Genomic DNA, 72089 nt, shown 5'->3' on the forward strand with positions numbered 1-72089 from the left:
ATAAGATTCTGTGTGAAGAAGTCGCCAAAGCATTGAAAGACCTATGTCGAAACAAGGCCCCGGGCGTAAACGCCATTCCGTTAGAACTACTGATAGGCTCTGGAGAGCCATCCTTGACAAAATTGTTCCATCTGGTGAGCAAGATGTACGAGACAGGCAATATATACTCATACTTCAAGAAAAATATAATAATTCCAGTTCCAAAGGGAGCAGGTTCTGACAGGTGTGAAAATTACCGATCAGTGTAATAAATCACGGTTGCAAAATGTTAGCATAAATTCTTTACAGACGAATGGAGAAACTGGTAGAAGTCGAACTCGGAGAAGATCAGATTAGATTCCGTAGAAATGTTGGAACACGCGAGGCAATACTGACCCTAAGACTTATCTTAGAAGATAGGTTAAGGAAAGGCAAACCTATGTTTATAGCATTAGTGTACTTCGAGAAAGCTTTTGTAAATGTTGACTGGAACACTCTCTTTCAAATTCTAGAGGTGGCTGGGGTAAAATACAGGGAGCGAATGGCTGTTTGCAATTTGTACAGAAACCAGATGGCAGTTACAAGATTCGAGGGGTACGAAAGGGAAGCAATGGTAGTGTAGGGAGTGAGACATGGTTATAGCCTCTTCCCAGTATTATTCAGACTGTGTATAGAGCAAACAGTAAAGGAAACAAACGAAAATTTTGGTTCATGAATTAAAATCCAGGGAGAAGAAAAAATAACTTTCAGGTTTGCTGACGACATTCTAACTCTTTCAGAGGCAGTTGAACGGAATTGACAGTATCTTGAAAGGAGTATATAAGATGAACATCAACAAACTCATAACGAGGATAAATTAAATCAAGTGATGCTGAGGGAATTACATTATAAAATGAGACACTTAAAGTAGTAAATGAGTTTTGCTATTTGGGAAGCAAAATAACTAAGGTTGGTTGAAGCAGAGAGGATATAAAATGTAGACTGGCAGTGGCAAGAAAAGAGTTTCTCTAAAAGAGATACTTGTTAACATCGAGTATAGATTTAAGTGTCAGGAAGTCTTTTCTGAAAGTATTTGCATGGAGTGTAGCCATGTAAGGAAGTGAAACATGGACGGTAAATAGTTTAGACAAGAAGAGAATAGAAGCTTTTGAAATGTTGTACCACAGAAGAATTCTGAAGGTCAGATGAGTGGATCACGTATATAATGAGGAGGAACCGAAGAAAATTGGGGAGAAAAGCTATTTGTGCCGCTACTTGGCTAGAAGAATTGACGGGGCAGTTTCTGAGGCATCAAGGGATCACCAATTTAGCATTGGAGGAAAGCGTGGACGGTAAAAATCGTAGAGGGAGGGCAAGAGATGACTACACTAAGCAGATCCAGAAAGACGTAGGTTGCAGTAGTTATTTGGAGATGAAGAAGCTTGCACAGGATAGAGCAGAATGGTGAGCTGCATCAAACCAGTCTTTCGCCTGAAGACCACAACAAAAACGGTTCAAAAGGTTCTGAGCACAATGGGACTTAACATCTGAGGTCATCAGTCCTCTAGATGGTTGGTTGTGTGGGGAAGGAGACCATACAGCGTAGTCATCGGTTCAATCATCTAGAACTTATAACTACTTGAACCTAACTAACCTAAGGACATCACACGCTTCCATGCCCGAGGGAGATTTCGAACCTGCGACCGTAGCAGTCGCGCGGTTCCTGAGTGAAGCGCCTAGAACCGCTCGGCCACCGCGGCCGGCGAGGACCACAGCAATAGCAACAGTTATTGAACGTGGGTTTTGCGATTGTAGCCCGTTGTGTGTGTTGGGAAATGATTGTTTCTTAAATGAACTTGTTACTAGTAATGATCTTATTGGTGTTGGCGTTCTTTATGCTATAAATATAATCTGTCATTTTCTTAACGTCACAATTTGTTAGTGTCCAGTTTCGGCTCAATTTCAAGGAGTAGTTAGTGGTTCAATGTGTTGATTGCCTTAATAATTGCGAAATTAGTAAAGCAAACGTTCGACAAAAAACACGATTTTTCGCGAATTTGTTGAAGTTAATTTTTATCTCTTTAAGAGATCAGTATCTTAAGTATATCTGATATTGTTCAAGCTGACCGAGATCTGAAAAAAATTGTTTCCTTAAGATTGCATTATCATAAATACACTCCTGGAAATTGAAACAAGAACACCGTGAATTCATTGTCCCAGGAAGGGGAAACTTTATTGACACATTCCTGGGGTCAGATACATCACATGATCACACTGACAGAACCACAGGCACATAGACACAGGCAACAGAGCATGCACAGTGTCGGCACTAGTACAGTGTATATCCACCTTTCGCAGCAATGCAGGCTGCTGTTCTCCCATGGAGACGATCGTAGAGATGCTGGATGTAGTGCTGTGGAATGGCTTGCCATGCCATTTCCACCTGGCGCCTCAGTTGGACCAGCGTTCGTGCTGGACGTGCAGACCGCGTGAGACGACGCTTCGTCCAGTCCCAAACATGCTCAATAGGGGACAGATCCGGAAATCTTGCTGGCCAGGGTAGTTGACTTACACCTTCTAGAGCACGTTGGGTGGCACGGGATACATGCGGACGTGCATTGTCCTGTTGGAACAGCAAGTTCCCTTGCCGGTCTAGGAATGGTAGAACGATGGGTTCGATGACGGTTTGGATGTACCGTGCACTATTCAGTGTCCCCTCGACGATCACCAATGGTGTACGGCCAGTGTAGGAGATCGCTCCCCACACCATGATGCCGGGTGTTGGCCCTGTGTGCCTCGGTCGTATGCAGTCCTGATTGTGGCGCTCACCTGCACGGCGCCAAACACGCATACGACCATCATTGGCACCAAGGCAGAAGCGACTCTCATCGCTGAAGACGACACGTCTCCATTCGTCCCTCCATTCACGCCTGTCGCGACACCACTGGAGGCGGGCTGCACGATGTTGGGGCGTGAGCGGAAGACGGCCTAACGGTGTGCGGGACCGTAGCCCAGCTTCATGGAGACCGTTGCGAATGGTCCTCGCCGATACCCCAGGAGCAACAGTGTCCCTAATTTGCTGGGTAGTGGCGGTGCGGTCCCCTACGGAACTGCGTAGGATCCTACGGTCTTGGCGTGCATCCGTGCGTCGCTGCGGTCCGGTCCCAGGTCGACGGGCACGTGCACCTTCCGCCGACCACTGGCGACAACATCGATGTACTGTGGAGACCTCACGCCCCACGTGTTGAGCAATTCGGCGGTACGTCCACCCGGCCTCCCGCATGCCCACTATACGCCCTCGCTCAAAGTCCGTCAACTGCACATACGGTTCACGTCCACGCTGTCGCGGCATGCTACCAGTGTTAAAGACTGCGATGGAGCTCCGTATGCCACGGCAAACTGGCTGACACTGACGGCGGCGGTGCACAAATGCTGCGCAGCTAGCGCCATTCGACGGCCAACACCGCTGTTCCTGGTGTGTCCGCTGTGCCGTGCGTGTGATCATTGCTTGTACAGCCCTCTCGCAGTGTCCGGAGCAAGTATGGTGGGTCTGACACACCGGTGTCAATGTGTTCTTTTTTCCATTTCCAGGAGTGTACATGCTAAATCAAGCTTCACAACTCTTATATAAATTTCCTGTTGAATTTTTTTAACTGTGTATGGTGCGGCAGTTGTCATCCCTGGGTTCCCCTCCCAAGACACAGTCCTTCTACCGGTCCTTACATTCCCCCTTGTAAAACGCTTTTGTGTGTGTGTTAAGTAATGCTGTCAGACGGTCACTGAATACGATTGTGACGAAAAACAAGAGGAGTCTAAGTGCAAAAGTCACTGCTGAACTGAATGGTGTTCTCGCAAATCTTGTCACCACCAAAAACACAGGAAGAGAGGACTACAAGTAGGGAATTGCAGGGATAGGTGGAAGTCGGGAACCACACATCAGTGATCGTAATGCTCTTGACAGGAAAACGTCGTGCCGAAGCCTCAAAACCTGAACTATCGAGCTATTGAAGAAAGCCAATTGGTCGGATGACCCGTTTCATTGGGTTTCAAACTTCTGCCCGAGTTTACGTCTGGAGCACGCCGTCCCAAGCCTACGGCCTAAATTGCTTGCTGCCAAGAGTGAAACATGGTAGAGGTTGTTGATGATTTGGACACGTATATAGCGGTATGCCATGTGCGCCTTGATATACTAGGCGAGGTTGCATTACTGGCAAAGATTATACGACCAATATGTTTGATCATTTCCATTCCGTGGCACAATGTTTGTTCCGAAATAGTGATGCTGTGGACCACGACGACAGGTCCACTGTTCTCACACCTCTCTTCGTCCAGCACTTGTTCCGTGAGTGCTACGGCGAACTGTGCCATCTCTTCTCGATACCAGTGACCCTCTGTGGTCTTGGGGCAGCGGATCCGAATCCGTGGCTAATTGCGCCCTCACGGGTAAAAGGAAATGTTTTGAGGGGTAAAAACTAAATGACTCCATTCTGATTACTATTATCAAATTTTGTAAGACTCTAATACTGATAATGTATCAATAATTAATTCTCCTCTGTTAGCAACATTAATGCTGTGGAGGTTACAGGCTCCTCACATTGACCACCAAATATACACATACCTTGCGCTTTGTCCCGTACACTGCTGCTAATACGTGAGACACACATACGTAATAAATGCTAAATAATTCAAGAAAATGTCGTCTCCAAGTTTTAGACAGTACCGGCACTAGTTCAGAAATAGCTTCATTACTTGCTTTGAAAGAGGTAAATGAATTCATTGACAACACGACACAGCAGTAACTATATGAGGGCTATTGTAGTGATGTACGCATTATTATTATTAGAGTGGTTAGACAAAATGCATTAACAGTTTGAAGGCGTCCAATTTCTGTTAGTTCAGAAGTTAGAAGCGCAGCAGTGAAGTGATTTACGAACATTAAGTATAGTGCAAATATCTGACCTTGTTTGATTTCAAAAGTGGTTTCAGTATGAAGGTCAAGCAAAAGCGCAGTGAATAGGAGTATGCAAGGAAGCATATTTTGTAAGAAATGTGTAGCCTGACTGTTGATGAAGAGCTTTCTTTTCTTAGAAGAAGTTGTGGGTGGCACTTGCGATGCAGCACGTGTTTCTTTGTCATTCATTGTAATTCACACACTCGAACTAAATGTCATTCATATTTGATCATTTTAAAAATGAAGGTGTTCCAAGAAAAGGCGTTCATTCTACGGTTTAGTTAGGCGCTAAAGCTGGCGATAACGTGTGTGTGTGGGGGGGAGGGGGGCGGTGGGGGGGGGGGGAACAGATGCCACGGGGTGGATGGAGTGCAGGTGTACTAGCTAAAGTCCGATTGCACTCAGGGGTAATGGTCTAAGAAAGTTCGGGAATCACTAGTCTAGTTTGTGTTGTCCTCCTCATTTCGTCATCATTCAGGAAAATGGCGAGATTGCAAAGTTAATTTTAATTATGAACAGCATCAGTTGCACCGTTTACCTAGAATTTACCTAGGTTTCAGTCGGGATAACCCAACCTTCTTCAGAATAACAGTATCTACTATTTGTCCATTTACTAGTACAGCGCTCGTGGCTGCCGCATCGCAGTCGCGAATTGGGGCCGAAGAAGTGCCAGACAAGTTTTACATTTTCACGATAATTTATGGATTTGTAGTTTTAGCTTGACGATGTCCACTATGAACAAACAGTAGATACTGTTATTCTGAAGAAGGTTGGGTTATCCCGACTGAGCCGGCCGAAGTGGCCGCGCGGTTCTGGCGCTGCAGTCTGGAACCGCGAGACCGCTACGGTCGCAGGTTCGAATCCTGGCTCGGGCATGGATGTGTGTGATGTCCTTAGGTTAGTTAGATTTAACTAGTTCTGAGTTCTAGGGGACTAATTACCTCAGCAGTTGAGTCCCATAGTGCTCAGAGCCATTTTTTATCCCGACTGAAACCGAGGTAAATTCTAGGTAAACGGCGCAACTGAGGCTGTTCATAATTAAAATTAATATTTATACAGTTGCTGACATGGCTCCGAAATGTTGAAGATATTTAAGACTGCAAAGTGTAAAGACTGGGAATTTCTATAGGCGCTGCTAACCACGCTGTTGGGCGCCCCACAAACCAAAATCATTATCATCACTGTGGCCTAACTTGGAGACATGTGAGAGTGCACACTATCCACCTTCATCATCGTTAGTTGAGCTTTTCATTATTTTGCCGGAAGAATGGTAGCAGCTTCCATCGAAAACAGTAAATAGTACAAGATCTGTATTTATCCATTTCGAGACGAATGGAACTTGACGTGAATGCGAATGGGTTTTCTACTCAGTATCACGGTTAAGTAATGTGTTGTGTTTTTGGCGTTTCCATATACGAGGGTAATCCCAAAAGTAAGGTGTCCTATTTTTTATAAGTACATAGACCTGTTTATTTCTACAATGGCTTACATCAGTTTACAGCTTGAAAATTTAGCTATTTTCCGATATAATCACCGTTTCAGTCGATGCATTTTTGTAGACGCTGTGGCAGTTTTTGTTCGCCCATGTCATACCAGCTCGCCGCCATGCTGTTCAGAATGTTATGAACCTCTGCTTTCGCCACGTCGTCGGAGCTGAATCGCTAGGAGCACAATTAACGCTGACAGGTACCGTGAGGCTCTGAAAAAACTCAAACGGGCAATTCAGAACCGTAGAAGAGGAATGTTGAGTAAGGACGTACACCTTATCCGTGACAACGCTCGCCCACATATCTCTCGGCAAACCGTTGCTCTCCTGCAACAGTTTTAGTGGAACATAATCACTCACCCACCCTATAGTCATGACTTGGCGCCCAGTGACTATCACCTGCTCCCTAGGTTAAAAGAACATTCGGCCGGAAAGCGATTCAGCTTCGACGACGAGGTGAAACTCTCTGAACAGCAAGGCGGCAAGCTGGTATGACATGGGCATACAAAAACTGACACAGCCTCTACGAAAATGCATCGACAGAAATGGTGATTATGTCAAAAAATAGCTAAATGTTCAAGCTGTAAACAGATGTAAACCATTGTAGAAATAAACAGGTCTATGTACTTATAAAAAAAATAGGAGCCCTTACTTTTGGGATTACCCTTGTACGAGGTGCATTCATGTTCTAAGGCCTCCGGTTTCTTTTCTCCGGACTGGAAAGAGATAGAAACATGAGCATTGTTTTAAAATGAGGCCGCGTTCATTGTCAATACGTCCTAGAGACGGCAGCACCGTACGGCAGATGGAATTTTACCGCCAGCGGCGAGAATGAGAACTGTTTGAAATACTTAAAATGACGACGTTTTGCTTACTTGAACAGCGTGCAATCATTCGTTTTCTGAATTTGCGTGGTGTAAAACCAATTGAAATTCATCGACAGTTGAAGGAGACACGTGGTGATGGAGTTATGGATGTGTCGAAAGTGCGTTCGTGGGTGCGACAGTTTAATGAAGGCAGAACATCGTGTGACAACAAACCGAAACAACCTCGGGCTCGCACAAGCCGGTCTGACGACACGATCGAGAAAGTGGAGAGAATTGTTTTGGGGGATCGCCGAATGACTGTTGAACAGATCGCCTCCAGAGTTGGCATTTCTGTGGGTTCTGTGCACACAATCCTGTATGACGACCTGAAAATGCGAAAAGTGTCATCCAGGTGGGTGCCACGAATGCTGACGGACGACCACATGGTTGCCTGTGTGGCATGTTGCCGAGCAATGTTGACGCGCAACGACAGCACGAATGGGACATTCTTTTCGTCGGTTGTGACAATGGATGAGAAGTGAATGCCATTTTTCAATTCAGAAACAAAGCGCCAGTCAGCTCAATGGAAGCACACAGATTCACCGCCACCAAAAAAATTTCGGGTAACCGCCAGTGCTGAAAAAATGATGGTGTCCATGTTCTGGGACAGCGAGGGCGTAATCCTTACCCATTGCGTTCCAAAGGGCACTACGGTAACAGGTGCATCCTACGAAAATATTTTGAAGAACAAATTCCTTCCTGCACTGCAACCTAAACGCCCGGGAAGGGCTGTGCGTGTGCTGTTTCACCAAGACAACGCACCCGCACATCGAGCTAACGTTACGCAACAGTTTCTTCGTGATAACAACTTTGAAGTGATTCCTCATGCTCTCTACTCACCTGACCTGGCTCCTAGTGACTTTTGGCTTTTTCCAACAATGAAAGACACTCTCCGTGGCCCCACATTCACCAGCCGTGCTGCTATTGCCTCAGCTATTCTCCAGTGGTCAAAACAGACTCCTAAAGAAGCCTTCGCGGCTGCCATGGAATCATGGCGTCAGCGTTGTGAAAAATGTGTACGTCTGCAGGGCGATTACGTCGAGAAGTAACGCCAGTTTCATCGATTTCGGGTGAGTAGTTAATTAGAAAAAAAACCGGAGGCCTTAGAACTTGAATGCACCTTGTATGTGTCCGCCTTCTGCATGTAGATGAAGCATATACATCGTAATGGTGATGAAAGAATTAACTGATAACTCTGGAGTGAATTCGAAAAGCAGTCACGCTATTTAAAGATGACTGTCAAAGTTTATACTGGCCATTCACTTGTGGAGTGTTTTTCTCCCGTAATCGCTTCAAGTTTGGCACAGAAGAGGACAAAAAGTAGTACACAGGGCGAGCCGAGTGGCAGAGCATGATTTATGGACGCGAGTAAACTGTCCGGCGGACACCGCCGGCTTACCCCTGCGAGGGACACGGCCAGCGCATAAATATGTACTGCGGTACGGCACGCCATCTCCCCCAGATCCTGTCAACAGACGCTGAATTTTGCATTTAACAGCTACGCACGCCGTGTAAGTATATACCGCATACATAAACAATAAACGAAATAAACTAATTTCCATATGACACGTGTGCCGCACATGCATGATGAATACTGAAGCGCTACGAGGGCCCTGGACAAGCGCGCAGACACGCCGCCCGCAGCCCGCCGAGTGGGGCCGGGGAACGCCCGCGGCCGGCCAGCGGCTCGCTCGCGAGTCCTGCGGCGGCACTCACAGCGACGGCCGGCACTGTCCCCGATTCGTGCCGAAACTGCTGCAGTCAGGGAGCTGCGGGCCGAGCGGATTTGTTTACAACTCCCCCCCCCCCCCCCAGCGGAAATCGGCGAAGCTCTGTCAAAGGGTGGAAACGAATACCCACACCACCGTCATCTCTGTCCTGACCCAGCCTAAAGCCGTCGGCACACGGACCGTGAATCCGAACGTTGAGCGTTGAGCGTGCCGAGTTTCTGACGTCATAGCGTGGAATAGCACGTTCGGGAGTCTTTCCGAACGTGCAGAGCAATATCTGGCATGTCAGATATTCTGAGCGTGCGTCTAAGCGTTAACCAATGAGATGCCACAACGCCATCTACGTCACACGCACGCCGTCGCCCTTCAGTATAGAGTTGTGAGGCGCCATATTGGCATTCGTTTCAAGCCTGTATGTATATTTGCCGTTTCTGAGCACCAGCAAATTGAGAATCACTGGAAAATCCGTTGTTAGTTGTGTAATTTGTTCCAATAAAATAATGAGAATTATTGTAACTTGCGTATTATGAGAAAAGGCTATTTGAAGACAGCGACACACTGAAGATCCACCCAAAACGTATTATCCTTGGTACAATTTGTTATAATTAAATTTCAATTAGTAACATAATAATGTACGATTAACGTTTATAGCATGGATGATACAATATGATTACATACAAGGATTGTGTGGTACGATTAGTGAAGGACAGTTTGTGACATATATCATCATCCACAATAGTGAAGATAATCTCATTAGTTTCGAGGCTTACATGAGAACGGCACGCTGGAAGATGAAACGTTACCCAAATTTCAGGAAGATGTTTGCTAACATGTTAGACATAATTTTTGAAAAACAAGGCGTAGGGTAATTCTCGATGCCGGTAATGGCACAAATCACATGCAAGACTATGTAGCGAACAAAATACACAACGAGTAAGGGTTCACCAGTTCCTAGGACTACTCCCGACTTCTCAATGGTGTTATTAACTTCATTATGACGTTTTCATTAATTTATGTACCTGTGCATCTCTTGTTATCCGTTTTTGTGCTCCAAATGACTCTGAGTTTGGACGGTTATGAATCAAATGACAGAACTGTCATTCCAGTTAAGACAATCAATTATATATATGTTTGCGTTTCGGATCTATGTCTCATGTATGGACTGAAGAGGCTACTATTTATGTTGTATTTTGTAAGCTTACAAATGGCACTATATTGAAATGTGTTTTTCAGTCTATTGTAGGATACAATTCGTGTTGAATCAGTTCCAGCACTTCAATATTTTGTTTTTGTGCTTATGTACATATATGGTTGTTTTAATAAAGGAAAAAAAAGGTTAAAAAAATTAGCATAATGAGTAGCGTTTTTGAACACTAATGATTATTAGTTGCGGCGGTGGCTCGCGTCATAACTCTCCCAAATTTTTTTTCGTAACATTCGCGTTTTTATTAGGTTCTGATACTCTATTATTAGTTTAATATAAGTAAATGCTATAATTTGATGTTACGTAAATATAAATTCACCTGTTTTTAGGGGTGATTTTGTTCGATTGGCGTAATCTACAGGACAGCTTTGTTCCTTTTTCTTTTACGCTTCGTAATTCACATGTCGCCAAGATTCTTCTACTGGGTAGTGACCAAGTGAGGCTGACCTTGGGGTTTTACTAAAATGTTGGAATGATGAAATAATGTTTATCTTATGCAGAGAACTATTCCAAATTTGTACCGCACTGTTTGTAATGGAACTTTTATAAGTCTGTGTCCTTATTGATTGGGCATGGTAATTTCCTTTTCGTGGGCGATGGAGGAAATGTGCGCTTTAATAGAACTAACGTGGGAATTTTACGCGCGTCCGTTGAGTAAACTGTGTGATTTACGAACTAGAAACATCCCTCAACTGCCGCTGGAGCGCGTTGCGATCGCGTATACCACGTTGGGGCCCACGTACCGTATGCACAAGTCGCATCGTTCCTGAGCGTTCAGCAGCAAGTTGAACTTGGCACGCTCAACGTTAACGTTCGACAGCACGGTCCGTGTGCCGAAGGCTTAAAGCCATCGGCACACGGACCGTGCATCCGAACGTTGAGCGTTGAGCGTGCCCAGTTTCTGACGTCATAGCGTTGAATAGCACCTTCGGGACTCTTTCCGAACGTGCAGAGCAAATACCTGGCAAGTCAGATATTCTGAGCGTGCCTCTGAGCGTCGACCAATGAGATGGCAAAACGCCACCTGCGTCACACGCACGCTGTCTCCTTTCAGTACTGAGTTGTGAGGCGCCATATTGGCACTCATTTCAAGCCTATATGTGTATAAGCCGTTTCTGAGCACCAGCAAATTGAGAATCACTGGAAAACTCGTTGTTAACTGTGTGATTCGTTCCAATAAAATAGTGAGAAATATCATTTTCGTGCCAAAAGAATTATTGTAACTTTCGTATTATGAGAGTAGGCTATTTGAAGGCAGCGACACACTGAAGATCCACCCAAAACGCAGTGTTGTTCTTGCTACAATTTGTTATAATTAAACTTCAATTAGCAACATATCTACGATTAAGATTTTCATCAAGAAGGAAGACACTATTGTTAGACATAACTTCGAAGTGGTTTGTGTAGCGTCATGATTAGCGTCACCATCCGCTATTGAGATGTGTGATGGGGCGGTGGTTCGTGTGTTGCCACTACCGAATTTTTTTTCCTAACATTCGCGTTTTTATTGGGTTCTGGTACTTTATTATTAGTTTAATATAAGTATATGGTACAATATTTAATGTTATGTAAATATAACTTCACCTTTTTTTGAGAGGTGACTGTTCGATTCGCTTAATCTACAGGACAGCTACTTTTTCTTTTACGCTTCGTAATTCACATGTTGCAAAGATTCTGCTACTGGGTAGGAACAGTGATCAAGTAAGACTGACCTTGAAGTTTTACTAAAATGTGGGAATGATGAAATAATGTTTATCTTATGCAGAGAAGTATTCCAAATTTGTGCCGCACTGTTTTTAATGGAACTTTTATAAGCCTGTGTCCTTATTGATTGCACATAGTACTTTCCTTTTCGTGGACGATGGAGGAAATGTGCGTTTTAATAGGGCTAACGTGGGAATTTTACGCTCGCCCGTTGAGTAAACAGTGTGATTTACGAACTAGAAACATCCCTCAACTGCCGCTGGAGCGCGTTGCGATCGCGTATGCCACGTTGTGGCCCACGCACCGTACGCACAAGTCGCATAGCTTCTGAACGTTCAGCAGCACGTTGAACTTGGCACGATCAACGTTAACGTTCGACAGCACGGTCCGTGTGCCGACGGCTTAAAGCCATCGGCACACGTACCGTGCATCCGAACGTTGAGCGTTGAGTGTGCCAAGTTTCTGACGTCATAGCTGACCTCGGGGAATATCAGTTTGGATTCCATAGAAATATGGGAACACGTGAGGCAATACTGACCCTACGACTTACCTTAGAAGCTAGATTAAGGAAAGGCAAAGCTACATTTCTAGCATTTGTAGACTTAGAGAAAGCTTTCGACAATCTTGACTGGAATACTCTCTTTCAAATTCTGAAGGTGGCAGAGGTAAAATACAGGGAGCGAAATGCTATTTACAATTTGTACAGAAACCAGGTGGCAGTTATAAGAGTCGAGGGGCATGAAAGGGAAGCAGTGGTTCGGAACGGAGTGAGACAGGGTTGTAGCCTCTCTCCAATGTTATTCAATCTGTATATTGAGCAAGGAGTGAAGGAAACAAAAGAAAAATTCGGAGTAGGTATTAAGATCCATGGAGAAGAAATAAAATCTTTATGGTTCGCCGATGACATTGTAATTCTGTCAGAGACAGCAAAGGACTTGGAAGAGCAGTTGAACGGAATGGACAGGGTCTTGAAAGCAGGGTATAAGATGAACATCAACAAAAGCACAACGAGGATAATGGAATGCAGTCGAATTAAGTCGGGTGATGCTGAGGGAATTAGATTAGGAAATGAGACACTTAAAGTAGTAAAGGAGTTTTGCTATTTGGGGAGCAAAATAGCTGATGATGCTCGAAGTAGAGAGGATATAAAATGTAGATTGGCAATGGCAAGGAAAGCGTTTCTGAAGGAGGGAAATTTGTTAACATCGAGTATAGATTTAAGTTTCAGGCAGTCGTTTCTGAAAGTACTTGTATGGAGTGTAGCCATGTATGGAAGTGAAACATGGACGATTAACAGTTTGGACAAGAAGAGAATAGAAGTTTTCGAAATGTGGTGCTACAGAAGAATGCTGAACATTAGATGCATAGATCACATAACTAATGAGGAGGTATTGAATAGGATTGGAGAGAAGAGGAGTGGCACAACTTGACTGGAAGAAGTGTTTGGTTGGTAGGACACATTCTGAGGCATCAAGTGATCACCAATTTAGCACTGGAGGGCAGTGTGGAGGGTAAAAATCGTAGAGGGAGACCAAGAGGTGAATAAACTAAATAGATTCAGAAGGATGTAGGCTGCAGTACGTACTGGGAGATGAAGAAGCTTGCAGAGGATAGAGTAGCATGGAGAGCTGCATCAAACCAGTCTCAGGACTGAAGACCACAACCACAACAGCGTGGAATAGCAAGTTCGGGGGTCTTTCCGAACGTGCAGAGCGATATCTGGTATGTCAGATATTCTGAGCGTGCGTCTGAGCGTTGACCTATGAGGTGGCGTCTTCCTTCAGTACAGAGTTGTGAGGCGCCATATTGGCATTCATTTCATGCTTATATGTGTATATGCCGTTTCTGACCACCAGCAAATTGAAAAGCACTGGAAACCCCGTTGTTAACTGTGTGATTCGTTCCAATAAAATAATGAGAAACATCATATTCGTGGCCAAAGAATTATTGTAACTTGCTTATTATGAGAGTAGGCTATTTGAAGGCAGCGACACACTGAAGATCCAACCAAAACGCATTGTTCTTGGTACAATGTGTTACAACTTAATTTCAATTAGTAATATATCTATGATAAGGTATCCTGCAAGGGCTAACATACTACTATTTATTACGAAGAGTGTGTTGTTGTTTTAGCGTAACGAGCTGCGCCACTTACTTGTGTCGAGTTGTTGGTTGGGGCGGTGGTTGGCGTCTTGAAATTACTAAATTTTATTTCCTCACATTCACGTTTTTATTTGGTTCTGATACTTTATTATTGGTTTAATATTATTATATGCTATAATATTTGATGTTATTTAAATATAAGTTCACATTTTTTTGAGGGGTGACTGTTCGATTGGCTTGATCTACAGGACAGCTTGCGCTACTTGTATAATGATATTTTGCTCCTATTTCTTTTACGCTTCGTAATTCAAATGTTGCAAAGATTCTGCTACTGAGTAGGAACAGTGATTAAGTAAAACTGATCTTAGGGTTTTACGAAAATGTGGGAATGATGCAATAATGTTTATCTTATGCGGAGAAGTATTCCAAATTTGTACCGCACTGTTTGTAATGTAGCTTTTATAAGCCTGTGCCCTTATTGATTGTACATGGTACTTTCCTTTTCGTTGACGACTGCGGAAATTCCCACATTTTAGTAAAACCCCAAGGTCAGTCTTACTTGATCGCTGTTCCTGCCCAGTAGCAGAATGTTTGCAACATGTGATTTACGATGCGTAAAAGAAGAAGGAGCAAAATATCTTTATACAAGTAGCGTACGCTCTCTTTTAGATTAAGCCAATCAAACACAGTCACCCCTCAAAAAAAGGTGAACTTGTATTTACATAAAATCAAACATTATAGTATTAAACTAATAATAAAGTATCAGAACCTAATAAAAACGTGAATGTTAGGAAAAAAATTGTTGTGTCAGGACGCGAACCACCGCCCCGACAAAAAAACTCATTAGTAAACAGCGACGCTATTTATTACGCTTTTTTTTATAAAACCTTTATTAAAAAAATGTTACATATTCCAAATACATACTAGTTATACATACATGAAGTTATTTAAACAAAACGGTTTGATCATTTCAATTGCGCTGACTTTAAGGAAAGACAACAGAAGATTGTGTTACTGACTAAATCACCAGAAAGAATTAAATTAAACATAAATACTTGAGAATGGCGGAAAGGAGATATATAATAAAGTTAGTTGGCTAGCCTTCCAACTACACTTTCTGGAAATTAATTGAATCTTAGTACTTGAAGTGATCAGATCTATATAATCAGTCTTTCACTGCAAAAATGAACAGGGCAATGTGCCAGCCATTGAATATTACATAACCAACAACACATCATCTGTATCTAATCGTATATATTTTACTAACTGAAATTTAATTATAACATATTGTACCAAGAACAATGCGTTTAGGGTGGATCTTCAGCGCATCGCTGCCTTCAGATAGACTACTCTCATTATAAGCAAGTTATAATAATTCTTTTGCCACGAATATGATGTATCTCATTTTTTTATTGGAACGAATCACACAGTTAACAAACGGTTTTGCAGTGATTCTCAATTTGCTGGTGCTCGGAACGGCATATATACGCATAGGCTTGAAATGAATGCCAATATGGCGCCTCACAACTCTCTATTGAAGGGAGACGGTGTGCTTGTCACGTAGGTGGCGTTGTGCCATGTCATTGGTCAACGCTCAGACGCACGCTCACAAGGGAACCTCCCCATCGCACCCCCCTCAGATTTAATTATAAGTTCGCACTGTGGACAGGCCTTGAAAAACTAAACACAGAACAATCGAGAAAACAGGAAGAAATTATGTGGAACTATGAAAAAAAAGCAAAATACACAAACTGAGTAGTCCATGCACTGGGCAGGCAACATTAAGGACAGCGAGAGCTCAGGACCGCCGTGGTCCCGTGGTTAGCGTGACCACTGCCGAACGAGATATCCTTGGTTCAGGTCTTCCCTGGGGTGAAAAGTTTAATTTTTTATTTTCAGACAATTATTATCTGTCCGTCCGATGCGATCACTTTTTTTGGGATTGATTATCACGTCCACAAGAAAACCTAAATCGGACAAGGTAGAAGAATCTTTTTACCCATTCGCCAAGTGTACAAGTTAGGTGAGTCGACAACATATTCCTGTCATGTGACGCACATGCCGTCACCAGTGTCGAGAAAATCCCTGACCCGCCGGGTTCGATTCCCGGTGGGATCAGGGATTTTCTCTGCCTCGTGATGGCTGGGTGTTGTGTGCTGTCCTTAGGTTAGTTAGGTTTAAGTAGTTCTAAGTTCTAGGGGACTTATGACCACAGCAGTTGAGTCCCATAGTGCCCAGAGCCATTTGAACCAGTGTCGAATACAATACATCAGACGTGTTTTCCTGTGGAGGAATCGGTTGACCTATGACCTTGCGATCAAATGTTTTCGGTTCCCATTGGAGAGGCACGTCCTTTCCTCTACTAATCGCACGGTTTTGCAGTGTGGTCGCAAAACACAGACACTAAACTTATTACAGTGAACAGAGACATCAATGAACGAACGGACAGATCATAACTTTGCGAAAATAAAGAACGTAAACTTTTCACTCGAAGGAAGATTTGAACCAAGTACCGCTCGTTCCGCAGCTTCTCGCGCTAACCACGGGACCACAGCGCTCCTGAGCTCATTTTGGCCTTGATGTTGCCTATCTTGCTCATGGAGTCCTCAGTTTGTATATTTTGCTTATTTTTTTCATAGTTCCATACAGCTTCTTCCTGTTTTCTCGATTGATCTGTGTTCAGTTCTTTATGATCTATCCACTGTGCCAACTTATAACTAAATTGAGGGGGGTGCGATGGGGAGGTTCCCTTGTCAGAATATTTGACATGCCAGATAGCCGGGCGGATTGGCCGTGCGGTTCTAGGCGCTACAGTCTGGAACCGAGCGACCGCTACGGTCGCAGGTTCGAATCCTGCCTTGGGCATGGATGTGTGTGATGTTCTTAGGTTAGTTAGGTTTAATTAGTTCTAAGGCGACTGATGACCTCAGAAGTTACGTCGCATGGTGCTCAGAGCCATTTGAACCATTTTGAGCCATGCCAGATATTGCTCTGCACTTTCGGAAAGACTCCCGAACGTGCTACTCCACGCCATGATGTCAGGCGCTCGGCACGCTCAACACTCAACGTTCGGATGCAGGGTCCGCGTGCCGACGGCTTAAGGCACAGAATTCGTTTCCTGCTACTGGAGCAATTCGACCATGTCTACACATTGAAACAAAAGCAGATCTGGCGTGATTACGTAATTGTCGTCTAGAAATGATTCTAAGTCGGTATGACTTGAAAACAGAGTACTGCATATTATGGTACTGCTTCCTAAAAATTTCAAGTTAGCATTAAGATACCAGCCCAATTTCATATATTGTCTGTATAGCTAATTGGGTATCGTATAGTTCTGTAAGTCCTAAACTGTATGTAAGTAATATGTGGGTATCGTTCTATATATCCTAAAGTCTATGTAAGTAAATGTAACGTTCCGGATTCACCACCAAGTACATTGGTAACTTTTAGTTGACTGACACCATTCATCAGAACCTGTGCCAAAGCCAAATCAGATGTTATTTCATTGGTTTTTGGTGCGTGAAATCTTATGGGACTTAACTGCTAAGGTCATCAGTCCCTAAGCTTACATACTACTTAACCTAAATCATCCTAAGGACCAACACACATACCCACGCCGGAGGGAGGACTCGAACCTCCGCCGAGACCAGCCGCACAGTCCATGACTGCAGCGCCTTATACCGCTGGGCTAATCCCTCGCGGCAAGTTATTTCGTAAGATTCTATTGGTCATTCTGCAACAGTAAATAACTATTGACTACAGAAATGTTAGCATGAAAAATCAGTACTAATAATTAAAAAAGTACTAATTTAAAAATCCGATGACAGAAGACCTCATTACCTTGTGAAATAGATTAGATAGAATTGCCAAGCAAGGTAATTAGTATTAGTTATTCATTTTTATGTCCACGTTTGACGTCAATATTCCCTGTAATTACATTCCTAATTAATCTCCATTGTTTACACCACGCAGCTTTCCGATTTCTAGAATTTGAGGCCACATTTGTGAATTTTACGTATGTGATCATATAAATCACGAGTTCTGTACTATTATTAAAAGTTAGTAAGCAAATCCATACTGTAATTAATTACTTAACGAAAATAATACGAAAGACATTATTGTAATTAAAGTTCAGATTGATTTTCATATTTAAAACCACACATGATACTACAAAAATTACGTCATGCAGTTTTGTATTTTATACCTTATTCGGCTGTAATATCAGTTTGCTCACGTTTTATAAATTTTATTTGTAACATCGAAATTGTATTAAATTAATAATGGGTTACTTTGAAATTCATTGTTAAAAATCTATGCAGAGCTGCTTTGTGTCAGTCTTTTGTGTCAGTCTTTTGTCTGAGTCTCAGTGTTTTATCTCAGTGTGTACTGATGTGCTTTGAATACTCGGTCTTTTGGAAAAGCATTTTATATCACGTGGGGAACAAATAAACGATGATGAAATTGAAAATACACCTGAATCTTTTATTTACATTGTTTCTACATATAAATACAGAACCTGGCAAATTTCAAAATAAGAACTCGACAAATTGGTGGCAGCACCAAAAAAATCAGGTTATGTATCATTTTGGTGTAACCTCCACTCATCTCGATGAGGCTCAGAGTGTTAAAAACTGTGTTTATTACCATATCAGTTTGACATTTGGATATTTATTGTTAGACTGAAGGTGGTAAAGTTACAAGCACTTATATCTATACTGAAACTCCTACAAGATAAAAATAATAATAAGTTTAAAAAATGGCCAAATGCGATTACGACACGTGCTCTGAGGATTCTGAACAAACTCCATTATGTATACAAATCGTTCATCAGCGTCGGGAACCGAGAATCTCAACCATATTTGCTTGTTATTGATAATGATGCCGGCAAGATATTAGGTCTTGGAATACCAAGGCTTTAGAGACTGTTATAATTTAAACTTTCAATCTTAAATTTTTTGAATAATACCGCATTGGCTATTGTAATTTTACATTTTTTTATTAATTCTGGTGTCATATTGACATACGGTGCTAAATAAAAACACCAGTTATATTAAAACTCTTAAAATTATGGATCAGCGTAAAGTACCCTACAGGTTTTGATCGGTGAATCTGCGAGTATCAAACCATATGAGGTAAGCGGCCATATCTTTTGACTGCGTTTACTAAGAAGCTTAATACTTTACACTGATAAGGAACCATTGACCTCTGTGCGTGACACAAATTTCAGCTTGATATGTTTACCCGTTCCTGAGAAAAGGGGGCCCCAACAGACAAATACGCATTTGGGTAACAAATGACAACTAGATTTTACGGTGATATAATTACAAATTAACAATTTTCTTTTCCTCCCTTACTTGTACTATAAAACCCTGCTTCTTGCCAAATTTTCTGATTCTAGGTCGACGGGAGGTATACCACAGGTTTTGATGTGTGAATTTGCGAGTGTCAAAATACGGGGGTTGCCCAGAAAGTAACGCATCGTACATTTTTTTCTCAGCCGAAGACAATGCTACGTATACGAAACTTTGTATATGTATTCTTTGATGTCTCCTCAGTAAGCGTGGCAGGTTTCCGTCATTTCCGATAGATAGCGCAGTTGCAGGACAGTTTCAAAATGCCGTCTTTAGGTGATGTATGTTACAAGGAACGTGCCGTCATTGAATTTCTCACTGCAGAGAAAGAAACTAAGAAATATTCACAGTGAAAAGTCTATGGAGCCCCTGCTGTCGACAGAAGTACAGTTAGTCACCGGGCACGGAGGGTGAGGTCATCAGAAGGCGGTTCGGCGGAGCTCAACCATTTGCAGCCGTCGGGGAGACCATCCACGGCTGTCACACTTGACACATCTGACCTAGCCACCTCAGACTTCCACTCGTTTGGGCCATTTAAGGACGCCACTCGTGAAAGACATTTTGAGGACGATGAGGAGGTGATTCACACAGTGAAGCACTGGCTCCACCACCAGGACAAGGATTGGTGCTGACAGGGCATACACGCCATTGGGGGCAGGCCATAGAAAGGGGTGGAGATAACGTGGAAAAAAAGGGTGTGTAGGTAAAGGATTGATGGAAAAAAATGCGGTGAACTGCTTTCTGGGCAACAGTCGTACATGACATAAACGGCCGTATCCGCTGATTGTTATGACACAGAATCTTAAATTTTCTATGCCGTCAAGGGATCATAAACCTTACACTGTGGTATAAATTTTAAGTTGTACCTTCTTTACCGTTTCTGAGACAAAGCGTTCTTAACAGTCAGACAGACTGACAAAGAGATCCTATAGCGGTTCCATTATTTACAGAATGATTGTACCAAAAACCTAAAAAGACACTCAGATATGTGGCGAAAGTGCCTGGATAGAATGTAGTGATTACATAATCGACAGATAACGCCCAGCCAGTCAACAAAAACTGCGTACACACATTCTCAGAGAACACAGAAGAAGAAATAGAACACACAACTCAGGGCGAGCAAGAGAATGCGGTTTCATGGTGACACACGGCAGTAGAACGGGACAGATTACCGCTCTTGGAGGCATCGTTGGTCCAGCTGCGATCGTATTTACAAGTGGACACTGTGCTTTCAGATGGTATGATTGTAGCAACTTGCAGGCAACATGATCGTGTATGGATTCGCTGTCTAAGCGGTAGTATTAGATCAACTTCCTGGTGTCTGTAGCACACAGTTAACAGCAGGACCATATGATCTGTAGGCTGTCAGTGAGTTAGTTACTTAGTTTCACGTTCAATGGATCACTGTCACGATAAATCCTAACGATGTGGAACGAGTTATTTTACATTTACATCACAAATTAATCTGTAAATGTGGGTTTTTCTTAAATATGCAGATGTGTCAGTAATTCCAACCACCACCTTTTACACAATACAGTAATAGGTATTATTTTATGGGACAGAGAGAGTTATCAAGTAGAAACTTTTTCAGTTTGTTTTCAAATTTTGCTTTGCTGTCTGTCAGACATTTTATATCACTTGATAAGTTATCATAAATTTTGGTTGCAGCACTGTGCACCTCTCTTTGTGCTGGAGGCAATCTTAATGTGGAATATTGAACGTTATTTTTCCTTCTGATGTTGTAAATACATACGTCGTTATTCCTTTTGAACTGCAATGAATTATTTACAATAAAATTCGTGAAGAAATAAATAAACTAGAACGTGCAACTCCTTAAACAGATGTCTACAATGTAATCCTGTGCGAGCACTACAAATTATTCTTGCAGCACGTTTCTGAGTAATGAAGAATTTCTTCCTTAAAAATGAGTTACTCAGAACATAATTGCATATTATATTAATCAATGAAGATATGCAAAATATGTCAACTTACACATTTGTTTTTTCTTGAGATCTATAATGATTCTTAGTGCAAATGTGGCTGTACTTAATTTTTTAGGAGTTCCAAAATCTGCCTTTTCCAGCTTATGTTCTCTTCAAAATGGACATCTAAGAATTTTGAAGTTTCCATCCTATTTCTCACTTCATCATCATGTGTTATAGCTATCATTGAGGTAATACCACCAGATGTGCAGAAGTCAGTGTGTTATGACCTTTTAAAACTGGGGGTGAGAGCAGTCGAAGAATACAAGTCAATGGTACTTTAATGAACGTTGTTTCCCATTTCTTCTGTTTCTGTATACATGCTTGCATTAATTACAATACTAGCGTCCTCCGTTTTGCCTCCGTTACAAAGAAAGACAAACTTTTACCACTCACCAAATAGTCACTGTGTCATTTGTAAGCACTACAAAGCATGACGACCAACCACCTGTTGCGTCGTTGAAAAGGAAAGCAATATCTACACCAAAACTTTCCACGTATCTGCAACGTGATGCACAGTTATGTAATAGCCATACAACCATATGGGTCAATCGTGGTGGACGCCACGATCATCTCACCTGTCCAAACTGCCAGTTGAGCTACCCACTGTAGTTAGTCCACCAGATGGGGAACGAACATGTCACTTTAACGCCCCTGGAACACTGGAATAACGTGGTTCCTGTGATAGTATATATGTCAACACCCCATTTTAATGGATACTTATAAATTAACATGGAGAGACTGTACAGTAGCAGAATGTCGTGCACCCGGATGCATTTTGCAAGGTGGTGTATTCTCCACCTGTCTCTCAATTTGCAAGCTACAATGCGCAAACACAGTGATGTCACTACATTTATTGGTGGGTATCACATAACACATGTGGGTGGCATGCATCTTGATGCAGTACACTCTCATTCCATTTTATCAATATGCAAATCACATCAGCTATATGGATCAGGGTATTCATATGAGAACTAAACTCTATTGATCGAAAAGTAAAGCCTTTGATATGCATACAAAGTGTAGAACAATAGCTCATAGTATGCTTTTCTGATGGTGCTGCACCAAAATCCACATAAAATACGATGAATCAGCCATATGAATGCAGAACTAACAAGCATTTCAGTCTCACTGTTGTTTGGACTTACATATATGTAAACACTGGACTGTACTGGGATCAGTGTAGATCGGGAAAGGACTACAGTCTTACCGAAATTCCCTCCACCCAAGATTCAGAAAGGTGTGGCCTGGTTTACCGGGATAGCGAATTTCTTCCGAATTTTCCTTAATTTTGTCCAGATATCGGCCACTTCGCATCAACTACATAGAAAGAATCAGGCATTCGAGTGGGCAGAATCCATTTAAATGGTCTTGGCCAATCCTCCAGTGCTCGGTATTTCCGACTTTGTTCGTCCTTTTGTTGTACAAACAGATGCATCAAATTCGGGTTCTGTCGCAGCCCTCTTATTTGAATAAAAGAGAAAACGTAGGCTAGTTTCGTACCTTTTGAGGTCTCTTTTGCCGGCAGAACTGAAGTATTCTGTTTATGAGTGGAAGATTCTGGCAGTGATGTTCGCGATCGAAACGTATAAGCTCTAGCTGGAGCACCGTGTATTTTGTCTTAAAATGGACAATCATGGCCTAAGTTTCATCCTGATCACACCAGAAAGACATGGCGAACTGCTTGATGGGCTGTGCGCTTTTCTGCGTTTTTCTTTACCGTCAAGCTTATTTGGGAAACCGAAAATACTGTGGTTGACGCACTGAGTCTAATGTTGCAGCAAGAAGGATGCGACCACAATGAGCAGCAGCAATTAGGATGGGTTTCTTGGTTGTTTACTGAGGTACCTGAGTTGTTTAGTAATTTGGAGCAAAGACTCTGTATGAGATTAAGTATGATCTGTTAAGAGGCAAATCAGTGCTGGGAAATAATATTCAAGAAATAGTTCAGCCTTATCAGGGCAAGGAAGATAATGAGACCAAGATTTGTGTTCCAGGAGACATGGTTTACACTATTTTTCATTGTTTGAAACGTCCCCTTAGAACAATTTAGACAAGGCTGTGCTTAAACTTACACACAATATTTTTAGCGCAACGCAATCTGACTTTCAGAAATCTCTACAAAGGAATGGCCCTGACTAACATTAACCTATACGTTTCACAAATCACTTACCTCACCAAAAATCTTCCTTACTCGAACTACTGCAATACAGCGAGCGCCACTACTGCCAGCTAAATAAAAGATTCAAACTACGGAAAGCACTAACTACTGATAGGGATAGTTAGCAAATGAAAGATATTAATAGAGAACAAACAATGTATTTACCTTAATAGTCATAATATCAATTTTTCAAACTCCGCCATCTCTCTCCTCACATCCACCACTGCTGGCGGCTCACCTCCAACTGCGCAACGCTACGCGCTGTTCACATCCAGCTGCCCAACACTACAATGGCAGACAACAATGCAAACTAGCCACAGACTGCACACAGCACAGCCAGTGTTTTTCATATAGAGCGCTACGTAACGTTGCCAATAAGAAAACATAAACAGCCTACTTACATAAAGAAAACATAAACAGCCTACTTACATAGCCCCCATGCTCCCAACAAAAAATTTTACAAATTGTGTTGGGCACTGGGCAATACATGTTTGTTAAAATTTTTCATAATCGTAATTACAATAACAAAGAAATCAAATGCACACACTTATTTATAAAATGTTGGTCAAAAGCTAAAATTTTCTCACAGTCGATAAAGACAGTCCAGATTGTTCATCATAATAGTAATTACAGTTTTTTTTTCACAAAGTCTCATTAGTTAAAGAAATTGCACACAGAAGTAGTGGATTTCCATGCAGTATTGAAGAAGTAGTGTTGTCCTTCCAACGGAAAGACAGTGCTGACTCTTGACATGCTGACAGGTAATGGGCCACAACAGAGCAAACCCACAGCAGAGTCAGTCGAAGTTTTGAAGAATATAGGTAGGTATGTCATCACAGAGTAGATCCACTGTAGTCCTGGTAGAGATTACGGTATTGGTGGGCCACCAGAGGCGCAGACCCACTGCAGTCCTTGTAGAAATAATGGTATTGGTGATGCAGACCCACTGTAGTCCATGTAGAGACGGCCAGCAGCCATCTGTTGCGACTGTGCAGGTGAACATTCACCATCGAAGAGTCTTGCGGTGAATATAGCAAGTCCATAAACCACCACTTGTACACTCATGAAGTTTTTGGAATTGTCCTTAGAACCAGCAATGCTGTTATCCAGTCCCTTGCTGAATTATTAACACACGTGCAAACACTAATAGTCCCTACTTCTCACATATTGTCCATATACTATGACCAACAGAAACGTGTGCAGTGAAATGTAACTTACAAGTTACTTAATTTGATGAACTGGTGTCAATTACAATTTTATAACATAAAAAAATACAATAACAAAGGTACAAAATACATCATTAAAACATAATAATACAGATAACATTTGTAGTAATACAGGCTTTACAAAAGAATAGAAATAGACAAATACATCAGTGTTACAGGAATTATGACATAAGTAAATACATAAAAGATCAGAATAATTATTGAAACTGCTGGCGGCTCACCTCCAACTACGCAACGCTACGCGCTGTTCACATCCAGCTGCCGCTGCCCAACACTACAATGGCAGACAACAATGCAAACTAGCCACAGATTGCACACAGCACAGCCAGTGATTTTAATACAGAGCGCTACGTAACGTTGCCAATAAAAAAACCTAAACAGCCTACTTACATAGCCCCCATGCTCCCCAAAAAAAATTTTACAAATTGTTTGGAGCAGTGGCCAATAATGATTTGATAAAATTTTTCATAATTACAATAACAAAGAAATCAAATGCACACACTTATTGATACAATGTTGGTCAAAAGCTAAAATTTTCCATAAAGATAGTCCTGATCATTCATCATAATAGTAATTACAGTTTTTTTCACAAAGTCTCATTAGTAAAAGAAATTGCACACAGAAGTAGTGGATTTCCATGCAGTCTTGAAGAAGTAGTGTTTTCCTTCCAACGGAAAGACAGTGCTGACTCTTGACATGCAAACAGGTAATGGGCCACAACAGAGCAAACCCACAGCAGAGTCATTCGACGTTTTGAAGAATATTGGTAGGTAGGTCATTACAGAACAGACCCACTGTAGTCCTGGTAGAGATTACGGTATTTGTGGGCCACCAGAGGCGCAGACCAACTGCAGTCCTTGTAGAAATAATGGTATTGGTGGGTCATCAGAGATGCAGACCCGCTGTAGTCCTTGTAGAGACGGCCAGCAGCCATCTACTGCCACACTCTCACAAAAGCTTAAAAGATTATCTTTCTTCAATGCAACTACTCATTCCATAGTTAATTATATTATCAGCAACTTTTGTTCGCTGAATTGCAGTCTCAAGGCAGCGATAATTATTTTTCATTCTCATTCACGCCACATGTGGGACTCTTCAGTACAGTGGCATAATGCTCATCTTCTCAGTTCCCCCTCGGGGAAGCAGTGGTCAGTTAACGACCTGCTCCCTGTGAGGATGACACGTGACCTGATTCAGGAGAATTAGAGACGAGTGCGGTGAAGTATTAACATCTTACACCAGAGGCAGGTGCGCCATTACAATTAGGGGCGACTCGAGTTTCAGGTGAAGGTTGGTGACAAGGCTTTTGTCCACAGTTTTTCTGCTCGAGGACAAGGCAAGGTCCCAATTTTTGATAAATTTGGTCCCTGCTATGTGGGGCCTTGTGAAGTTGTCGAGTTTCTCAACCCGGTCTCCTTATTGGTATATAGCGTTGGCACTGGGAAGATTTTTAAAAAAGTTTTTTCCCTGGTCTAGTGACGAAGCTAAACTCTCGGATCCCTGTTTGGATAAAAGTTAGCGGTCTGGTTCAAAAATGGTTAAAATGGCCCTGAACACTATGTGGCTTAACATCTGAGGTCATCAGTCCCCTAGAACTACTTAAACCTAACTGACCTAAGGAAATCACACACATCCATGACCGGGGCAGGATTCGAACCTGCGACCGTAGCAGTCGCGTGGTTCCGGACTGAAGCGCCTAGAACCTCTCGGCCACCGCGGCCGGCTTCGATGTCTGGCCATATTGAGATCTTTGTGGGAGAGTATGAGCCATAGAGCTCGATTTGATATCTCCTCGGTTGGTTCGTGATTGGATAGTTTGGCTGACCATGATGGGGAAGTAATTCAAGAGAGGGCACTAGAGGTTCAATTGGTAGGGTTGCTAGTGAGGTCGTGGGCGGTAGAGGGAGCTGCGCGCCGTGAAAGGAGGCCTCTTCTGGACTGCCTGCTGAAGCTGCGGTCTGCGGGCACTGCGCTGAAGAAAAGAGTTGAGTCAGTTCGTTGTGTCCTTCGTGTTGACGTGTGTGGTGTTGGGACGACGATATTACCGCTGGGAAGTTTTGGGTCTTGCCCACCCGTCTCGTATAGAGGGTGCCTAAGGGATGCTGCATTCTCGGATTGCTATACAACAATTCAAGCAGATAACTTCAGTAGTTTTATTCGTATAAAGCAAATTGTCAAGACTTAACCTGTATCTACATAGGTGCTGCAGACGATGGATGACATACAACGTAAGTCCGAGTTCTTGCTATACACAATTTTTCTGCGTGTTGACACATGTCACTGATAACTGATCTGCGGGTGCCGGTCTATAACTGTGCCTGTACCGTCCACTAATGTCCGTATACAGAGACGGTCTGAGAGGCCGAGGATGGCAGGAGCAGGATTCATATTCACTTCGTTTTGAGGGCGCTCCTGTCATGGTGCAGTCCTATTCTGCGCACAATTGGATAACGTAGTTTCACTGCCTTCTCTGGTCTTGCGTTCTGCATCTTCGTTCCGGCGCTTGTGGGAGCGACAGCCTTCTGGTTCTGTCTTTCCATCGAGGACCTCTCTGCATCACATATGACCGATCGAGTTTCTGAGTCTGCTGAGGAATTTGGCCCGATGAGAGCAAGTTTATGTGTGAGGGAGAACGTCCTGTACTCTTTGAAGTTCTAGTGGAGCTTGGAGAGGGGCACGTCAAGTTTTTAGCAGTGATGTAATAAACCACCTTTTGAGACAAGCCATGTTCCAAAACATCATTATCCTAGTAGTGACAATGTTGTATGACCAATGGGGTGAGCCTGCTTGGAATAACTGCATAAGCCTGTTACTCGATTACTAAGTTTTGTGACCTTTATTTATTAACATTAGGGAAAGAATTTATTCCCTGATTTGTTGTTTGAAGTTTTTCTTCGTTTTAATTTTAAAGATTGCTAGTTTGTAAAGGGACTGTTCGCAGAGACTATTATAGGAAAGTAAGTGTGATTCCCTTTGAATTGAGTTGATCTTCATTTCGCACTGAATCTTAGACTGTTGCAGTTCAATCCTATCTGTTGGTCTGTGTCACTTCCGCCCTCGCCTCCTCCCTCCTCTCCCACACACACTAGGAATTTTCTGCTGGCCTGGTTGGCCACGAGTGTAGCTGCGCTGCCTTTGTCACCACTGTACCTGTTCCAGCGTAACGACAAGGGCCGGCACGAAAATGAAAAACACAAGAGCAGAGAAGGCAGTGAGATGACGACAGCCAACAAAACGCTGACTAGGACTGCACCACAACAGGAGCGGCCTCTAGACGAAGATAATATAAGCGCCGCTCCTCCCAGCCTTGGCTGAACAGTAGAAGTCGGACACTAGTAGACCCAGCGTAGAAGAGAGCACGACGAAAGCAGTTATTAGTGGTCATATGAACTGTGTGACAAACTTGCATGGACATTGTATATAGTGAAGGAAATCGCTTAGTTGCAGGTCGCCCATCTCTTGCGACACCATTGTATAGCAAAGTTAAGTATTGTCAATCTACTCTATTGTAATAAAAACCGTTAATGTGCTTTGCTTGAATTGTTGCATAGTTTTATAGCTACCCAAGTAAGCAGCATCTCTTAGGCGCCCTATAAGAGACAAATGGGCAGAACTAAACAGTACCTGTGTCTTAAATAGTCAAGAGATCTCATGTCGGTCTGCTAACTGCTCAATGCCAGAGTCATAGAACTGCACCTAATACTTTTGTTGAATGCTGCATCGTGTTTGTTATACGAATGGCGTTATTTATATGGCTGTTAACACAGAACATTGAGATTTATTTAACATTGGCGAGGTCATTGTTTTATTAACAATCTAATGAGAGCTGTTGCGTATTTCCCTTAAATACAAATATCGATGAAACTGTTATGAACAGACTACTCTAGTTAATACCGTAGTGAGTTTTTCTTTGATATAATTTTCATTTGGATCGTTATGAGCAGCAATGCATGTTTCTTAAACAGTATTTTCATCTAAATTGTTATGAACAAACTATTCCAGTCAGTCCTGTGGCACATTTTTCTTTGTATGGCTGTTAGCACAGAACTCTGAGATTTATTTAACATTGGCCAGGTCATGTTTTATTAACAATCAAACGAGAGCTGTCATGTGTTTCCTTTAAATACAAATATTGATGAAATTGTTGTGAACAAACTACTCTAGTGAATACTGTAGTGAGTTTTTCTTTCATATAGATTTTATTCAGATCGTTATGAGCAGTAGCGCATGTTTCTTAAGCAGCATTTTCATCTAAATCATTCTGAACAAACTATTCCAGTCAGTGCTGCGGCACATTTTTGTTTAAATACCAGTTTCATTGAAGTTGTTATGAGCAGATTTCTACGCTAGGCAAGTACGATTAGTAGTTAATGACATAATGAGTGCAGTGAATCTATATCTTGGGCAAGTTGCCTTTCGTAATTAGTAACTGTAAAGGATACTATGGCGCATCTCTAGAAGGAACACAAATTTTACTAAAATTGCTGTGTCTCCATTCATGTTGATAAGCTACGCTTTGTAATTAATAATCTAATTAGTGCTGTGGTGCATTTCTGTTAAATACAGATACATTTGAATAATTCTGGAGATATTTAATGTGGATAAGTTTATGGTGAATAGTTAGCAATTGGATGAATGTTTTAGCCTTTTGGAAATATTTTATTTTATTTGTCACATGTGTTAATACTAAAATTGTGGTCAATCTTCATGCTTAATAATCAGTATTTTAACTGAATATCGTGGACCATTCCTTAAATTGTGTAATGTAACTCAGAACGACTCTTGTTCTATCTTAGCCATTTTAAAAGAAAGAAATTTGCTTTATTCATGTCCATTTGGTAACTGATGAAAGTTGTGTAAATGTGTAAATAAATTTGTGTCATAACGCAAACTGTGTGTGATGCTGCTGTTATAGGGCTAGTTCTTCCCACATCACAGCCTTGTGTACTGACCCTTGTGACCTCCCTTTGTTAGCGTCATTTCAGGTGGATGTGTTTACATAGTAGGCACATACACATTCACATAAAGTGTTCAACTTTTCTTGGTATATACTATCGCTTTTACCAATTTTCAGATTTGTTGTGCAACCAAGTAGTAAGTTTACAAATTTCCTGACCTAGTGCCCCTCTATTAACATTTTAGCGACGATGCTATGACGCCATTATTTTAAATTGTCGAAGTATCTTACCACAACACATGTACGACATGTGTATGGTACTTATTGTGGTGTACGCATGGTGTATGCGCAGTGGAAACATGGCGTATTTGTTGCTTAACTAATGAGTGTGCATCGCGTATTTGTAGCTATTACATCTTGCTTCCGTTCTTTGCAGAGCTAGCCACACACGTTAATGGCAACGCACATCTGTGGCAAAGGCCATGCCTCGTACATGTTGTACAAAACATCCCCCAGCATATGCTGATGAAAGTCCAGGGCACGAGGGCCATCCAGGCCATATAATGTGCATCTAATGCGTTACAGACACCTGTCCTCCTCTCTCACACTGACTCTAAAATCAATAGAGCGTTGTGAAACTACCAATTCCAGATCTTGCTCCGTAACAATAGCAACAACATCTAACTCTAAACATATTACGTAACAGAACGTCGTAGTGTAATTAATTTTTACAGTAGGTCGGCACATCTGTACAGTAACCACAGAGTAGTTTGTGCTTAGAAGCGGTAGTATGTGACCTGATGACCTTGCACTGTGCTGATGTGGTCTAATGCACACATGCCAATTTGTGGGTTTTGCTAATATTAGCCATGTTGTTGTAACAAAAACAATTGACAGATACTTAAGGCTAGGCTTCTCCTTCTGGCTGACTGCCACTCCTGGGGTGCTTCATACTGGACCTGCATAGAGATACCGAAGAAATAATGGCGCCCACACAATCGAATTATAAAACCTTACTGAACTCAACATCTCGCCTTTAAGGTTAGGAAGAAGAAGCAAAAATATCTAAATAAACTGTCTTGAACTTGCAGATGATTTTGCTATATTTTCCAGAACTGTGACATCTGATATAACACAAATAAGTCTCTTGGTGAAACAGCCGTCAGAAGTTGCTTAAGAATTTCTGCAGAAAAGACGAAATTTGTAACAAACATTAAGGATGGTCCAAAATTCCTGTAAACATATATTTGCCAAATAGAGAGGGATAGTAGAAACTGGAAAACATTGTGGGTGGAATATATCAGGCCATAACTGCATTTCATCTGAGGAGAAATTTACTAAACAGCAAGAACAGCTGTCTGAAAATAAGGAAACATATAATGAAAGCTTTCCTTCGGTGTGTGGCCCTATGCGGATGCGAAACATTGACAATGGGAAGAGAAGAGAGAAGGTGACTTGAGGCCCTGGAGATGTGGTGTAATTGAAGGTGATGAAGATCACCTGGACAGGCAAAGTAACAAATGAAGAGGTGCTTAGAAGAGTACAGAAAACCAGATCTCTGTGGAGGCACATCCAAACAAGGAGAGACAGACTTTTAGGGCACATTCTAAGATACAACAATATCACTGGAACAGTAGCAGAAGGAGCTACTGAGGGAAGAAATCGGTAGGGCGACCAAGGGTATCATACATGCCACAGATCATGAATGACGTTGAATGTAACATATACGTGGAAATGAAGGGGAAGGCAGACAGAAGAGAGGAACGACGCTCTGCTGCGAACCAACCTCATGGTTGAACACTAAAAGAATAAGGGGGGGGGGGGGGTAAAAAAATTCAAATATCTAGGGGAGATATCCCAAGAAAGTGCTTTGGAAAAACCAGCAGTAGAGGAAAGGTTGCATAAAATAGGGAGAACATACGGTATAACCAAAGACCTCTACAATAAAAGTGCCTATCTGGAACTGCAAATATGAGGCATTAAAACACAGCAGTGAAGCCAGAACGCCTATACGCAGCAGAATGCCTGGCATTAAACTATCATTTAAATACATTAGAAGTACTGGGAAGGCGAGTTGTAAGGAAAATATTAGGACACAGCAGAAGGTTGGAAGTTACGAAATTACGAAGTAATGCTGAAATATACCAAAATATAGAAACTAGTTAAAACTTAATGAGAAATTGAAGACTCGTGGTTTTGGACATTTACACTCCTGGAAATGGAAAAAAGAACACATTGACACCGGTGTGTCAGACCCACCATACTTGCTCCGGACACTGCGAGAGGGCTGTACAAGCAATGATCACACGCACGGCACAGCGGACACACCAGGAACCGCGGTGTTGGCCGTCGAATGGCGCTAGCTGCGCAGCATTTGTGCACCGCCGCCGTCAGTGTCAGCCAGTTTTCCGTGGCATACGGAGCTCCCTCGCAGTCTTTAACACTGGTAGCATGCCGCGACAGCGTGGACGTGTACCGTATGTGCAGTTGACGGACTTTGAGCGAGGGCGTATAGTGGGCATGCGGGAGGCCGGGTGGACGTACCGCCGAATTGCTCAACACGTGGGGCGTGAGGTCTCCACAGTACATCGATGTTGTCGCCAGTGGTCGGCGGAAGGTGCACGTGCCCGTCGACCTGGGACCGGACCGCAGCGACGCACGGATGCACGCCAAGACCGTAGGATCCTACGCAGTGCCGTAGGGGACCGCACCACCACTTCCCAGCAAATTAGGGACACTGTTGCTCCTGGTGTATCGGCGAGGACCATTCGCAACCGCCGGCCGCGGTGGTCTTGCGGTTCTAGGCGCTGCAGTCCGGAACGGCGGGACTGCTACGGTCGCAGGTTCGAATCCTGCCTCGGGCATGGATGTGTGTGATGTCTTTAGGTTAGTTAGGTTTAAGTAGTTCTAAGTTCTAGGGGACTGATGACCTAAGATGTTAAGTCCCATAGTGCTCAGAGCCATTTGAACCATTCGCAACCGTCTCCATGAAGCTGGGCTACGGTCACGCACACCGTTAAGCCGTCTTCCGCTTACGCCCCAACATCGTGCAGCCCGCCTCCAGTGGTGTCGCGACAGGCGTGAATGGAGGGACGAATGGAGACGTGTCGTCTTCAGCGATGAGAGTCGCTTCTGCCTTGGTGCCAATGATGGTCGTATGCGTGTTTGGCGCCGTGCAGGTGAGCGCCACAATCAGGACTGCATACGACCGAGGCACACAGGGCCAACACCCGGCATCATGGTGTGGGGAGCGATCTCCTACACTGGCCGTACACCACTGGTGATCGTCGAGGGGACACTGAATAGTGCACGGTACATCCAAACCGTCATCGAACCCATCATTCTACCATTCCTAGACCGGCAAGGGAACTTGCTGTTCCAACAGGACAATGCACGTCCGCATGTATCCCGTGCCACCCAACGTGCTCTAGAAGGTGTAAGTCAACTACCCTGGCCAGCAAGATCTCCGGACCTGTCCCCCATTGAGCATGTTTGGGATTGGATGAAGCGTCGTCTCACGCGGTCTGCACGTCCAGCACGAACGCTGGTCCAACTGAGGCGCCAGGTGGAAATGGCATGGCAAGCCGTTCCACAGGACTACATCCAGCATCTCTACGATCGTCTCCATGGGAGAATAGCAGCCTGCATTGCTGCGAAAGGTGGATATACACTGTACTAGTGCCGACATTGTGCATGCTCTGTTGCCTGTGTCTATGTGCCTGTGGTTCTGTCAGTGTGATCATGTGATGTATCTGACCCCAGGAATGTGTCAATAAAGTTTCCCCTTCCTGGGACAATGAATTCACGGTGTTCTTATTTCAATTTCCAGGAGTGTACATTAGAAGTACTGGAAAGGCGAATTGTAAGGAAAATATTAGGACACAGCAGAAGGCTGGAAATTACGAAATTACGAAGTAATGCTGAAATATACCAAAATATAGAAAATAGTTAAAACGTAATGAGAAACTGAAGTCTCGTGGTTTTGGACATTTATTTTGAAAGCAAGATAGTAGATTAACTAATAATATTTTCAAATATTTGTGGGGTAACAAATCCACAAAGAGCTGGGTCAACGAGGGGAAAAAGGATGTAGAAAGAAACAATACAAAAACACAAGATATAAACAACAGGAAAACTTTCGGTAAAAAGTACTGAAAATTGAAGTATTCCAAGGTAGGGTAGCTAAAAATACTGGTTAAAAATACTCTTGAGCCGTGGCGGCTGGCGCTAAGGTGTTCTACTAGCATCGCTGATATCGATATTCGGCTTTCTTGCTATCTTTGACTGTTCCCCTCGGCGGTTTTCCGAGTGAACGTGTGTCGAGAGAGTCTCCGGTCGGCGTTCAGCGAGCCAACTTACCGTGGTGCACGGGCCTCGCCGTGCTCACCACACTTGTCCTTTGTCGTGCCGGATGTACGGTGCCGATCACTGGGCGCCTTGACGTGCAAAAGTGTGGTGGGTTCGTCGTCTCACGCCGCGCAGCTTCCCAGCTCGTAATTTGCAAGCTCCAAGCTATGTATGACTTTTATTCTGTGTTTAACTAAGAAGATTGTTGAAACTTATTGTTGCATGTGTAGCTGCCGGAGATGGTTCTGAACTTGGTTCCACATTGGCTATTTTAAGGAGGCTGATATTCCTCGTTTTGTTTCTCATCATCTGTGGAGTGTGTGTTTTAAGTGGTTTTCATGCAAATTTTAACTTGTTTTGTAACATATTGACCGCTTGGGGACTGGCTGCCTTTGTGTGCGCGCCCGGCAGCCGTAGAGTTAATGGTTTAATCATTTGTCAAGGCAGGATTTGGTATGTTTATTTAATGTTGAAAGTGCCTTAAGGCAACTGGAAGTGATCTGTAAGTTTCATGCTAATTTACTGCGAGACGGGTAATGTTAGAATATTGCTCCATAAGAATTTGGGGGCATTCTTACTATATACATGGTGTGTCACATAACGTTACCGCTGGATATATTTCGTAAATCACATCAAATACTGACGAACCGATTCCACAGACCACACGTGAGGAGAGGGGCTAGTGTAATTGTTTAATACAAACCATACAAAAATGCACGGAAGTATGTTTTTTAACACCAACCTACGTTTTTTTAAATGGAACCACGTTAGTTTTGTTAGCACATCTGAACATATAAACAAATACGTAATCAGTGCCGTTTGTTGCATTGTAAAATGTTAATTACATCCGAAGATATTGTAATCGAAAGTTGACGCTCGAAACCTCCGACGTTCAGTTGCGTGTTGTAACAAACACGGGCCACGGTCGGCGAGCAGCATGTGGAGGGACATGTTTACGATGACGACAGTGTTTACGAGTGTGGGTGTAGTGCACTGTTCTGGTTTGGTCTAGCTGTCGCAGTGTCCGCATGTAGCGCTTGCTGCTATTGTTATTCTGCATTCGTCTCCGCACGCAGACCAACTGTAGTACACCGTGTTACCAGACGTCTGTGATAGTGTAGTGTTGTAGGAACTGTGACCATGGTGTATTCGAACTCTGAAAAGGCGGAGATGATACTCATCTATGGCGAGTGTCGACGAAATGCAGCTGAAGCCTGCAGGGTTATGCAGAACGGTACCCGGACAGAGAGCATCCAACGTGCCGCACATTGCAAAACATCTACCGCCAATTGTATGCAACAGGTATGGTCGTAGCACGCAAACGGATCCGTAACAGCCCCGTCACAGGAGAAGCGGGTGCAGTTGGTGTGTTAGCTGCTGTTGCCATGAACCCCCACATGAGTACACGGGATATTGCGAGAGCCGGTGGACTGAGTCAAACTAGTGTCATGCGCATACTGCATCGTCACCGCTTTCACCCGTTTCATGTGTCGCTACATCAGCAATTACATGGTGATGACTTTAATCATCGAGTGCAATTCTGTCAATGGGCATTAACAGAGAATGCGTTGCAGTTCTACCAGTTTACCGACGAAGCGGGTTTCACAAACCACGGGGCAGTGAATCTACGGAACATGCATCACTGGTCGGTGGACAATCCTTGCTGGCTCAGACAGGTAGAGCGACAACGACCGTGGACTGTAAATGTATGGTGCGGAATCATTGGCGACCACCTTATTGGTCCTCACTTCATTGCAGGGGCCCAAACAGCTGCAACATACATCGCGTTTCTACAGAATGATCTGCCAACGTTGCTCGAAAATGTCCCACTGGAAACGCGTCGACGTTTATGTGGTATCAGCATGATGGTGCACCTGCACCTGCTCATCCCGCATGTTCGACGGGCGTTTCATAGGACGTGGAGGACGCATAAATAGGCCAGCCCGTTCTCCTGATCTTACACCTCTGGACTACTTTCTGTGGGGTACGTTAAAGGAGAATGTGTACCGTGATGTGCCTACAACCCCAGAGGATATGAAATAACGTATTGTGGCGGCCTGCGGCGACATTACACCAGATGTCCTGCGGCGTGTACGACATTCATTACGCCAAAGATTGCAATTGTGTGCAGCAAATTATGGCCACCACATTGAACGTCTATTGGCCTGACATGTCGGGACACACTCTATTCCACTCCGTAATTGAAAACAGAAACCACGTGTGTACTTGTACCTCACCCCTCATGGTAATGAACATGTGCGTCAGTGAAAAAGACCAATAAAAGGTGTTAGCATGTGGACGTAATGTGCTGTTCCATTTTCTTATGTACCTAAGGTCCATCACCGTTTCCTTTGGATCCCTACGTAATTCGGTGCTCTCCGATAACACGATCGAACAGCGGAGGAGTGGTACTCAAGCGTCAACTTTAGATTACAATATCTCCGGATGTAATTAACATTTTACAATGCAACTAGCGGCACTGATTACGTATTTGTTTATATGTTCAGATGTGCTAACAAAACTAACGGGGTTCCATTTAACAAACGTAGGTTTGTGTTAGAAAACATACTTCCGTGCATTTTTTTATGGTTTGTATTAACCAATTACACTAGCCCCTCTACTCACGTTCGGTCTGTGGAATCGATTCGTCAATATTTGATGTGGTTTACGAAATATATCCAGCGGTAATGTTTGGTGACTCACCCTGTGTTCCAGTGTGGCTGTGATTTGACCTTGTTTTCATTGCAATATATTTGTGCTGCAGGCCATATAAGTCTGCTCGTTTCCTGGCGTCGGTGCGGTTATGGATTCTTGTCATTGTGAGGGCGGTCGGACTATATACAAATATATAACCCCTGCTAGTAAGTCTGTGCACAAGCCGTAGAGAGTGAACGCTCGTACTGCCTGCCGGCCGTAGCGTTATTGCTTCCAAATACTGCTGTGGGCCTTAACGCTGTTCTCTAAGTTAAGCGCAATTTGGGAATCATTCCGAGTCATTATGTCTGTTAGTCAAGTGAGGCCACTTTGTTAATATTAGCGTTTCTGTAAGTTATTTTCCTGGTTGAGTTATTATTAGCCATTCTTATTTAACACTTACGTTAACCATTTGTGTATCTGTAATGAATGTGCACCTTGTTTTTCTTCCTGTACGAAGTTGTGCAAGCCTGGTTGGCCCACTTTGGTTTTTTAGCATAAGCATGTTTTACTGTGGACCTTTATGTGGGCAGTTCAGTTTTATTAAGCTTTAAGATGGTTTTTTTTTTTATGAAGTTGCGGTATTATGTGGCTGTGTAAATTTGGGTTGGAAGTATATAGTGTTATGAGTCTTTTGAGATACGTTTAAACAAGAACGATTGTTTATGACTGATTTTTCACCGTGCCTACTATCTATGATTTTGGTTTAGTGCGCAAAATATGATCCTTATTCGTGTTTATGTAATTCAATTAAAGTAAAGGTTTGTATATTGCATCAGTAAGAGGGCAAGTGTCCGAATTGAAGTTTATAATAAAGTCTGTTCTGAGGCAAATTAAAATTTAAAAAAAATCACTAGCTTGCCCATCGCCAGTGATTCCGGGCTTCCTATTTCCTTTAAATAACTGTGGTGAAATTGTAATTTTTGATTTTCTAAAGAATTGAGTAGTACCACGGTTCAAGTCTGAAGACAGAAAGAAGAAACACAGAAATAAAGCATATTGGAAGAAAAGAACAAAGAATGTGGTCTTCAGATGGTCTATTCGCAATAGGGAATAAAAAGGCCCTCGATGGTTCGGGGGCCGAGCTTTCAAACCAGTGGTGCACTAGGGCCCCTCGGGATATCGCAAAACTCTGAACGCCTTTCGTGGCTACAGGGGTGTGGGAGGGGGGGGGGGGATGGTCGGAAGAGAATTCAGGAAATGTTGATGTTTGCGAAATATAAGAGTTTCAAGTGCCTGAGCACACGTGGCGTCAGTGATTCTGCTGAATCTTATGTCAGCATTACTGGAATAATCTATAAGTCGGAGTTATCCAGAACCTGCAATGATCCTTTACTAGCGTTACCACATTCGGAAACCGATTACGTTGGTACAGTCATCTGAAATGCATCTGTAATGAAGTATTGATCGGAGTGACTTACGTGATATTTGCGACTTCTCTAACATGAAGGCGCTATTCTTCCTTCTTTTTTATTGTTTACAGAAGTTTCATATTTTCGCGTTTCAGCTGAGGACGGCACTTTTTGCACATATCAGCGACTGTTATGTAATCACACATTTGCTACAACGCCATAACGAGTTTGGATCTAGGAAATTTAAAGGCGACAGGGAACCAGAAATGATGTTGTGGACCTGCAAAAGCATTCGATATCTAAAAATGGTGCGAGAAATTCTTAGTAAGCTGTATATAAGCTATAGGGATACATGCGCAATATACAATACGTAAAACTACCAAGAAACTACAATTTCATTGGAAAAACATAACAGAACCCATCCAATTGAAAAGGATGATGTGCGGCCTTATCATCCACTGTTCAACTGTTCATCAAAGAACGATGACCGAAATAAGAGGAAGCTTTACGATTGGTATTAAAATTCAAGGTGAAAGGATATCGAAGATAATAATCGCTTATGACACTGCTCCCTGCAGTGAAAGTAAGGAAGATCTATTAGAAAACCTGTTGATTGGAATGGTGTGATGAGCACTTTATGTGGATTCTGAGACAAACGAAAAATGGGAGTAACGTGAAATAGCATAAACGAGATAAAGGTACTGGTGGAATTAAAGCTGTGAGGACGGGGCGTGAGTCGTGCTTAGGTAGCTCAGTGGTAGAGCACTTGCCCGCGAAGGACAAAGTTCCCGAGTTCGAGTGTCGGTCCAGCACACAGTTTTAATCTGCCAGGAAGTTTCATATCAGCCGCACACTCCGCTGTAGAGTGAAAACTTCATTCTAGAAACAATCCCCAGGCTGTGGCTAAGCCATGTCTCCGCAATATCCTTTCTTCCAGAAGTGCTAGTTCTGCAAGGTTCGCAGGAAAGCTTCTGTAAAGTTTGCATGGTAGGAGACGATGTACTGACGGAATAAAAGCTGTGAGGACGGGGAGTGAGTCGTGCTTGGGTAGCTCAGTGTGCGCAGTCCGCTGTTAGCAGCGGTGGGGCAAGGTCGTCGTGCCTGTGTCCCCCTGTTAGCGCACCGCGCGCGCGAGTGTTTACCTTCCGCTGCGGCGAGTGTCACGCGTCCGTGTCTCGGTAGTGCCATGGCGCACTCGTATCGCAAGTCCACCATTAAGATCACATTTCAAGCGGAATATGCAAGACCTCGAGCACTTGACATTGAACGTTTCATCCGGGAAGAACTACATATTGCACCTCAAGACATCATTGGGATCCACTTTTCTATAACACAAAGTGTCGTCTACATAAAAATGATCAATGACAAGGCGTGCACTGATGTTGTGTGTCGACACGCTCATGGACTTAAATTCAAGCATTCTGATGGTCACGTAGGAACTGTCACGATCGACCACGCTGGATTAGGCCTTCGCACTCTGAGGGTCTTCGAGCTGCCATTCGAAGTCCCGCCAGATGTTGTGATGACAGCTTTCAAACCATACGGCAACGTGCTAAGCCACTTGGCTGAAAAATGGCAAACGTTTGAAACGTATCCCGTCTTAAATGGAGTGCGACAAATTAAGATTGAACTGACGAAGCATGTGCCATCCTATTTAGTAATTGGCGGCTGCAGAGCCATTGTCATGTACGACGGACAACCGCGTACTTGCGCCGGCTGTGGCCAGGAAGGACATGTCCGATCGGCCTGCATTCAACGCCGACTGCTTCAGACACCGGTTGGTGAAGTTCCATCCCCGGCGACGCCTACTTCACTCCCCATCACGTATGCAGCGGCTGCAATCGCAACAGCTGTTCCTGTCCAGGATCGTAACACCTTATTGCAGTCTGTGGTCGATGACAGTGTGGCGGACAGCATATCCCCTCTACGACGTCATCGGCAGCCTTGCCTCAAGACGGTGATCAATTGTGCCACCAAGACGAGCCTAAAGAGAAGAAGGAAGTAGAAACTGAAATTGTCCCGACCTCTGCCTTCCTACCAATGGAGACCACATCAGATGATTGTCGCCCGCACTCTGACACAGAACAACATGTCCGGAAACAACGGTCCCCTCGGAAACGCAAGAAACGGCGCCATACGCCATCCGATGATTGCCTGCTTCGGATGTGTGACCCGGACGAACAATCGGCCTCGGACGACAATCAGGACTCTACCACCACAACTCACCCTTCCCGTCACGATGCTACGGCGGATACCATTTCTGAGCCTCAGTCTGACAACATCACTTCTGCTACTGAACATGCGCGCGAGCGCTCTACTGACAGAACTCATCAACAGTTACCAATTGCTGCATCTGATTCTTGGGCGGATGATGTCGAGGATGAGCCACAGCAACAGGAGGATGCCGGAGGCAGAGATGCTCCCGCGGCTGTACCCGGCACCGACCAACAACAGTGACTACGGCTGTATCGTCAGCCTCTGTGGGGCCGCCCCTGCCGCCCACACCTGGCCTCCTACACAACCCAGTTGCCGACCTGGCTGACCAAACGTACCGTCTAGCGACGATTAACATCAACAACATACGTGCCCGACATAAACTAAAGATGCTACAGGACCTGCTCAACGCAGCAGACATCGACATTGCGCTCCTTCAAGAGGTGTATGTCACAGACTTCAAGGGACCCTATGGCTACAAGACTTGGGTCTCACATGCGTCTGCCAATGGCAGTGGTGTGGCGATCCTCCTCCGCGAAGGTATATCCGCAGAAGACATCGAGTATCTCCCTGACGCCAGAGGCATGGCTCTTACTATCCAAGGAGTCAAACTTATTAACATCTATGCACCGTCAGGATCTGGTCGGCGTCGCGAACGATCCACCTTTTTCGCTCATACAATCACGCCCCTCTTTATGGGCCGTCAGGATGGGAGGGGACTTTAACTGTAGCCAAGCACCTAAGGATCAGTTACCACACCATTCTCCCTGCGCAGAACTTACGACAATTATAAATAATCTTCAATTGGTCGACTCGTGGGAACATGTTTGTGGCAATCGGCCCGGATTTACTCACTACACCAGCCATTCCTCCAGCCGCATCGACCGGATTTACATCTCGCGCTCCATAGCTGTGGGGACAAGAGCTGCCGAAGTTTGGCCCACAGCTTTTTCTGACCACGAGGCCTACATCTGCGCTATTACCCTCGGCCGCCAGAAGGTATGGCACAGCCGTGGTCTTTGGAAGTTGAACGTCGCCCACCTCGCTTCTCAGGAATGCCGCCGCCTTATAGAGAACACGTGGGACTCATGTAGCCGCCGGCGTGGTACCTATCGGTCTACACTGTCGTGGTAGTTACTCTGCGCCAAACCAGCCCTCCGGAAGACCTTGATAGGCTACGGCCGAGATTGTTGCAGCATGGAAGAGACATACCATGGACTTTTACTACAGCATCTTAAGGGAATGTACAACACTGCCGTACTCATCTGCACGGCAGGTGACGGTGAACCGTGCCAAGGCACAGATCATCAGATTAACACGTTGCCACCTTGAAGGTGCGATCGTCAGAGCGCGCACTCAAGACAGAGTGGCCCAGGAGGAACCGTCTATGTACCACGTCATTGCAGAACGACGACGCCAACGCAGGACACTGATCCAAGCTCTCACGACGGAAGACGGACGACGGCTTGATACCCAGCGCGACATAGGAAACGCCCTTCATGCTCACTACACTAGGCTATACTCGGAACGTCGACATCCCCCAGAGGTGATCGCCGAAGTTCAAATGGTTCAAATGGCTCTGAGCACTATGGGACTCAACATCTTAGGTCATAAGTCCCCTAGAACTAAGAACTACTTAAACCTAACTAACCTAAGGACATCACACACACCCATGCCCGAGGCAGGATTCGAACCTGCGACCGTAGCAGTCCCGCGGTTCCGGACTGCAGCGCCAGAACCGCTAGACCACCGCGGCCGGCAGATCGCCGAAGTCTCTCAACTCACTTATGGCTCGATCTCTCCGACAGCGGCGGCGGATTTGACAGCAGATGTAACGGAAGAGGAAATCATTGAAGCGATACAGGCTGGGGCTGCTCATAAGTCCCCGGGACCTGATGGCCTTCCTCTGGAATTTTACCGGACGTATCAACAATTGCTGGCACCAGCATGGACTGATATTTGCCGCGATCTTATGTCTCCCACGACGCAGATACCTGGGGCCTTCCTAGAAGGACTGATTGTGCCTATACACAAACCACGAGGCGGATCCAGGATCAGTGACTATCGGCCCTTGACCTTACTCAACAGTGACTTGAAGATTTTCACCCGGCTTCTGGCGGCACGCCTAAAGCGATCTGTACGATGTGTTGTGTCGCAGGACCAGGCATCGTTAGGTGGTGACCATAATATTCGCACTGCATTGTGCCGATATAGAGATATGATCGCGCTAGCCAAAACTCGCCAACTGCCAGGAGTATTGGCCTCACTCGATTTTAGCCAGGCCTTTGACAGAGTCGACCACACATTTTTGATGGAGGTACTGCGACACATGGGGTATCCGGACGTCATAGTTAATGTACTGATGCGTCTCCTCCGCGGCGCGACGTCCAAGGTGTTATATAATGGCCGTCTTACGCCGCCAGTACAGATCCAGCGATCGGTGCGACAAGGCTGCCCTCTTTCGGCGATATTGTACGCCCTCGTCTTGGAACCACTCCTCTGCGGCCTCCGACAACGCCTGTCTGGAATATCCCTTGGTGGACACACTTTTTGCTGCACTGCCTATGCGGATGATCTGGTACTCCTTCTTCGCAATAATGACGAAGTTCGTGCAGCACTGGCGTGGGTGGCGACCTACGGCGCGGCATCGGGGAGCCATCTCAATCTCCACAAATCACACGCCCTGTCTATAGGCAGAGGCCTACCCGACGAGAGTGTCGCACCGCTAAGAATCAGTGACACAATCCGCTGTCTTGGCATTGATTTCACATCTGATATGAAGCGTTCAACAGCCATTAACTACAGGCGTTTATTGAATCAGATGAGAGCAGGAATAAGTGACCACCGTCTGCGACATCTAGACCTCCTGCAACGGACACGATATGCTAACGTCTATTTGGCGTCACGTATCCCCCATTTTGCACAGATACTCCCCGTACCACCTACCCTGGCTCACCGCATGTTGGCGGTTTTGGGATCCTTTGTTAATACGGGCATGTTATTTAAGATTCGTTACGAGTCCCTAACCCTCCCGAGGAGCAGAGGGGGTTTAGGCCTTTGTCATGTTCAGAACAGAGCGAAGGCCCTGTTCGTCAGCTGTCACCTGCAACTGTGGCGACGAAGTCCGACGTGCCTCACAAGTCTCTTATTGGAGGCCTTACGACCAATCTCACTCGCACCCCCTGTGATGATATCGGACATCCCAGCACCTTTCTTCTACATTAGCCAGTTCTTCCTTGAATTAAGCTACATCCGCACCGCACTACTACCCACACGCTTGATGATGACGAGAGCGATATATGCTGCCATGCAATTGAACAGGACGCCGAATGTGATTGAAAGCAAACACCCCACTACTAAGTGGCGCGCTGTGTGGCAGGCAGTGAATGACACCACCCTTGATAGTGACGTGCAGTCTGCATGGTACGTAACTGTTAATGGGAAACAGTTGTGCCAGTCCCGCCTACATCACATCCACCTAGCTGATTCACCCTTGTGTGCCACATGCCAAGTGATTGACACGGATGAACATCGTTTCGAATGCGGGTCGGCAAAGGACGTTTGGTATTTGGTGCGTCAGATATTGGCTTTTCTCACACGCACGACTCCCGACAGGATAACTACCCGATCACTTCTTTTCCCCGATGAGATTTATTTCCCCAGAGCAAAAACGAACTCTGTGACGTGGATCAGCGGCCACGCTGTTCACTACCTCTTCGGTAATGGCGAAAAGACAGTACCCGATTTTTGGTATTACCTCAACGAACGACATTGTGCGATCGTCAGGAACCCTAAATATAGGCAATATTTTTCTAATTTTCTTTGGAGCGCATTCCATAATCCGCCTCGCAGCTGGATTATCGATGACATGAGAAGATAACCATAGCACCTCTTCCCAATTCCTTTTTTTTTATGAGATTTGAACAAACAACGGAAACAACACAGCAACGAGAAGACAGTCATCGAAAAATTTGCAGCGGGCTATAGTATGGAGCATCCTTTGTCGTAACGGGACGACTTCCTATTATTCTGTTTATGTAGCCGAAGAGGAACGGCCTTCCTTTCATCCTTTTTTATAAAAATAAAATAACATAAAATAAAAAAGCAGAAAAACCAACCTTCCAAAATCATTTCTCCCTTTTTTTCATTTTTGTTAAAAAAAAAAGTGGTAGAGCACTTGCCCGCGAAAGGCAAAGGTCCCGAGTTCGAGTCTCGGCCCGGCACACAGTTTTAATCTGTCAGGAAGTTTCATAAACGAGATAAAGTTCAAATCTGGGAACCACGTAGTAGTGGAAGAGAATCAGTTCTGCTACTTTGGAAACAAAACAACGCGTGACCGATGAAGCGAGCCATTTCTCGCTAGGAGAAAATAGAACATTTGCCTTAATTTATTTGAACACAGCACTGTATGGAAGTATGGGAGTGCATTACAGAATATGGGGAAACCGGAAAAGAAGAGAATGGAAGAGTTTGAAATGTAGTGTTAAAAAAGGACATTGAAACTCCATTGTATTTATAAGGTAAGGGATGATTTGCTGCACCAAAGGACTGATTGAAACGTCCCCTTAGAACAATTTATACACGACTGTGCTTATACTGACACACAATATTATTTAGCGCAACGCAATCTGACTATCAAAGATCCCTGCAAAAGAATGGCCCTGAGTAACATCAAACTATACCTTTCACAAATAACTTACCTCACAAAATCTCCGTTACTCGAACTAGTGCAATACAGCGAGCACCACTACTGCCAGCTAAATAAAAGATTCAAACTACTGAAGGCACTAACTACTGATAGGGATAGTTAGCAAATGAAAGATATTAATAGAGAACAAACAATGTATTTACCTTAATATTCATAATTGACATCCAGTATTACAAATTATCAAAACTCCGCCATCTCTCTCCCCACATCCACCACTGCTGGCGGCTCACCTCCAACTGCGCAACGCTATGCGCTGTTCACATCCAGCTGCCCAACACTAAAATGGCAGACAACAATGCAAACTAGCCCCAGACTGCACACAGCACAGCCAGTGATTTCATTTTCATACAGAGAGCGCTATGTGGCGGCGGCGTTACCAATATAAGAGCCTAAACAGCCTACTTACATAAAGAAAACATAAACAGCCTACTTACATAGCCCCCATGTTCCCCACAAAAAATTTTTACAAATGGTGTTGGGCACTGGCCAATACAGATTTGACAAAAATTTTTCACAATTACAGTAACAAAGATATAAAATGCACACAGTTATTTATACAATGTTGGTCAAAAGCTAAAATTTTCTCACAGTCCATAAAGATAGTCCTGATCATTCATCATAATAGTAATTACAGTTTCTCATTAGTAAAAGAAACTGCACACAGAAGTAGTGGATTTTCATGCAGTCTTGAAGAAGTAGTGTTGTCCTTCCAATGGAAAGACAGTGCTCACTCTTGTCATGCTGACAGGTAATGGGCCACAACAGAGCAAACCCACAGAAGAGTCATTTGACGTTTTGAAGAAGATTGGTAGGTAGGTCATCACAGAGTAGACCCACTGTAGTCCTCGAAGAGACTATTGTATTGGTGGGCCACCAGAGGTGCAGACCCACTGTAGCCCTGGTAGAAATTATGATATTGGTGAGTCAGCAAAGGTGTAGACCCACTGTAGTCCTTGTAGAAGTAATGGTATTGGTGGATCATCAAACGTGTAGACCCACTGTAGTCCTTGTAGAGATGGCCAGCAGCCATGTGTTGTGACTGTGCGGGTGCACAATCACCATTGAAGAGTCTTGCAGTTAATATAGCAAGTCCATAACCACCACTTGTGCACTCACAAACTTTTTGGAGTTGTCCTTAGAACCAGCAATGCTGTTATCCAGTCCCTTGCTGAATTAGTAACACACGTGCAAACACTAACAGTCCCAACTTCTCACATAGTGTCCATATAGTATGACCAACAGAAAAGTGTGCAGTGAAATGAATGCTTACAAGTTAATGATATGATGAACTGGTGTCAATTACAATTTTATGACGTAAGAATACAATTACAAAGGTACAAAATACATCATTAAAAACATAAGAATACAGATAACATTTGTAGTAATATAGGCTTTACAAAACAATAGAAATAAACATATACATCAGTGTTACAGGAATTATGACATGAGTACATACATAAAAGATCAGAATCACTTTTGAAACATCAACTTCACACATGAGCATTAAAACAGAACAGAATACATAATGTCTAAACATCTTCACAAAGAAAATACCATATTATTAATGCAAAGTATATTTGAGGATAACAGTATTCCTCATCATAGTGAATGTAGCTGAGTATTAGAAAAATTCTACAACATAAGTCTTATCAGATAAACATATAAAGACAGGAATAACATAATTACACACGGGTACCCAAACACATAGTGGGATAACACAAAAGGAAAGGACAGGGTTTGTTTCATTGCAGTATTTTGCAAACAAAACTTTCTTTGCTTCTTGGAGATCTCCCTTCATTCATCATTATTCCCAAAAGTCCTATCTAAGCCTGCCTTCCGTATTCTGTTCACATCCTCTGTCAAAAATAGTTTTTCTCCACTGTACAGTATCCTTCTTTTTCGCCCAAACAATTTTCATATAGCTTCTCAATACATTTCTTCCAAGTCATCATAGTTAGTTTCTTATATAGTCTACCCCCTCTTAATCTAACTTAAATCTACTGAGCTCAGATATATATACCAAGGGACGAGGCAATGCAGCATCACATAACAAATTATCACAAACAGCAACGACAAAAAAGGCAAATTGGCAAAGCTAGCAGCATAAATTAGCAAAGCAAGTGCAATATTACAACTAATATAAGGCAATGCGCAGCAAACAATAAAAATAAGCTTACAAGAGTAACACAAAGTCAAATTCAGTAACACTATGCCTGGCAAACAGCAGTAACTTATACCTAAACATGACATAGCTCAAGCAGAAAAAATATTACAGTAAAAACAACAATGCAGACAAGGGAAATGTCTATTCACATCTTAATGTCTATGTAATTAAAGTGGTGCACCACAACAACTTATTGTAAAAAAATATTACCATGTACTTGAAAAGAAAATTATGTGTTACTGTTACTAGTTCCTTCTTATTGTTCTTTCCTTTCCAAGTGCTCCTTTTTTAAAGACTGTGGATCATAAAATAATTGTTTAATAGATCTGTTGACAGAAAGTGTTCACATTAGCAAATGCATTTTATTTTATAAAAGCAATGCTGCAACACAGCTGGAAACCAGATATCAAATGAAATAAGCAATTACGCAAACCAAAGCATAAAAATATCATTCAATAGTCATGTGGCATTTCGTAAGTCAGTAGCTCTCAACTCTCGTAGAAAGACACTTGTCATAATCAGGTGTGCAGATGTACGAATATTTCCCATCAATTCATAAGCATTTCAGTAATTAGCACAAAGTGCGAGTAATCATATGTTTTCAAGTAACGAGCGTGTCGCATTAGCGATGCCCTCTACAAAGGAATGTCAACAGCGAGGTTAATGGCCTCCTTCTTTCTTTTATCTACCTGTGCTTCCAGAAAGGCACACCCTAATGGCTTGTTCTCCAGGTGTCTGACACAGCTGTGTGCCCACGACGCACGTGCAGGTGGTCACTTAACTTTCTTACGGAAATATTTATGACAGCAGTTTCTGCTACAGTGACAGTCTCATATAAAAATTTCACAGGTCTAGAATTTACGTTGCAAATGTGTAGAAACAAAATCCTATGAATATAACAGCGTCCAAAAAAATTTTTTCCGGCATTGTGATACATTCACGCATTTACACACATTTCATAACTCTTAAAGTACGATTCTTGGTTTCCAACATCCTTTTTCACAAATCAAGAGTCCCTAACTTCTATTCATTATTCATATACATCTAAACACGCAATCACATTCCTCATATATGGTAGCATCATCTTATTGACATAAACATACCTCAACAGCATAATACACATCGTCGTCGTAAAAATAACATCATAACACCTCAGTCAAATCTCAAAATCGTCGTAGCTTTCTGCAATAATTTCAAAACCTAAAGAAAATTCTCTGCTCATGTCAATAGTGTCATCTACCTCAAACGTACTTTAAAAATCATGATCCCATACCAAATACATCATTCAAAGCTCTCATAGTATCACAATGGTTCCGAAAAAATATGAAAGTTCACACAGTACAGACAGAATGCAATTTCATAAGTGTGAAGTTACCCAACGGTGTAATTATGTAAACATGTGTCACTGACGTAGTAAAAAACATGTTTATCTCTCAGCTAAATGATCAGATAGCTGTGTAATTTATGTGTTAGAGAAATATGGTACCAATGTGTTAAATTGTATAAGCAAATACCATATTAGCTAGGGCTCCTTGTGCTTGCGAAACACATGATACACAAAGTAGGCGTGTACCCCCTGAGGATTAATGTAATTATAACCTCAGGTGTTACAGATTACAGCAATGGAATGAAATGTATCACGAAAAACTTTCTTTATAATTCAAAAATCTTTAAAAATAAATGTTTTAAGTACAAAATTAATCACTCAAATACGTGTCCTGTAGCGCTAAATGTGCATCTTGCTGTAAGATAATCTCTGGGAAGTGTCGTAGTTATGGTCCTCCGAAAGCTAAGTTCTGCAGAAGTCAATGTACTTACCTCATGATACACAAAAGTGAAATGCTTTGCGTATAGATAACTTAGTCATTACGCTTATTGCTGTGATGAGGAAAGTACTGTGCTGTAACGTATTGTTGTCCTACAGAAAAGGCTGTCTCCTTGTAGCAATAGCACAAAAGTTACTACTAAAACATGTTTTACTTTACAGAAGAATTCAGAAAAACTGTGCAGATATCAAACAGATACACCGCAAAAGCAACAATGTAAATTGTCTCACACATTAGTAGTGTCGCAATATAACCGTGTAGCTGTCAAAGAAACCAAATACTAAGTCATCTTTAATCTCACAGAAAGTACTTTAAATCCCAAATGTATTTTCAAGTAAACCAAAATGTTGCATTAAAATCTCATTAGCAGTACTGGTAAATGTTCTAATCGTGCAACTAACAGGCAAGGATGTACACACACAATTACACTGTGTCATCTGTTCGCAATAACAATGCATTCGTAATTTCTGTTTAAATAAGTTCTCTTGGTTCTTGACTGGATATTTAACTTCAAACATTGTTGCATGGTAACAGTTTCTAAAGCATACTAGTAACGTGAAGTGAAACGTTTTATGGCAAAGACAAAATTAAAAAGCAGATTATGTTTCAATAAACGGTTTTACATGTGAAATGTGGTGTAAACCTTTACTCTTCCTAGTACGCAGAGTTTCAACTTTAACGCAATTATCATGTGGTATACGTCGGTGAGGAGTGCTAAAATTTTTCTCAAGTTTAGCGTCTATGTTATTTTTCTCTGAGCCAGCCGGCGCACGCGGCTGCCTGCGGTGTGAGTCATTGTCTGTTTCTTTGTTGGCCCGCATCATTACTGGGATTAGGAGGCCTAACTTCCACAAATTCGCCTTGCCGAGAGGGCCCAGCTCTGTTTAAAGCTCGCCAGTTCTGATAGAATTCAGGTCTGTCGTTTTGTCGGTAGTTTACACAGTTTCTTTCGTGTCGGTCACGTGGTGGAGAATTTCTCCCTGAATCGTAACTGCGCGCTGAACTGTTGCGTCTGAAATTATTCTGTCTCCCTTGATAATAATAGTTCTGATTACCATATTGTCTGTTTCTATGGTTATCTCTGTCATATTCATTACTACGGAAATGCGATCTTTCTCTGTAACTATTACTCTGCCAGTGGTTGTCATACGGGTGGTGTCTGTTTTGGTCACGATTTACGTTGTAAGAATAGAATTGTCGTGTCCAGTTATTGTTTCTGTCGTCACGGAATTGTGACGGATGCGACCTGTAGTGATTGTTTTCCTGTTTTCACATCCCGCGACTGTCTGTGTCAATTTCTAATTCTTGTAACAGTCCCTGAAAAGCTTCAATGTCGTCTTTGCAACGTCCTGCTAAAATAATATGTCGTAAATGTTCAGGCAGTTTGATTAAGCAAATGTGGATGAGTTCTGAGGGGCTGTATGGGTTTGACAGGTTTTGATTCTTGTGCAACATGTCTTCAAAATATTTCACAAGACTGGAAAATTCAGATTGTTCGAAGTGTTTCATCATTATGATGCTATGTTTTACTCGGACTTGTGTAGCTTGAGACCAATATGCTGAGAGGAAGGCATGATAAAAATCTCCTTCACTGTGACAATCGTGAATGACCGATCGCATTCTTACACCTGGTTCATTCTCTAAGTAGCCACACATAAATTCTAACCTGTGCTCCAATGACCAGTTGGGAGGGAAACAATGAGAGAATTGATGGAGCCATGCTTGTGGATGAATGTCGTTGGCAGAATTCTTAAACGTTTTGAATTTACGTGTAGTAATGAACAGCTTGTAGTCAAAATCATCATGTTGGCGAGTAGCATATCGGTCATTGTTACGTCGTGTCGGCGGCTCCATCTCAAAATTCGGTGTACCTTGCCAATTTCTTTCTTAATTACCGAAATGCCCTGTGTTATTATTTTGTGGCTTTTGCGTATTTCTAAGTTCCTCTTCCCATGTTGGAGCGCGAGTGTCCTCTGAAATACGTAATTCTTGTATTACCTGTGTCAGCTGATCTTGTACTTCCCGGATTTCTCTTTGGTGTTGCGTATTAATTTGATTCTGATTTTGTTTGAATTTCCTAATTTGTTCGCACTCTTCTGTGTCATTAAAGACTAATGGTTTTGTGTCATTCAGATTATCATCTACCTTTGTAGATAAATTATTTAACTGATCCAAAAGTTCAACTACTTTCTCTGATAATGAACTAATTTCCTCCATGTGTCTTTCTGAACCAATTTTCAGAGTATCTACTGTGTTCTTTAAGTTTTCCTGAGTTTTTTGCAAGTTGCGTAACCGAATTGGTAGATGCAACTGAGTCCATTTTAGCTTGCAAGGTCTCATGATTTTCATGAACAATAATTTGCAGTTCTTTTATGGCTGCTTCGTGATTCAGTAATGCATTTTCATGCCGCGAAAAAATAGGCTGAAAATGCTCCCAAATTTGTGTTTTTACGTCATTACAGACTTTTTGACATTTCGATTCAATGTTATGTAACTCAGTAGTTAAATCTTCACGTGTTTGTTCAAGTGTGGTGTCTAACTTCCGAAGATTTTGTTCCATTGTGTCTAACTTTTGCAGCTTTTGCTGTGTTTGTCTCTGATTTTGTTCCATTGTGTCTAACTTTTGAAGATTTTGTCCCATTTGTTTCTGATTTTGTTCAAGCGTTGTGTCTAACTTTTGTAGCCCTTGTCCCATTTGTTGCATTAACTGTAATAACAATGCACTGGTGTCTGAAACATGTTCCTCAGTGCTTTTCGGCAGTGAATTTGCACCGGCAACATTCACATTTTGACAAGCGGAAAATGTGTCTTGACTCATTTGAGAAAACGGTGAGGACGCAAAACCTGAATCTACAGTATTTGCAAAATTGTGTCCTATCATTTCGGATTCCTGAGGCGAGCTGTTGCCGACCGATCGATCGATAATGCTTCCCTGTTCACTACCTGTTTCACTGCCTACGCCATTGTTTGACGCTCGCTCCATTTCGCTATGCACAGTTACCAAATTACTACTTTGAATATTAGTTAATTCATTACATGGTGGGGCCAACACACTGCTTTCGTCTTCACTGTCATTTCTCAGTTTACTTTGGAGCCGAGTGTTACGTTTTTCACACGCCATTATTGTCACAATATTTCACACGATAACACAATTTGAATAGCAAAAATAAGAGAACACATTAACATAGCACTGAAAATAATATGTAGTTAATTACAAGCGCAGCTGCGGAATACTTGGTGCAAATCTAAATGCATGCCACAACTGTTTTCCAGTACAACAATGAAAGACTGCAACTACAAAGGAGATTCTCTCTACAATTACGCGCTAGCAATAAACAAAAGCTACACTAAATACACAAACTACAAGCAAAAATCAGAAGATTCCAGTGAGGTATCCTAGGCTAAGGGTCGACATATGAAACGTCCCCTTAGAACAATTAATACACGACTGTGCTTATACTGACACACAATATTATTTAGCGCAACGCAATCTGACTATCAAAGATCCCTGCAAAAGAATGGCCCTGGGTAACATCAAACTATACCTTTCACAAATAACTTACCTCACAAAATCTCCGTTACTCGAACTATTGCAATACAGCGAGCACCACTACTGCCAGCTAAATAAAAGATTCAAACTACTGAAGGCACTAACTACTGATAGGGATAGTTAGCAAATGAAAGATATTAATAGAGAACAAAAAATGTATTTACCTTAATATTCATAATTGACATCCAGTATTACAAATTATCAAAACTCCGCCATCTCTCTCCCCATACCACCACTGCTGGCGGCTCACCTCCAACTGCGCAACGCTACGCGCTGTTCACATCCAGCTGCCCAACACTACAATGGCAGACAACAATGCAAACTAGCCCCAGACTGCACACAGCACAGCCAGTGATTTCATTTTCATACAGAGAGCGCTATGTGGCGGCGGCGTTACCAATATAAGAACCTAAACAGCCTACTTACATAAAGAAAACATAAACAGCCTACTTACATGATTATGGGTGGAGAATGTGGTAACACCAACTGGAAGACAGGACAGGATGAAAGGGCGTAAGTAAAGACACCATGAAATAACTCCCACGGTACTAGAGGGATCCGTAAAGGCAAAAAAATATAGAGAAAGGCAAAGACCAGACTATATCCAACAAATAATCGAAGATGTTAGGTATATATGTTACTCTTGGATGAAGTCCACTGCTGAGGAGGGAAATTCGTGGCTGGTCGCATCAAATAGAACACGAATGAATGGGTAACCAAGTGTCTGTCCAGATGTCTTTTTTGTTTTCATCTGTTTGTAGATGTAGATATTTCCGTCACATAAACTCAGTTACTGTGGATGTTCATGTACGATTAAAAGTGTATTATATAGTCTACCAGTAATGGCTAGTAACCAGGAAAACTTGCGGATCACACACGAGACAGTTTGCGCTACGTGATTAAATATCATCATTTTAACTGCGAAGACAACGAATTACTGGAGCCTCAACAGGCATACATATGGCGTAGAAAGTCACTGTGAGATGAAGAACGAACAGTTTCCCAAGGAAAATGGCGTAGTTCCACTTTTACCGCAGAATCGTACTGTCACGAAGTTACTTGCGGTTTTGGACGATTTTTCTTTAGTTTGTGCTACGGCAAGGTGCAAGACTTTAGACTGCCAGGAGATAAACTACATATCCGGCACCGTCAGTTAAAACGTTTAAATTTGTGCTTATGTTTATCAAAGTGCGTATTATGCATCTGAGTTGCATAGAGAAGCGGCTTATCATTCATCTCATTTGTCCATAATGAACTGAATATTTCAACACGCATAGCTGGCGGACGCTCCCCTGTGTTGGTCTGCTCAGCACTCTGATTTGATCGAAGTAGTTGCGGCGTTGCCAGTTACTGTGTCAGCGGATGAGTTTGCCATGGAGTTTCTTGTGAATACTTTCTTTTTGCCTCAGCCGGATTTGATTCTTGCTATTTTTCCTTCTGCGACGAACACACATATTAGACATTTGGAACAATCTTTTGCGCTATGTTTGTTGCTAGAAGATGTCATCTGAAAAATTGTTGTCAATTACGTAATTTTCGGAAGTGATTAAGGAAGACAGGAGACACCGATGACGAATAGCCCCTATATAGAATATACTGCCTACAATATCCTCAGTATAATATGGTAGCATGACTCAAAATATGGTTCTGGGCGCTATGGAACTTAACATCTGAGGTCATCAGTCCCCTAGAACTTAGAACTACTTAAACCTAACTAACCCAAGAACATCACACACATCCATGCCCGTGGCAGGATTCGAACCTGCGACCGTAGCAGTCACGCGGTTCCGGACTGAAGCGCCTAGAACCACTCGGCCACAGCGGCTGGCGGTAGCGTGACTGATATCGTCTATAAATATTTAGCGAATTGTGCTTTGATCAACTTGCATAAACTCCCTGTTTGGGTACTCTGATATGTCACTTGCTTCTTCTTAATTGCTACTTCAGCACCTGGTGACCAAATTTTTAAACTTAATTTCTTACAGTACTATTTTTTTCTTTCGTAATATCTTGTTAACCATTCTCTATCACTTTCTTTCAACATTCCTCCTAATATAAACTTCCTATTAATTTTCTAGTTCGTAATATTTTCTTATCATACATTTTTGGTACGTGTTCACGTGAGAGTTGATGAGACAATGTTCTCCTGTTAGCAGTGTAGGACTGCTTGTGGCTTTTACTTTTCCTTACCATTTCTACTTACATTGATATAATGTGTCAGTCAGGAAATCCTTACTCTGTCGAAGTATATTCCATTTCCTATAAGTAAACGAATGGTTGCGTAGAGGTGGACAAATCATTACATTTATTACATACAGTGTATTCGTTATTTTTAGGTCGCTGAAAGTGAAAAAAAGTGATTAATGAACCATCCGTTGGTATTGCAGATATTTCCTCTAAAAAATCATAACTGCTGTACGCAAGAAGTAGAGGTATTTACAGCTCTTTAGGTTGAAGTGTTACTTTTTATTCGCTTCATTTCATTACTTTCAAGTAATAACAGCTTTGATGTCGACAACTGTGATATTAATAACGATATCGTACTTTTCATTGATCGTCTGGTGAGGGAACAGGTGGACTCCAATATTTATTTTGTGTTACGTGTCACATTCTCTTTTCTCCTTCTCCATCCTTGTATGATTCATCACATGGGAGTGAGTACAGGTTGAATTTAGCAGAATAAGAGCGGACCAGATGTAGACAAAGTGGTGTATAGGCAATACCAATTAAACCTGGTGAGCGAGTTCAGAAACGGGAAGGTAGCACCAAAGATAACATAGCTGGCAGTGTGAAAGTCGTCGGGTTGGTCACAGTGGTGGTCGTCGCACCCCCACCACCGAAGTTTGAACTGGAGAGCCGTTGTCGGGGAGCGCGCTACGTTCTGGGTCTAGCGGGACCTTCAAAGATGAGTGGACGTAGCCGGGTGAAGCTCCACATACACTCCTGGAAATGGAAAAAAGAACACATTGACACCGGTGTGTCAGACCCGCCATACTTACTCCGGACACTGCGAGAGGGCTGTACAAGCAATGATCACACGCACGGCACAGCGGACACACCAGGAACCGCGATGTTGGCCGTCGAATGGCGCTAGCTGCGCAGCATTTGTGCACCGCCGCCGTCAGTGTCAGCCAGTTTGCCGTGGCATACGGAGCTCCATCGCAGTCTTTAACACTGGTAGCATGCCGCGACAGCGTGGACGTGAACCGTATGTGCAGTTGACGGACTTTGAGCGAGGGCGTATAGTGGGCATGCGGGAGGCCGGGTGGACGTACCGCCGAATTGCTCAACACGTGGGGCGTGAGGTCTCCACAGTACATCGATGTTGTCGCCAGTGGTCGGCGGAAGGTGCACGTGCCCGTCGATCTGGGACCGGACCGCAGCGACGCACGGATGCACGCCAAGACCGTAGGATCCTACGCAGTGCCGTAGGGGACCGCACCGCCACTTCCCAGCAAATTAGGGACACTGTTGCTCCTGGGGTATCGGCGAGGACCATTCGCAACCGTCTCCATGAAGCTGCGCTACGGTCCCGCACACCGTTAGGCCGTCTTCCGCTCACGCCCCAACATCGTGCAGCCCGCCTCCAGTGGTGTCGCGACAGGCGTGAATGGAGGTACGAATGGAGGCGTGTCGTCTTCAGCGATGAGAGTCGCTTCTGCCTTGGTGCCAATGATGGTCGTATGCGTGTTTGGCGCCGTGCAGGTGAGCGCCACAATCAGGACTGCATACGACCGAGGCACACAGGGCCAACGCCCGGCATCATGGTGTGGGGAGCGATCTCCTACACTGGCCGTACACCACTGGTGATCGTCGAGGGGACACTGAATAGTGCACGGTACATCCAAACCGTCATCGAACCCATCGTCCTACCATTCCTAGACCGGCAAGGGAACTTGCTGTTCCAACAGGACAATGCACGTCCGCGTGTATCCCGTGCCACCCAACGTGATCTAGAAGGTGTAAGTCATCTACCCTGGCCAGCAAGATCTCCGGATCTGTCCCCCATTGAGCATGTTTGGGACTGGATGAAGCGTCGTCTCACGCGGTCTGCACGTCCAGCACGAACGCTGGTCCAACTGAGGCGCCAGGTGGAAATGGCATGGCAAGCCGTTCCACAGGACTACATCCAGCATCTCTACGATCGTCTCCATGGGAGAATAGCAGCCTGCATTGCTGCGAAAGGTGGATATACACAGTACTAGTGCCGACATTGTGCATGCTCTGTTGCCTGTGTCTATGTGCCTGTGGTTCTGTCAGTGTGATCATGTGATGTATCTGACCCCAGGAATGTGTCAATAAAGTTTCCCCTTCCTGGGACAATGAATTCACGGTGTTCTTATTTCAATTTCCAGGAGTGTATTTGGGTAACAAAGGAAGGTCTCTGAATGAAATATTTCATAGTGGAGAACGCGAGTGATGTTGGTTTTAAACTTAAATTTGTCAGTGGAAGTTTTAATTTCGGGTTATTATTGTGATTTTTCTGGAATAAGTGACAGAAAGTAGATACTTAGTCCAGAGTGGATGTGGAGTGTGGACCTTCAGTTCACGCCGTTACTTCGTTTACAACAAGCTTTTATTTTTGTTCATTTATGCCAAATGTTGTCCTGTTGCTGTAACAGTATAATTTTGGTATATCAGTTAAATAATTTAGGCCTTCTCTTTGGACGATGCCAATAGTCGCAACTACAGTAATTTTGGGGGTATTTACATTTAATTTTGAGTGTTTCTTTCATGATTTGTGACTGAATTCACATTCACGCCTTTCGCCTTACGTAAGCCTCTTTTGTCTCGTACTATGTTCTGTTGTTACCACACTTCATTAACAGTAAAGTAAATTAAAATCTTTCACGGAGCAATAATTTTGTGGGGGAATGTTAGTTTAATTGTGTACTTTTCTTTGTGTCTTCTGATCAACCATACAGGACGTTGGTGGCTGCTCTTATATTATACAGTGTCAATTGCTATCTCGTTTTGATGTTAAGACCGCTATAAACTTAATTATGAGAACACGAGCTATGACAGAGAGCTTTCTTGTGAGAATTTTAATTGTATTTATAGCGTTATTTATGACTGGTGTATGATTACATGTCGTTCTACTTAGGTTACACGAAAGCTGAGGCCTCCTTCTGCTATCACATGTAAAGAACTGTAGTGGCGACCCATATTAACAGAGATACAACTACAATCACTGATTCTTTCTAGCGAGATAGCTGAGTAATTTTAGAGGTTGTTTGGAAATGAACCGAGTGTGTTCAAACATTCCACCCATCTCATAGCTTCCCGCAATTTTCTAGCGTGTTCATAATTTTTCTTCATTAATGTAAGCTTTTGTATAGATCTTGCCCGGATTTTCGTGGTAAAGCCGACAGTAATAGTTGTTCCTCTTCTAAGATCTAGCTATGTACTCACATGTTGCATCTGAATGAGTAAATAAGTATTGCATTGTTCACTTCAGAAACTAAATTCCGTATGTGTTGCTTAATTAGAGGTTTCCCTATACTGGTAATGAACTACACAATTAATATACGTGCTACTGATAACTTACATAAATTTGTTCACCACTTTCAAGTAGATCTCAGACCACGCCCTATTATGTTGTAACTGTATGTGCAAGTAGTTGAATTGGTGTGTGCGGTTTAGTTGAGTGAATCGTTCGTTTCGTTCCCATTAGTTAAGAAAAGGAAAGTGTAATCATAACCATGGTCTGAGTGAGATCATTGCTGGCAAATTCTGCAGTTACAGGATCAAGATAATCCAAAATGTGTAGAACATGTAGCATAGAAAGCATTATAAATTTTGCACCTACTGTTTTGCCAGTTTTAGGATAAATAATTGCAAATTGTCAGCAAAATAAATTTCGTCAACTGCTCATCACAATGAGACTGCCACGCCAGAAGAACAAAGTGAGTGACTGGTACAAAACATTTTCATGCAAACATCAGTCCAGCTTCCAAAGTGACATCGCCCCTTACTAAGTTTCGTCTTCTTCCACAGAATAACCACAGCATTTACGAAAAGACTATGTAACATCAGTATAATCTTATCGTAAAATTATTTTCTGTAATGCCATTTTGACTGAAGATGACGTATTCCCTAGAGACACGTAATAAAATAAATAAATAATACAATAGTTGCCCTGACGACGACCATGGAGGTAGTGGTCGAAAGCTTGGAGTTTTATTCCGAATTGACGCGGCATGGACCCCGAGAGATTTTTATTCAAGAAATACGTCGCAAAAGACTTCGTAGCCATAGTAGTTGACAAAACTTGTGACTGGTAGCGATAATTAAAAAAATCTTTACATATTAGAGTAATTTTCTTGTACTGAGGCAGCTTTTTGTCAGGAAGTGATTTTGATTTTGCATAGTACTAAGACAGGTCGGTATAAGTATAGCTGTCGTTCTGTTGGAGTATTATTGCTATTTTGGTTAATATACTGTGTGATACAACCACGAATGAAATAACTTTTGTCTCAGGAATATGTAATCACTCCATCTCTTTAGAAAGCTTTAGCAGATACACTTTTCTCTTTACTCGTTTTGGTACTGGATTATCTTTTTCCAAAATATAAAAACATAAACTGATATTAAAAAGCTTTCATACTGGCTGTAATCACTAAGTCCAAGTTTACTATAACCGCGTTATAATTATATGGTCTGTGCTAACAATGTGTGTGTTAATTATCTTTGCCTTTAATACGCCTACTGATAAATGAAAATCGCGATATATTTCGCTAATGTTTAGGCTTCTCGTGTTAAAAAGTACTTTTAAAATTAGTGTCAAAATACAAGTGGAATACACCTTTAATAATGAGGGGCATTCGCGCGGCAAATCCGCATTGTGTTACTGTAATATAACCATTTGAATTGCGGATGGTAAAAGGAGATTACGCACCACCTGTGACTACATACAGCGCACGGACATTAAATGTTCTGAAATTTAACGCGCAGACAGTTATTCCGTGAGCTCGTGTGTCACGCGATAAACACGAAACTTGCTGCCCGACTTCTCTCGTGATACTTTTGCGCGGTTGCATTATTAATTTTGCCGTATTTTAACAGTTTGACTGGGAAAACAACGACGGACGGCTGCCGGAATTTTCGATGCAGACCTTTATGTGTTTAGCGTTTGTCGGTACGAAACTTTAATCTGCTCTGAAAACAGGCAAAGCCATCAAAATGAGATTTAAAATATTCATTCCGATAGAGATCTCATCACTGACACGTCCACGAGAAAAGTTATGCCGTGCAGATAACAGCCTCAGAACTAACTGACCATCCTTTCACGTTACATGCGGTTTTCATTTTGAGAACGAGGTTACGATAAAGACCACAAACGCAAAAATGGACGAGACAGTGGGATGTTGCAGTCGTGGCATATCAAACAACTTTAACCGGTCTGCCATTGTAGCTTAAAATTTACCACTCTGTGACTGTCGGTCACCTGTTTCCGTCGCACTACTCAGTCAGAATGTTTCCTGAAAGACATTAACCGAAAGACACACGCTACTGATTTTCATATTCACCCAATTTTACCCAATTTTGTCATGTGTGTAATTATAGACTTCGGCGAAGTCTAGTCAAATGTGTGATGTGGAATGATATGACGTCACAGTGTACGCTTTCATACCAATTATTCTTTGCGTAAAAACTTGCATTTAGGATTGTGTGAACATTTCTCACAAATTGTTCCTGTAGGAAACTGTGCAAGCACTATGTGGCAACTATCTTATTATACATTCAATCGGATGTGTTACGAAATTGTCGGTGACAATCACTATCTGTAACCGCCGAACCAGTTTGTGTACAAGCCGTTTTACAAGTTGTATTACACGTTAAAATAGGTCACACACTGTCCCTATTCCTCCCGTGCGAATATTATCGTGGATTCGTAATTTATCGTAAGTGCACTATTTTGCGCTGTCTGTATTTCACCGTGTAGTGTGCGATATCCCTCAGACACGCATGCATTTGTGAAGGAAAAGACGTTTTTACGATCTACAGCAGCGTGAGAAAGAAAGAGATGTACTCGCAGTTGCGAATACCATTAGAATTCAGCTGCACCATTTATTGTTGAGATATGAAAATTTGTGCCGGACCCGGACTCGAACACGAATTTCTCGCTATACGGGATAGATCACCTTAACCACTTTTTTTAAAATCTTCTTTTGTTCGGTATTGTTCGTTGGGTTTATTCGGGGTGAATATCCCATGACAGTCGCTGAAGTTCATCGTTGATCCCTTTACTCAATTTTTTTATTATAGAAGGCAGCTAAACTTCTGACCGAACACGCTGAGCTGCCGGTGTTCTACGCATGTCCTTCAGACATGCCTTCACGTCTGACGGAATGCACACTGGTCCTATCTACTGCTCTATGAAACGGAAGAAACGTTTTCTCAACTGCAGTTCGCTATTTCAAATACATTTCTACTGTTATTGTCGAGATGACAGAATATAACTTAAAGTTGAGCGAGAACTGGTGATGTATATTCGACTCATGTTATACGTACATTATTCAGTTTCTTATGTGTTGAGGATTGTTTTTATAAACTGATAGAATTTAGTTTTAATAGTTGAGGGGAGAGAGTAGTTACAGAGTATTTTAAAAATTGGTAATTCTTTTGGAAGAGTTTAAGGATCTTGTACATTAGAGAAGAATTTCACGTATTATTTTTCTACAGTTCGCATACAGTTTGTGTCGCCCAGCTGTGATTTACTGAACACTACTAACGACAGACAGGTTCCAAGTTGATGATCGTCATCATCACTGCTCTAGCTTGCTATCACCTTTTATTTCTCAACCTCTAGAAAGCCGACTCGTCAAACGAATTTAATTTAATAGTATTAGTTAATGAAGAATTCTGGGACACACCAGAGAAAATACGAGAGCTTCGCTTTCGCTGTCTGAACTGTTATGTGGTGTTCAACACAACTGGAGAATTCAGAATGTTTTTTTTTCTTCTTTTTTCGTTTAAGAGACATATCATTTGGCATTCCTCAACCCCTTACCCTTTCTCAGACATTAACTGCCTTTCCTTGGGCTCTTGGTGGGACCTTTGAAAGTAAACATAAATATAGTGTACTAGGGAACGACACTTTTTAAAAATAAGCACAACATAGACAGAACTCTGTGATGAAAATAAATTTCTGTATACTATTCCAGTGCTAAATATTACAAGAATAAACAGTTTTCATTTAAGAAGGTACGTGAGACCTCTAAACGTTTTTCGTAAAAGCTGAAAGAACTGGAGGTATTTTATTGTTCTAGCTTCGTTAAAAATGTGACGTCCACTAAAATTAAATGGAACGAATGAAAATATAAATTTACCAATCTTTGAAACATCTGGTTACCATTCTTTATTCGTTTGGTAACAGAAAGTTTTAATTTTGTATAATACAAATTATTTCGCTTTCCATCAGAAAAAGTAGCTCAGAAATACAAAATGTATCACACAAAACTATATTTACGTGTTAAACAGAAGATACTTCTTAGCTGTGTGAGATGTACGTTCATGCGAAGTACACTCCTGGAAATGGAAAAAAGAACACATTGACACCGGTGTGTCAGACCCACCATACTTGCTCCGGACACTGCGAGAGGGCTGTACAAGCAATGATCACACGCACGGCACAGCGGACACACCAGGAACCGCGGTGTTGGCCGTCGAATGGCGCTAGCTGCGCAGCATTTGTGCACCGCCGCCGTCAGTGTCAGCCAGTTTGCCGTGGCATACGGAGCTCCATCGCAGTCTTTAACACTGGTAGCATGCCACGACAGCGTGGACGTGAACCGTATGTGCAGTTGACGGACTTTGAGCGAGGGCGTATAGTGGGCATGCGGGAGGCCGGGTGGACGTACCGCCGAATGCTCAACACGTGGGGCGTGAGGTCTCCACAGTACATCGATGTTGTCGCCAGTGGTCGGCGGAAGGTGCACGTGCCCGTCGACCTGGGACCGGACCGCAGCGACGCACGGATGCACGCCAAGACCGTAGGATCCTACGCAGTGCCGTAGGGGACCGCACCGCCACTTCCCAGCAAATTAGGGACACTGTTACTCCTGGGGTATCGGCGAGGACCATTCGCAACCGTCTCCATGAAGCTGGGCTACGGTCCCGCACACCGTTAGGCCGTCTTCCGCTCACGCCCCAACATCGTGCAGCCCGCCTCCAGTGGTGTCGCGACAGGCGTGAATGGAGGGACGAATGGAGACGTGTCGTCTTCAGCGATGAGAGTCGCTTCTGCCTTGGTGCCAATGATGGTCGTATGCGTGTTTGGCGCCGTGCAGGTGAGCGCCACAATCAGGACTGCATACGACCGAGGCACACAGGGCCAACACCCGGCATCATGGTGTGGGGAGCGATCTCCTACACTGGCCGTACACCACTGGTGATCGTCGAGGGGACACTGAATAGTACACGGTACATCCAAACCGTCATCGAACCCATCGTTCTACCATTCCTAGACCGGCAAGGGAACTTGCTGTTCCAACAGGACAATGCACGTCCGCATGTATCCCGTGCCACCCAACGTGCTCTAGAAGGTGTAAGTCAACTACCCTGGCCAGCAAGATCTCCGGATCTGTCCCCCATTGAGCATGTTTGGGACTGGATGAAGCGTCGTCTCACGCGGTCTGCACGTCCAGCACGAACGCTGGTCCAACTGAGGCGCCAGGTGGAAATGGCATGGCAAGCCGTTCCACAGGACTACATCCAGCATCTCTACGATCGTCTCCATGGGAGAATAGCAGCCTGCATTGCTGCGAAAGGTGGGGATATACACTGTACTAGTGCCGACATTGTGCATGCTCTGTTGCCTGTGTCTATGTGCCTGTGGTTCTGTCAGTGTGATCATGTGATGTATCTGACCCCAGGAATGTGTCAATAAAGTTTCCCCTTCCTGGGACAATGAATTCACGGTGTTCTTATTTCAATTTCCAGGAGTGTAAACTGAGCACTAAGTAATTAAATTACGGAAAATTTGGCTTGAATGTAACTGAAAATTGACCAGTAAGGCCAAAATTTTTGTTCACATAACTGAAATGAAAATACAAATTATTATGCGGAAGAAATATAATATTAACAGAGTTATGGTAAGACTTCTTGTTAAGATAGGCCTGTGGTGAAATTTGAGACCAGTTTGTTGGGCACTTATTCGAAAAGTTTACATTTCAGTTACTTTTGTACTGAGTCAAATTTTGATGCTGGCATCAGCGTAGGCTCATAATCTCACATTCACTGTTATCTCGCAAACGGATCTTCAGCGGACTCGTATTTTCCAGAAATTTTCACTCCTATTAACGTATACACTTACCCACGTCTGTTTTCAGTACCTGTTATGACACACCCTGATACAGGTTTAGCGCCATCCATATCGGCTTGGCACCCCAAGCAGCCACTTGTGTCTCTTGAGAGCTAAAACAGTACTTCAAATGAAAGCAATAGTGTCGCACGTCAATATAAATATTACAATGCAAGTGAGATCTGTCATTCAATAATAACGTGGATATGACATAAAAAGACCGAAATATGAAACCGTAAAAATTAAGTCAGTTAGAAAGTTAATTACACGAGTCACATACAGCAGAAACATAATGAAACTACTTTTCAACAACTTCTTGAATACACTGATCAGCCAGAACATTGTGACCATCTACCTAATACTAAAATGTAGACATGATATTTCCGGCCGTGAAAGTCTACATTTTAGTATCAGACGCCTCTACGGGGGGCGGGGGGGGGGGGGAGGTTGTCAAGAGAAGGGCGACTCCAGAAGAAGAGAGTGCACCTTTTGTGTTCTCTCACATTCCTGTCTCGTTACAGAGCCGTCGGCGTTTTACCGAAGTTTCTGAAGATAAAGCGACAGTTCTATTCGGGAAAGGCAAAACGCATTTTCAAACGGACTGAGGAGGCCTTACTACGAGAGCGCATTCAGCAGACCCGACGGAACTTGGCAAGCACAAACTGTAAGTTAATGTCTCTCCATATTACTATCAGTAATAAATTGTGCAGCGGTGACTGGGATAACATTGATAGACTACTGCATGGTACCATGGGGAAGCGTATGTTGACAACGTCTAGTGGACAGAAGAAGAAGTTTGATAATATCCTACCTAATCCGACTGTTCGGCATTTAGACGTTTCCCGGACCTTTATTAATTTTTTTGCTGCTAGTCCGCGTTTTGTGCCCACGGAAGAAATTATAGCCAGTGTAGAAGCAGGAATTCTCAGTGTGGATTCTGTAACAGCTGAAGAAATCCGTATAGAAACAGTGAGAATATTAGCCAATGCATAACCGCCGAAGAGTAATATAACTGCGGGTGAGAGAAGAGCTTTAAACCTCCTGAATGACGACTATAGTATTTTGATTCTCCCAGCTGACGAAGGAAGCGCAACGGTGGTTATGGATGTGGCCGACTATCAGAGTAAAATTACTGATCTACTGGATCCGCAAGCATATAGGAAGCTGATTAAGGACCCAACTAACAACGTTGTCAGAACTGTGTCGCGGTTAATAAAAAAAGTCCTCTATTGAAGAGAGTGTACAGAAAGGTCTCTGCAATTCGGTTGCGCTACCACCGAGGCTTCATGGATTGCCCAAAATTCATAAAGAAACGTGCCGTTAAGACCGATACTAAGTGCCCTTGGTTCGCCCACCTACTCGTTAGCCAAGTTTTTGACTACGCTGTTAAAACCACATGTGGGCCGTTCGGGCTCTTATTTACAGAATTCGACACATTTCATCAGCAGATTAAATGGCATATTGGTCCAGCCGGAGGACATATTGGTCAGCTTCGATCTAGTATCGCTGTTTGCCATGGTTCCTCTTAATGATGTATTGGAACAGCTGCATCGAATTTTTCCTGCCGATATTTCAGAACTGTTTAAGTGTTGTTTGACGGCCACATACTTCAAGTGGAATGAACAGTTATATGAGCAAACTGATGGCGTGGCTATGGGTATCTCCGTAAGTCCCGTAATTGCAATCTTCTTTATGGAGAAATTCGAAGAACAGGCCTTAGGTACTGCCAGCAAAAAACCAAATGTGTGGTTCCGATACATGGATGACACGTTTGTGCTGTGGAGACATGGCAGGGAGGAACTAAGCCGGTTCCAGGAACATCTCAATAGTATAAACTCGAGAATTCAGTTTACAATGGAGGAGGAGGTAGACGGCAAATTACATTTCCTTGATGTGCTTGTTTTTAGAAACGAAAATGGTAGTTTGGGCTATTCATTATACCGCAAACCCACGCACACGGACCGTTATTTGCACCGGGATTCGAACCACCACCCACAAAAAATGGTTCAAATGGCTCTGAGCACTATGGGACTTAACATCTTAGGTCATAAGTCCCCTAGAACTTAGAACTACTTAAACCTAACTAACCTAAGGACATCACACACATCCATGCCTGAGGCAGGATTCGAACCTGCGACCGTAGCAATCCCGCGGTTCCGGACTGCAGCGCCTAGAACCCGCAAGACCACCGCGGCCGGCATCTACCACCCACAACAGAAGCGGGGTGTTATCAAGACGTTAGCGGACAGAGCTAGAAATATTTGTGAACCTGAGTTGCTCGACGCTGAGATTGAACATCTCTACAATCCACTAATAAAGAACGGATTTTCGTCCGCCGAAATAAGACGTGTGTTGAGGCAGCCATGCAGAAATCATAGTGACGTACAGGCTACTGCAAAATCTAAGGTTTTCCTGCCGTTTGTTAAAAATAGAACGGAAAGAATAGGGAGGATCTTGACGAAGCGGAATATTACCGTAATTTACAAGCCTACCAGAAAGATACAGGAATACATTAAGCCTGTCAAGGACGCTCGCAAACCATTGGAAAAAAGCTGGAGTGTATAGGATCCCATGCAGCTGTGGAGATGTTTGTGTGGGTACTACTAAACGAACTGTTTCTAAACGTTTGGAAGAGCACAAGGGCAATTGTAGAAGAGAGGACACGGAACGATCAGCTGATGTGGAGCATGCTTTCCAGCCATGGAACCACAAGATTATCTTACAACAAGATGCACATTTAGCGCTACAGGACACGCATTTCAGTGATTAATTTTGTATTTAAAACATTTATTTTTAAAGATTTTTGAATTACAAAGAAAGTTTTCTGTGATACATTTCGTTCCATTGCTGTAATCTGTAACACCTGAGGGTATAATTACAATAATCCTCAGGGGGGTACACGCTTACTTTGTGTACCATGTGTGTGGCAAGCACAAGGAGCCCTAGCTAATATGGTATTTGCTTATACAACTTTACACATCGGTACCATATTCCTCTAACGTAAATTACACAGCTATCTGATCATTTAACTGAGAGATAAACTTTTTTTTACATCAGTGACACAAGAAATTGTATTTTGTCTGTACTTTGTGAACTGTTCATATTTTTTCGGAACCATTGTGATACTATGAGGGCTTTGAATGATGTATTTGGTATGAGATCATGATTTTTAAAGTACGTTTGAGGTAGATGACACTATTGAAATGAGCAGAGAATTTTCTTTAGGTTTTGAAATTATTGCAGAAAGCTATGACGTTTTTGAGATTTGACTGAGGTGTTTGATGTTATTATTAGGACGACGATGTGTATTATGCTGTTGAGGAATGTTTATTATGATATGTATCTTATGATGAAATATTGAAGAAGTGTCGACGAATATATATATGTATAATGAGGTAAGGAATAATGAGTATTGGACTCTGACTTGTGAAAAAGGATGTTGCTAACCAAGAATCGTATTTTAAGAGTTATGAAATGTGTGTAAATGCGTGAATGTATCACAATGCTGGCGAAAATTTTTTGGACACTGTTATATTTACAGGATTTTGTTTCTACAGAATTGAAACGCAAATTCTCGACCTGTGAAATATTTTGTATATGAGACTGTCACTGTAGCGGAAACTGCTGTCGTAAATATTTCCGTAAGAAAGTTAAGTGACCACCTGCACGTGCGTCGTGGGCACACAGCTGTGTCAGACACCTGGAGAACAAGCCTTTTCCGACGCTCAGGTAGAAAAGAAAAAAAAGGGAGGCCATGGTCCTTGCTATTGACATTCCTTTGTAGAAAGCATCGCAAAAACGACATGGTCGAACTTGAAAACATATGATTACACTGTGGAGCTCTTAATTTATGATATTTACTGAAATGCCTAATGAAATGACGAGAAATATTTTTATGTCTATACACCTGATTATGACTACTGTCTCTGTAGTTGAGAGATTTTTCTACTAACTTATGAAATGCCTCATGACTACTGAATGATGTTCTTATGCTTTACTTTGTATATAGTTGCTTATTTCATTTGATATCTGGTTTCCAGCTGTCTTGCAGCATTGGTTTCATAAAATAAAATTAAATGCATTTGCTAATGTGAACACTTACTGTCAACAGATCTATTAAATAATTATTTTATGATCCACATTCTTCGAAAAAGGAGCTTTTGGAATGGAAAGAACAATAAGAAGGGACTAATAACAGTAACTGCATATATAATTTTCTTTTCGAGTACTTGGTAATTTTTTGTAGAATTAGTTTTTGTGGTGCACCACTTTAATTACATAGACATTAAGATGTGAATATACATTTCCCTTATCTGCATAGTTGTTTTTAATGTAATATTTTTTCTGCTTGAGCTATGTCATGTTTAGGTATAAGTTACTGCTGTTTGCCAGGCATAGTGTTACTGAATTTGACTTTGTGTTACTCTTCTAAGCTAGTTTTTCCTTGTTTACTGCACAGTGCCTTATATTAGTTGTAATATTACAATTGCTTTGCTAATTTCTTAATGCTGCTTGCTTCACAAATCTGCGTTTTTCTCATTGCTGTTTATATTAATTGTTTTATGTGATGCTGCATTGCCTCGTCCCTTGGTATATATATCTGAGCTCAGTAGATTTAAGTTAGCTTAAGAGGGGTAGACTATATAAGAAACTAACTATGATGACTTGGAAGAAATGTATTGAGAAGCTATATGAAAATGGTTTGGGCAAAAAAAAAAAAAAAAAAGGATACTGTACAGTGGAGAAAAACTATTTTTGACATAGGATGTGAACAGAATACAGAAAGCAGGCTTAGATAGGACTTTTGGGAATAATGATGAACGAAAAGGAATACTGTTATTCTCAAATATACTTTGCATTAATAATATGATATTTACCTTGTGAAGATGTTTAGACATTATTTATTCTGTTCTGTTTTAATGCTCATGTGTGAAGTTGATGTTTTGAAAGTGATTCTGATCTTTTATTTTTGTACTCATGTCATAATTCCTGTAACACTGATGTATATGTTTATTTTGATTCTTTTGTAAAGTCTGTACTACAAATGTTATCTGAATTGTTATGTTTTTAATGATGTATTTTGTACCTTTGTAATTGTATTCTTATGTTATAAAATTGTAATTGACACCAGTTCATCATATTATTAACTTCTAAGTTCCATTTCACTGCACACTTTTCTGTTGGTCATACTATATGGACAATATGTAAGAAGTAGGGACTGTTAGTGTTTGCAAGTGTGTTAATAATTCAGCAAGGGACTGGATAACAGCATTGCTGGTTCCAAGGACATTTAAAAAAAAATTTGTGAGTGCACAAGTGGTGGTTTATGGACTTGCTATATTATCCGCAAGACTCTTCAATGGTGATTGTGCACCTGCACAGTCACAACAGATGGCTGCTGGCCATCTCTACAAGGACTGCAGTAGGTCTGCATCTTTGATCACTCACCAATACCATTACCTCTACAAGGACTACAATGGGTCTACACCTTTGATGACTCTCCAATACCATTATTTCTACAAGGACTGCAGTGGGTCTACACCTCTGGTGGCCCACCAATACCGTAATCTCTACCAGGACTACAGTGGGTCTGCTCTGTGATGACCTACCTACCAATATTCTTCAAAACGTCGAATGACTCTGCTGTGGGTTTGCTCTGTTGTGGCCCATTACCTGTCAGCATGTCAAGAGTCAGCACTGTCTTTCCGTTGGAAGGACACCACTACTTCTTCAAGACTGCATGGAAATCCACTACTTCTGTGTGCTTTTTTTTTTTTACTAATGAGACTTTGTGAAAAAAAACTGTAATTACTATTATGATGAATGATCAGGACTGTCTTTATGGACTGTGAGAAAATTTTAGCTTTTGACCAACATTATATCAATAAGTGTGTGCATTGGATATCTTTGTTAGTGTAATTATGAAAAATTTTATCAAATCATTATTGGCCACTTGCCAAAAAAATTTGTAAAATTTTTTGTGGGGAGCATGGGGGCTATGTAAGTAGGCTGTTTATGTTTTCTTTATGTAAGTAGGCTGTTTATGTTTTCTTATTGGCAACGCCACATAGCGCTCTCTGTATGAAAATCACTGGCTGTGCTGTGTGCAGTCTGTGGCTAGTTTGCATTGGCTACACTGAGCCACAGCGCCAAAGATCGTGCCAGAGAGTATTGTTCCGCCGCCTCCACTGGCATTGCTTATTGAGATGTAGCGGCAAGCAGTTGTTACCGAGAAGTTGTGGTGGACACTGCTTGTCGTGAAGTCATAGTGAGATGTGGTAGTGGAGAGTGTTGTTCCATGTTTTATGGAGTGGTTTGATGGGAGAGATAGCAGATGTTGTTCTAATGGAGATATTGTAATGGTCAGAGTGCATTTCGTCAATATATATGGAGGTATTTTCTTTTCTTCTTTTATTCTTTCAGTGACCTGAACAATGTGTCATTACAGGTTCAGTCAACAAAGCATCTGGCGTGTGTTTTTGTATTAGAGTGTAATTTTGGTTTTCTTGCACAATTATAGTATTTGTAATTTTCTTTTATCACGTCAGTATAATTGGTATTTAAAAATTCTTGTCTTGTTGAAGAAGAACCGTGCCAGATGTGCGTTGAGTCATACTACCACATACAGAACAGCTACACTTGTGCTTTGTTGGTTTCGTAGGTTTTATAGTTGCTGGGGACTTAATTAATTAACTGTGTTAACGAAAATTTTCTTACATTCTTTGTTGTCATTCTAAGCAGTCAGATTGCGTACTAATACTAGTCAGGGCCAGCCGTTTACGAGAGACTGCGTAACCGGACAGACAGTAAAAAAAATTATTTGCATAATTATAAAATTTATTTAATAAAGCCCCCATGCACGTGGCGACCCTGCCAGGATCGTCCCTTGGAATTATTCTGATTGTAAAAATAGTAGACAGTAGTATTGTTGTAGTAATTTGTAGTTTAGTAATTGTAGTTTATATTGCATGTGTAGATTTGGTAATTGTCATTCTTATAATGGTATTTTTTCTCAGAATTTGATTTATTGCCTTGTATACGCGTTTGACAATTTAGTGCAATTATTTCAATTGTTCGCATCGTGTTTGAGGGAAACATTTCGAGTGAATGGTATTGTTGATGAGAAAATGTCATTGTGTGTAATTTTCATATAGTGAGGAGTTTTGTATATTTTGTAAATGATTACGCAGTCGATGAAAAAGGCGAAAATGATGAATAGTCAGAATAACGAAATTGTTGACATGGCGAACTCGCCAACACAGGACAACAGTATGATGAATAATGGTGTTGAAAACAATTTAATAAGTCGGGAAAATAGTCCAGAAACAGTTCAAAATTTTTCACAATCGAAAAATTCTCAGATTGCGTGGTTAACGACAGAAGAAATGGAGCAGTTAATGAGTGCAATATTAGATTTGGGGTCACGGATAGACTCAATGGGATCTGAATTAAGTGCAATAATAAGAGGGTTAGGCTCACAAATTGGAACAAGTAAAACCGAGATGGAAACAATGGAAACATAGTTAGACTCACGAACAGGGACATGTTTCATAAACATGAAAGATGAATCAAAGAAAGAAATCAGAGAAGAAGTACAACCGATTTTGAATGCTCACAACAATAGTTTAATTACAGTAGAGATTAGGCAAGAGGAACAGGACAGATAACAGGAAGAAAAAGATCGCGTGATAGTACAGAAATTTTCAGAGTTAAATTTACAACGTGCAAAAGATAAGGAAGAAATATTTGAGAGAATCGAGGAATCCGTACCAGATGACAGATTAAATAACATAACGCAACAGTGTGAACAGTTAACTATTAAATGTGACAATACTGAAACACGAGTCGCGACACTTACGGAAGACGTAAATAAACAGAAAGAACAAATTGGTGATTTATCGGAAAGAGTTGAGGAGATTTCAGATAAACTGACAAATCTTAGTTTACATGGGGACAGAGATTCGGATGATACAGCACCATTGCCATTTGCAGAAACCGAAGAGTATCAGAACATAAATAAACATGTTGAAAATCATGGAAAATTTAATGAACGCGTTAAAAGGGAAGTTGAGGCATTACGAAAGCAAGTCAAACAAATTGAAGGCGAAATCGTAGGAAAAGACGGCAAAAGAAATTTAGAATCACAGATAGCAGAGGGGTTTGAAGAAAGTAATTTGTTTCATTTACGGGATGCAACAGGAGAGCGCCAGGCGCGCGAACTTGACAATAATCGACATTCGTACTGGGACAGACGCGGTAGGTCTTTGTCGCCACGAGGCGAAAACTTTGACTATAAACACTATTTGACTG

The sequence above is a fragment of the Schistocerca cancellata genome, chromosome 5, assembly GCF_023864275.1.
Source record: "Schistocerca cancellata isolate TAMUIC-IGC-003103 chromosome 5, iqSchCanc2.1, whole genome shotgun sequence".
In the NCBI taxonomy this organism is placed as follows: domain Eukaryota; kingdom Metazoa; phylum Arthropoda; class Insecta; order Orthoptera; family Acrididae; genus Schistocerca; species Schistocerca cancellata.